Source organism: Xyrauchen texanus, chromosome 44, assembly GCF_025860055.1.
Source record: "Xyrauchen texanus isolate HMW12.3.18 chromosome 44, RBS_HiC_50CHRs, whole genome shotgun sequence".
In the NCBI taxonomy this organism is placed as follows: Eukaryota; Metazoa; Chordata; class Actinopteri; order Cypriniformes; family Catostomidae; genus Xyrauchen; species Xyrauchen texanus.
In genome coordinates, this window is record NC_068319.1 from 15,848,462 (window position 1) to 15,920,550 (window position 72,089).

At 37.2% G+C, this 72,089-nt stretch overlaps 3 protein-coding genes across 6 annotated transcripts in view; all 3 read left to right on the top strand.

Annotated features, from left to right (window-relative positions):
• Positions 1 to 22,331: 22,331 nt before the first annotated feature.
• On the top strand, positions 22,332 to 37,576 carry LOC127636983 (arfaptin-2-like). Of its 2 annotated transcripts, XM_052117801.1 has the most exons (9): positions 22,332 to 22,544; positions 25,959 to 26,069; positions 27,759 to 27,791; positions 29,081 to 29,189; positions 31,267 to 31,382; positions 31,562 to 31,783; positions 32,092 to 32,249; positions 32,832 to 33,006; positions 34,866 to 37,576. In XM_052117801.1, exons 2-9 carry the CDS (start codon positions 25,971 to 25,973, stop codon positions 35,019 to 35,021), a joined length of 1,068 nt encoding a protein of 355 aa, XP_051973761.1. In that variant the 5' UTR covers positions 22,332 to 22,544; positions 25,959 to 25,970; the 3' UTR covers positions 35,022 to 37,576. The 2 variants fall into 2 exon arrangements, with proteins under 2 accessions (XP_051973761.1, XP_051973762.1); XM_052117802.1 differs by lacking the exon at positions 27,759 to 27,791.
• Positions 37,577 to 42,476: 4,900 nt separating this feature from the next.
• LOC127636995 (FH2 domain-containing protein 1-like) lies at positions 42,477 to 55,850 on the top strand. 2 transcript variants are annotated; one of them, XM_052117824.1, is made up of 12 exons: positions 42,477 to 43,024; positions 44,692 to 45,195; positions 46,770 to 46,831; positions 49,527 to 49,626; positions 49,722 to 49,807; positions 50,311 to 50,411; positions 50,643 to 50,713; positions 50,812 to 50,919; positions 51,011 to 51,081; positions 51,189 to 51,306; positions 51,731 to 51,895; positions 54,033 to 55,850. In XM_052117824.1, the coding sequence occupies exons 2-12, from the start codon at positions 44,776 to 44,778 to the stop codon at positions 55,278 to 55,280; spliced, it is 2,550 nt and encodes an 849-aa protein (XP_051973784.1). In that variant the 5' UTR covers positions 42,477 to 43,024; positions 44,692 to 44,775; the 3' UTR covers positions 55,281 to 55,850. The 2 variants fall into 2 exon arrangements, with proteins under 2 accessions (XP_051973784.1, XP_051973785.1); XM_052117825.1 differs by having other exon boundaries at positions 44,719 to 45,195.
• Positions 55,851 to 68,618: 12,768 nt separating this feature from the next.
• Positions 68,619 to 72,089, top strand: part of LOC127636473 (tripartite motif-containing protein 3-like) — a 37,393-nt gene continuing 33,922 nt past the window's right edge. For both annotated transcript variants that reach the window (XM_052116945.1, XM_052116944.1), the window contains exon 1: positions 68,619 to 68,822. In XM_052116945.1, the coding sequence (XP_051972905.1) occupies positions 68,742 to 68,822 (81 nt within the window). In that variant the 5' untranslated portion in view covers positions 68,619 to 68,741. The remainder of the gene's footprint in view (positions 68,823 to 72,089) is intronic.

Sequence of the window (72,089 nt, forward strand, 5' to 3'; positions counted from 1 at the left end):
ACACATGAGTCAAAAGTGTCATTGAAGCACCTCAAAATGTTTTGCTTGCTTCAGCAATCGCGTTTTTCATGTCACATTTGCTTTTTTATGACACTATTTTTTAGGTTTTGGTTTACAGTTTAGGTTAGAGAGGTAGGTTTTGTTGATTTAAAGTTCGATAAGAGCATGAACCTTGAAAACCTCATCTGTTTGGGAGAAAATGTAACTTGCACTTAGTGCCACAGTGGACATTTCACCTTGGAACTGCCGCAATATGTGTAATGAACTACGTAATATCATTTAGCAAAAATGTGCCACATTCACACAATTTTCATGAAATCAGGCTGAATTATGGACAATACACTGTGTACCTACATTATACATTATGTACTCGATAATATAGCTTCTAATTTTTCAATGGGTAGTATCGTCTCAAATTGAAAACGAATGATTTTTTTTATATACACAAAAGCATTTGATCTTTATCAGTTGAGGAAAATTACATTTCAAACACACGTCTTCCCATTTGATTAAGACATTATCTTACCAGAGTCCAATTTTATACGAGTTCCTAAATTATACTTATAAATGACACACAACATGGGATGATGGTAAAGCATTCAACTCAAATTTGTAAGGTGCTGTCTTCTCTACAGAAGTTTTGGTAGTTGCTACATCTGCCATCTTCACAATATTTGTCAGGCCAGCATTGCGGGTCAATGAAGTAGCTGTGTTATGGCTACAGGCCTGAACTTGATTGGTTTTTACTTGACCTTCATATTTGATTAATATAAAATGAAAAAGAAAATGAGTAAATCCCACTCATCTAACATGCTACATCTTTTTTGAGACACTCAATAATTCAAACTTTCTCATAATCCATCAGCATTCATTTAAAAGTATTTTCCTCCCTTCACTGCATGTTGTGTTTCTTATTAACATTTCAGCCTCTGTTACAAATGGAGACAATATAACAGCTGAGAGGGATTATGACAGATAGTCCAGTGAGCTGTCATTACCATCCACAGATTTTCAAAATGACATTAAAGGGATAGTTCACCCAAAAGATGAAATTTATGACCGCTAAACTGTATAACCATTGTTTCAGGCAACCAATTTCCTAAATAACTCTGCTAGTTTCATGTCTCTCATATCACTCCACAGTCTCTTTCTTCTCACATATATAATTTCAGCTTACTCAATATTCCATGTCCATTTATTTATTTGTTAAGCAAAATACTGTATAGGCCGCCGCTTATTCACTAGTTATTATCACAAAATAATTCCCCTCAGGATGATACATGACCATTATTTTGCAATATGTACCTGCTGACTGTACATTATCTTTCTATATATAAAACTCTAGGTAAGTGCACCAATTTTACTTACATTTTGGTTTCAGCCTTATGGTCTTGATTGAAACTTCATTGAAAGTGAAATGGTAACGTGATGTCACAAGACATTCAGACATAAACACACCATTCTTGCTTTTACTCAACATTTTCATGCTTGAGTATCGAGAGACAATTGATGGATCTCACAGGACACACCTGTATTCACAGCTGTAAATCTGCTCTCTCTCTCTCTCTCTCTCTCTCTCTCTAACCTTCGCACAGTATAAACAAATCTCACCAACCATGCGTATTCTTCCTTGTAGCGTGTGTGTGTGTGTGTGTGTGTGTGTGTGTGTGTGTGTGTGTGTGTGTGTGTGTGTAGAAACAGATTAATTACGGATCTCTGATCATAAAGACTGAGGTGAATTAAGTCATTTTGGACTTGATTTTGGTCTTTGGATATGGTAAATGGTGATTTAGGGGAAACAGTTCAATTTCTTGGTCAGGAGAATTTCTGTTGAGAAAACAAATAGGCTTGCTGCAGCTGGCAGCTGTGTTGCATGTGAGAACTTTGAGAAATCACTGAGAAATCTCTTACAAACACACACATGTGTAAATACACTCTGTCTCCAGCTACACCCAAAATTAGGAGCTCCAAACTGAGGATGGCAAAGCTATAGAGACTTTTACCCCATGGTGGTTGGAACACGGTAAGAGTTCAGTGCTTCTAAAATAGAAGAGTTCTGTTACATATTTAGCTTTGTGGTTAAGATGCCTTGGCAGTATTTTAGTGGCCTTTTAAGTATTATGGCATCAGATTTCACATCCTCATCACAGTTGACATCAAAGAGGGAATTGTAGGAAGTTACTCATTGTTTCCAGAAATTCAAACCACTTTCTGTATGCACAGTCCGATTTCAGCAGCAGAACTTTCGACCTCTTGTCACCGAATTCAGTGTGATCAGACTTTGGCCATTGAGAAACAATGAAGCCTTAAGTATTATTGACCAGTTTCCAACTGAAATGTCCACAGGGTGTCACCAAAATGATTACAGTAAACAGGAATGCACACTTTATTAACCCTACACCCAAACCCCAACCCTAATCCTAACCATCAGTGGAGTGTGCTTGACTGTAATTCAGCTGATTTTAATTTGAATTTGATTTTAGGTTACAAGAACATTCAAAAGCATGTTGTTTTACTGTTTTATCATGTTGCAGATGTTAAAAAAATCTCCAACAGGGTTTAGTGATAACGTATATTTGAATATATTAATAGTATTAATAGTGTTTTAATAAAATGTTTTTCAGAGCTGATTCAAATTATCAGCATATATCAGCAGCTCAGAACTTTTTTATTTAATGTGGGCCATACAAATTAACTGCAGGAGCTTCATCGACGGCCAGCTCTGACTTACAAAGACAAACTGGAGTTGTGTATCTCGGGGGAACTGGTTTGGATCAGTCAGCAGCCTCTGATGTACCATGTCTCTGTACTCTCTGGAGGGTGATTTGGGTCGAGAGCAGTCAGCCGAGATTAGGGGATCCTGCAGCTGCTTTTAGTTGTGATTCTTTGTTACACACACGTGTTAATGCACATATGTAGGCTACATAGCCTTTCTAAATGGCATCTGGTTCCTTGTGAAAGATATGGAGGTGGGATGTTGGGGTCATCTGTTGAGCCAGGAGTGCAGTTTGGTACTTAATCTCATAAACATGACTCTGGATTCTTCACGTGTGATGGCAGCATTCCAGAGCTGATCCCAAAGGCTGCTATAGTGCTCAGCATCCAGGAATCAGTCATCGGTGCTTTGGTCCTGACCCAAGAAACAAGAACTACTAGACACTGAAAGGGGATCCAACACGTACACAAGGTTGTTTGTATTCTCTTGTGCTCTGTCTCTGTGTTGAACTGACAGAGGTTTGTGCATGTATCAACAGTGTTTTTCTATTACATATACAAATAAAATGCAATTTATTCTCTTATAATCAAGACACTGTTTTGAAAAGCAGTTGATGTCAACACAAAATCTTTCCATGCTGGCAAGTAAGTTGTACATCTCACGCAATAGTCCATCGCAAACAGTTACCAGGGCCAAAATCAGAACCAGGGGCTAAATTACAGGATTTTAAAGAGATTCACCTAAAAAATCTATCATCATATTGTTAAAACACATTTGATGTTCTTTCTTCTGTGATGGAAAACTAAAGGAGATGTAGGCTAAGTCTTTAAGTTCAACAAGTTTAGGTTAGGATCTCAACAGATTAGAAAGGATTCAGAGTTAGAATGCTTCTTGAAGTACAGACTCACAATCTCATCAGGGACCTTACTTTAAAACACAACCAGAAAGTTAATCAAAACCAGATTATGGACGGTTCTACGTTGAATCTATAGCTCTATCAGGATCTCATTAGAGAGCGTGCGTAAAAGCTGTTTTATTCAGAGTTTAATGACGAGAGACATTAAGAATTTGGCAGTGTGAAAAGTAGAAATCATGCAATGCTTACGTGTAAAGGCTATCACTTTGTGTGGCAGCTGTAGTGGACAGCTTTTGCCTGATGTGAAATATAAACATATGATTGTAGACTACAAAAAGTCAGACTCACAAACAAATGTAACCACTTAAAGGTGAAATACGTTAAAGCGTGGTGGTGTCCAGTTTTCCCTCTTACAGCTTTCAAAGCAGCTCAGTACATACATTCAGACACAACTATGAAGGTTACAGCTCCACCAAGTGGTTCATGTAAGAGTAAATGACAAATAAGGATGCTTGAAAGTATATAAAAAAGAAAAAAACATAAAATCATGAAGTTTTCTTGGTTATACCATTTGACAACTTTTTGTCATACATAGACCAATATTTGACATATATCAGGTGTCATCTCTGTGATAGAATTTCCTGTTTTAATATCTCCCTGCATGTTGGTAAAACCCAGGGGCTTAATTGGGATTATTTAGGTGGAGGATCCCAAGTTTCTTCCCATTTGGAGCACTTGTTGCATATAAATTGTGATTTAACTGGAACAAAATTGGAGTGTGTAAAAAGAGCATCGCTCTAGGCGAATATAGCGCACCAGGTTCTGACACAGACTAGATGGAAGCATAATGCTTAAGTAATTACCTTTAAAGAACTTTAAAAGTTTTTTGAGCAAGCACACTCGCTAAATGGAAATGGAATGCATAAAAAAAAAACTGAACTGGAGCCTACCTACAGGTAATAGAATGAAGTGACGAAAAACGCACGTGGCTCGTTGTGCATGACACCACGGAGACTCATGCTACTCTCCGCAATCCACGCACAACTTACCACGCACCCATTGAGAGCGAGAACCACTAATCACAACCATGAGGTTACCCCATGTGACTCTACCCTCCATAGAAACAATCTGGGGACAATTTGGTTGCTTAAGAGACCTGGCTGGAGTCACTCAGCACACCCTGGATTCGAACTCATGACTCCAGTGGTGGTAGTCAGCATCAATACTCACTGAGCTACGCAGGCCCCCCATCTGTGCTATTTTTAATTGTTGGTTTATGTAAACATGCATTAGATGGACGTCTTTGACCATTTTGATGTGTTTCCGGCAGTTTGCACCTAAGTGTGTACATAATTTCACTGTGCTTTGGACTATGTGTGTGCAGATTTTTCAGCTCATATCAGCGTGGATTGCTTGTGAACCAGTCATAATACAATTCAAGCTTAGCAAAGGAACTGTTATTGAAGGATAGGAAAGTTAAAAACACTGTTGGACTCGATCACAAAACTGTGAGTAAACCGTTTCATTTATGAATATTTCAAATGTCATGACTGGTTGACAGTTTATATTTTATATTCTTGTGGACTTTGTTTATTCTCCTCTGATTGAGTTTCAAATATGGCTCTATTTGAGGGGCTGCACGATGTTAGCCAATCATAACAGTGCGCGTTTATGTTAAAGTTTAAAGGAGATGCTGAGGCCAAAACATTTCAGTCAGAGGGCCATAGACAGGGTGGAAAATGATCATTTATTACTAAATTATGACTTTATGTTACCAAAAATTATTTTTTATGTTTTGGTGCAAAAAAACTTTACTAATATTATCCTCAGGGAAGATAATAAAAATATTTAGTATTTCATGAGCCTTTTTATAAAATTTAATATTAAAGAATTTCAGCCTTTTAATAAGACTTAAAAATAAGACTTAATCATTTTGTTATTATCTCAGGACGATCACACTATTTAGACATTTTGGTTGCAAATTACAATAAAGTTATATTTGTTTAATTAGTAAATGTGTATCATGAACTAATTATAAACAGTATATTTTTACAGAATGTTTTAATCTTCATTAATATTACTTAAAAAAATACTGAATAATTGTTAACCTTATGTTATTCATGTTAGTTCCTAATACGTTATCTAATTCTTATTCATTTAAAAGATGTGTTATGTTAATTAACATTGACCAAGATTAATATGGTCAAATTGGTCTTCTAAAAAGTATTGTTCGCTGTTGGTTCATATTAACAAATGCAACATTATTGTAAAGTGTTACCAACAGTTTTAAATTGAAACCTTATGAAAAATTCCAATTTAAAACATGTTTACTATAGAGGTGTATTCAAGCCATTGTCTGACATTTACATTTAGTCATTTAGCAGACACTTTTATCCAAAGCGACTTACAAATGAGACACATAGCAAAAAAATTTACATACAAAGTTTAACAGCATCTGCATTATATTTCTCAAAGTGGCTGGAGTGGTAAAGATCCTTGCACATAATTTTGTACATTAAGTGCAAGTTAAGTGCAGCAGTAAGCGCAATTAGTTTGCGTTGGTTAAGTGCTTGCAAAACAGATGTGTTTTCAGCTGGTTCTTGAATGTTGAGAAGATAACAGCAGATAGTATAGAGGTTGGAAGTTCATTCCACCACAGAGGAGAAGAGAAAGTAAATGATTGTGAAATAGACTTTGAGCCTCTTTGTGATGGGACCACCAGGCGTTGCTCATTCATAGACCGCAGAGAGCAAATTGGAGCATAGGTCTGTAGAAGTTAATTGATGAGGGTGCGGTTCCATTGGCTGTTCTGAAAGCCAGAGTCAAAGCCTTGAAGGAAGCCAGTGGAGTAAAATCAAAAGTGGGGTGACATGAGCAATTTTTGGCTGAATGAAGACCAGATGCGCTGCTGCATTCTGGATCATCTGCAATGGCTTAATTGGAAGGCCAGCCAGCAGAGTATTGCAGTAGTCCAGTCTTGAAAATACCAGAGCTTATTCCTTATGTTGTAAAGCACAAAACTGCGAGACCAGGCGGTTGATGAAATGTTAAATTAAGTTGGTCACCTACCACCACTCCCAGGTTCTGGGCTGTTCTGGTTGGTGTTAGTGTAGTTGAACCAAGATGAATAGTGAGGCTGTGGTCAAGAGATGAGTTGGTTGGGATCACAAGGAGTTCTCTCTTGGCAAGGTTAAGCTGAAGGTGTCATTCCTTCATCCTTCATATGAGCTGAGACAATAAAGTCATCAGGCTGGAACGACAGGTAGGGCTGCGTATCATCTCGTAGTGGTGGCAGGAAAAGGCATGTGCCTCAGTGACCAGCCCGATTGATGTTGTGTACATTGAGAAGAGGATGGGTCCAAGCACTGATCCTTGAGGATCCCCAGAGGTCAGCTTGTGTGTCTGACATGTGCTTTTAAATAAATGAATAGATTCAGGAAGACCTTGCTAATGGAGAGATTAATAACTTGTTTTCCTTTCTATTGCTAAACTGAAGTGTGGTTTGAAATATATTGCTTATGGCTTTTGTCAGATATCTTTTGGAGTGTGTTTAATGCATGTCATGACTGTTAGTCAGTTGCATGTGAATAAGGTTTACAACATCACTGTACGTGCAAACCACTTGTTTAGCACAAAGTTATACGTGCAAGCTCCATATTGCAGTGCTGTTTCTCCCTTTTTAACCTGCGGTCCTACATAAACCAACAAAATACATAATAGGAAATAGTGAAACAGTAAAAGCTCAAACTTGGCAGCTGAAGGAAACTTCCAAAACACCTCAAAAGAATGGCAGGTTGTCCTCTTAACAGCCTTCACCTGCCAACTTAAGATAGCTGTTTTTAAAAAACACATTAGGAAATGCCTTTACATGTTGCTGTCGTGGCCAACAATTGCATGTTGCATTAATAACCATAAATATACCTTTATGTTTTGGATGGCTGTTTCTTTAATCTGTGAAGTTAATATAAAATGCAGAGCTCCCCTGCTGAGATACTCAGGCAGCTGCAGACCACCAGGATGCTGCTAACCTAAGCTTTGGATATAAAAATCTCTCTCATCAGGTTCTACAATGGGTCTCATGGCACTTTGAGTGAGAAGCTGTGAGAAAGAGTGTGTGAGTGAGCATGTGTAGGTGTCAGATAAATGGAATGAAAAAGGATAAGACAGTTTTAACATACTGAATGAAAGACTAAGCGAGAGCAAAATCAAATCTATTTTACATATCATCAAAATATATTTATGTGAGAAATATTTTGAAAAGATACCACACATTCTAAAAGATGTAAAAAAAAATAATTTGTAGCATAATTTGCAACAGAAAGTGGGTGCAGAGGTCAGAAAGGTAGAGAAGAGACAGGCATGGGTGTAGGAAGGGAGGTAGAAGAGGACGTGACTGTGTTACAGCAAGAGAAAACTGGCTGCGTTGTCTGGAAAAGCTGATTAAAATAACAGACCCTGACACCTTGCACCAGGATAATTATGACTGTCCCAAAGTTGACAGCTGGGTGATTCTCGCGAAATTAGACATATGAGGTGTCATGAAACATTTTGATGATAAAAGTAAATGCTATCAAAATAAGAAGGATACAGTTATAAACATCTCTTCATGTACTATTTTGCACATGATTTCAAATGACATCATAAATACCAATTTTGTTGTTTTTTCCACATTTAAGGGGAAATTTTTCATTACCGCAACGTGTCCATGACTGGATTTGTGTTCTTTGAGATGGAAATATTTATAATTAAAAAATATAAAAATAAAAAGCTTCAGTGCATGTTATACTATAAACATTTACAGTAAAGAAACATGTGGTATTTGTTGATCATTGGGAAATGTAGTGACAATAATAAGGAATATAAATGTGTCCAAGACCAATTTTCTCATCCTCCGCAACAATTTTCAATCATTGTTTAAGTCCTCAAGGAACTAACATTTTCAAGAAATTTTGTTGGAAGGGACATAATTGACTGTGACACTCAAGATGGCTACCAGGTAAGCAGTTCTTATTTTTTCTCTCCAAATAAAAGTTACAATTTTGTTTGTCATAGTACCTACACAACTTTTTAGGAACATGAGTTTGTGAAGTTTTAAAAAATGTTGCCGTTTTAATTTTTTGATTACTATATACCCCATTATGGTCTAAATATAAAAAGAGAGGGAAAGTTTAGCTAACCCTCATTTAGCTTCCACAGTTAGCAAGAATGTTTAAGGTCGCTCATCCTCCGCAACACCATTATCATTCACCGCAACAATTGAAGGCCTGTTGCGGTGGAGATACTCAATGTTTCGGTAATGAGAAACAGACTTATGAAGGAGGGACATGCACTATAACTCTTGCTCATTTCAATATAACTTGACATTTGCCTTAAACACTGCTTGAACAAATTGCGTAAACCTTGCAGAAATGTCACCTCCTCTGCTAGACATTTCTGCATTTCACCTGACATATGGGCAAAACATAAAAAACGCTCATGAATGAGTTACAGTTGGGGGAAAACGTGATTGGTACAAAGTAGAGATGCACCGATTGCAATTTTCTTGGCCGATTTCCGATTTTTTGCAAGTGTGACCTGCCGATACCGATTTTTTCCGATTTTCTTTCCAGGAACTATTATTGACCACATATACAAACAAAATCTACCTTGCTTCAATGCTAAATTTTATTTTCATAATAAAACAAATTATTAAACATTACAATTTCCCCCAAACTGCACTAAGTTACAGGATCTTCTCTCACTTAAACAACTCTCAAAATAAAGTGCTCTGTGACTAGAAATAGAGGTAGAAATAACAATTAACTGCAAATGAGTTGCTTTATATAACAGATGTCATTTTCCACTATTTTTATAAATGGACATTTTTCTCTTTATTACTCATCTAACAAAACAATTCCAAAGATCTGAAAAACTGAAGTGTCCAATACGCTCAACTTACGTTAGATGTACAAATATCAGTTGTAAAACAGAGCACTGCTTCAGGAATGGCTTGCATACCTGTCAACACTCCCGTTTTTCCCGGGAGTCTCCCGTTTTGTTATTTCTCCCAAACAAAACTCCCGTAATTTGTATGGCCCAAACCACGTTATATGAATAATCACATCAGTATATTATTTCAAGGTGGTCCAGTTGCCATGACCACAATCTGGCAACCTACAACCCAGTTGCGCTGTTGATATCTGCACAGGCAGTAGACGCGGGATGTTAAATCAAGCATCACTGGTAGATGGGAGGAGAAGAATCAGCTGGTGCTCCGGTGAAAAAACAAAATATACATGTAAATTTAACAACAGCTGGATGGAAGAATTGAATTTCATATCCCGAAGCCATATCGACAATGCCCACGCCTTTTGTAATGTGTGTCGCACTGATTTTAATATCGGACACGATTACGTTAAATCACAACGGCACAATTTGTATGTATTTAGCTGCCTCTGCCAGCACACCCCTTCCCCTCTCCCGGATTTGTGTTCCCAAATGTTGACAGATAACAGGCTGCGGTGTGACATGACACGAGATTAAACAGCTCGGGCAACAAGACTTCGTAAAATACCTCATACTCTGTGTCGAGGAAATTTATCAGATTTCTGAACCCTTTGTCCTCAACTATGGAGAACAGCTGGTCATCCAGGGCCATGAATTGCATAATTTTCCTTGTAATTGCTTTGGTATTTTCGCTGCTCATTCCAAGGAATGATAGGAGAGGCTGCTGACTTGTGGCTGGCTCTGAGCTCTGGCTAGCTTTAGCCGCTTTCACTTTTTAGCTTCTTTTTTAAAATGGCCATTTTCAGCTGGGTGATGGTGTTATAAGTGTCTAATTAGGTCTGTTGTTCTGAAAGTTATTGTGGTGGTTCCCCCACGGTTTACTTTGGCCTTACAATTATTACACATTTCGAACTTTATATATACTTCACTCACACAGTGAAGATCTCCCACGCCAATGACATGTTTACATGCGGCTGTGACGTTATTGCCTGCGCCGCTGGCAACAAAACGGACCGGCTTGGAATCGGTAAGACGTGAGGCTGACCGGCCGGTTACCGGTCCGGGCCGAGCATGCGGAAAAACGGCTAATTCCGGTCCCTGGCCGGTCGATCGGTGCATCTCTAGTACAAAGCAGTCGTTCCAGTTGTTTGTTTTAGTTGTTTGACCAACTCATAAATCGAGTTGCTGCTATTCAAGTTCTTCACATGAAATTATTCTCAGAAAAAGGTTGTGTGGTTGAATGTCAGGACCAAAGTGTTTTAGCTAAACTAAAATCTTTTTACAAGAGCACATGATGCTGTTACATTTAAATGTTTCTCAGGACCACATGATAATATGTTACATTGAAAAAGTTCTCATGAACACATGATTATGTTATACTAGAATGATAATATTTATACTAATGGTTGTATATTTGTTAGTACTACAGTGTAGGCTACATGACATGATTCTTTATGAGCATAACATTGTAACTTATATACACAACACTTGTTAACACAAGGCATGGTACTGTGATGATTTCGATAAATGAGAAAATGAAACTCTGTTCATGAAATAAATATTATTTTAAAAATTTTATGCGTTTTAAATATGTAAAATAGGGTTAGGCATCAAACCCCTTTGTCAACAGTTAATGTGTGAGCTAAATCTAATTTCCGAAACATTGATTCTCATTACCGAAATGGCATTTTCATTACCGCAACATGTATCTTTTTTACAAATTAAGTAATAATTAGATAATCATATTTTGTTTTAAAATGTATATACATATTACACAACACTACTTATTTAAGGTCTGCTACATAACAAATGTGTATTTTATCTTTTAGTAAAACAATTAAATAAAAGAAATTGTAAATCATCACGTATGTTTAGGTAATGAGAGAAAATAAGGAAATTACAAAAAATAATAAATATGAAAAAGTAATCTCTCCAGAGTTTTACATAGCTTTGAGCACGAGTAATAAGAGTCTACTTTAACATTAGCCAAAAATACAAATTTTTAACCATATATTTAATGTAATGTCATGTTGCGGTAACGATAATTTTTTTATGGACTTCATCTAAAAATGTAAATAATTATATAGGAAATATTTTTTTAAATCTTGTAAAAATAATGGTTATAGTAAGTTCAGACCTTAATCTTATATGTGCAAAAAGAAAATTGGCTTTAAGGGCATTTTAAAAATTCTGATGCTGGACACCTTCTAAATCTGGATTTCGTGAGAATCACCCAGCTATGTTCCTGCTTTGTTTTTCTGCTTTTGTTTGTGATATAAAAACAATATAAAAGTCCTATAAATTCTCTCTAAAGTAAATAAATTTGTGAATAATACTATGTATCATTGCATTATATTATCAGTAATGACAAAGAAACTGACTCACTGTGCTTTATTAATCTAAAGCCATTTGTGACGAGGAGTAGGGCACGGCCATCCACCATGGGATCAGCCGTGGCCGTCTGCCAGGTGACGCTGCCAGCCGCCGAGAGCCAGTGGAACTGTGGCCATCTGCCGAGAAAGGGAGGAGCAGTTTCATCCACCAGGGGCCGGAGGACTCGCTGCCATCCACCAGGGGAGGCACAGAGAAGCAGTTGTGGACCGGGCGACAGCGCGTCTGGGAGCCGGCGAGCAAGTTCTTCTCTTTCTCCTCTCACGTTGTGTGTCTCCGCTCACCCTTTCCCTTTCCAAATGGCTCCCCTCGTCTCTGCCCCCAGGTTCACAGGAGGCAGGGTGGGCCTCCGGCTGATAGAACAGCCAGAAGGGTAGCGCCAGCCCAGCGATGGGGTAGTCAGGCGAGGGGAGAAGTATGATGGGGAGGAGGGCGTGGCCGGAGTGCTGAATCAGCTGGGGCTGCCGGACACGCCGGTTCGAGAGAGAGTGAGGGAGAGAGAGACGCATGCGGCCGCGCTGCAGGTTTGTTTGTTGATTTTATGTTTCCCATTAAAGTTTATTTTTACTGTTCAGCCGGTTCCCACCTCCTCCTAGACAATCCTTATACTGTTACACCATTTTATCTAAACATCTTTGATATAAGAAATGTCTCTATTTTCTGATGCTCTATAGTATTAGATTACTTGAATAATAATTAGATAGGGGCTCGTCCACAAACCAAGGACACTGCAGTTTATTTCAAATGAAATATTAACTGTCGTCACTGACCATTCTGATACCAAACAAATTTGCTTGGTTTAAGAATGGACGTTAAAGGATTTTAACCTCATAGTTGCAATCAAAATATTGGCAAGATAAATAAAAACTTAAAAGGTTGAGACCCTATAAGGAGCCCTTGGTTTAGACAGCAAAGCCTAAAATGTACATCTTTGACTGTTTTGCTTTGAACTGTCTCTTTACCCATTTGATTCAGTATCCACTGAGTTTATAACATGAGCTTCTGAATTTTGGTGTGTGCAAATTGCAAATCGTGCTTATTACCAAGTGGGCCTTATCTTAAAAGGATAAATATTGTAAACTAAATTTTGACTATGACTAGTTACAACAATACAGTCAGTATTACACAACTCTGCTTTTGGGCAAGGCACATTTTAAGTGGTCTGTGAGTAATATAAAGATCAAAGGTGTCAGGCTGTTTTTTGTCTAGTACTTTGCAATAAAGAACTTATATTTTAGTATCTTATTTCTCTGACTTGGTGTTTTTCTTCATTCTAACTGTTTATAGTCATTGACAATAATGTGTCAAAACAAGTGACATTAGATTTGTTGAAGACTGGAACCATTCAGTTTTGGATGAATAAAGAGGGTAATGTAACTGGTTGCTTTTGGGTATGGGTAGAATAACAAGGCTTATCTTACCTCGTTCAACAGAGGGATAGTTTGACTGTTAATGGGGTAGTTCACCAACACATGAAAATCCTCTCATCATTTACCCTCATGCCATCCCAGATGTATATGACTTTCTTTCTTCTACTAAACACAAACAAAGATTTTTTTAGAAGAATATCTCAGCCCTGTAGTCCATACAATGCAAGTAAATGGTGACCAAAACTCCAAAAGGAAGATCAGCCTAAATGAAATCCATAAGACTCCAGTCTTCTGAAGTGATCCAGTTGGTTTCGGGTGAATTTTGTTTTTACTATATATCTTGACATCATCAGTCTCCATGGTGAGCATGATTTCAAGCTCAATTACACTTCCTATCGAGCCATCTAGTAACCTACCCATGTGCAAAGCACTAGGAAGTGTAATCCAGCTTGAAATCATGATCGTGCTTAGAGACTGCAATGGCAGGTGTGTAGAGTGAAAAAGGAGTTATATTTTGGTCTGTTCTCACCGAAAACCGACTGGATCACTTCAGAAGACATGGATTAAACCACTAGAGTCTTATGGATTACATTTATACTGACTTTATCTCCTTTTTAGAGTTTTTGGAGTTCTGGTTACCATTCACTTGCATGGTATGGACCTAAAGAGCTGAGATATTCTTCTAAATATCTTTGTTTGAGTTCATCAGAGGAAAGAAAATCATCTGCATCTGGGATGGCATAAGGCTGAGTAAATGATGAAAGGAGATTCATTTTTGGCTAAACTATCCCTTTAAGCTACTTGAACTTGACCTTACTCACTGAAGTGCCTTATTTGTTTTTTATTATTTATTGTTTTGTTTTTTGTCCCCTTTAACCTCCCAATTTGGAATGCCCAATTCCCACTACTTAGTAGGTAAATGGTCTGCACTTATATAGCACTTTTATTTTACCTTAGAGGTTAACAAAGCACTTTACACAGTGTTCCAATCACCCATTCACGCACACACTCGTACACCAATGGCGGCAGAGCTGCCATGCAAGGCGCTAGCCTGCCAATGGGAGCAACTTGGGGTTCAGTCTCTTGCCCAAGGACACTTAGGCATGTTGAGTCGTGTTTGCCAGGAATCGAACCACCAACCCTGCGATTGGCAGCTGACCCGCTCTACCAACTGAGCCACAGCCACTCCTGTGGCACGTTTACTCACCTCAATCAAGTTGGCAGAGGACAAGTCTCAGTTGCTTCTGCTTCTAAGACAGTCAATCTGCACATCTTATCACGTGGCTTGTATTGCATGACACCGTGGAGACTCTGCATGTGGAGACTCACGCTACTCTTCACGATTCACGTACTTTCTACGTGCCCATTGTGAAAGAGAACCACTAATCGTGACCACAAAGAGGTTACCCCATGTGACTCTACCCTCTATATCAACCGGGCCAATTTGGTTGCTTAGGAGACCTGGCTGGAGTCACTCAGCACACCCTGGATTCGAACTTGCTACTCCACGGGTGGTAGTCAGCATCAAAACTCGCTATATGGCTTTTGATGTGAATGAAAACGAGGCTCTAAATACACTTAAAGTCTTTTCGATGACATGCATTGTATAAAGCTGTAAAGGTCTATTGTACTGATTTTATTATTATTGTTGCTTAATTTGGTTGAATTTTAGTCCTTCTCTCTCTCTCACACACACACTTATTTAAACAAATACAGGGTATACATTTACAATGTACATCAAAATGATTAAAGTAGCATACAATATTTAACTATTAATTACATAAATTAAAAAACAAGAACAAAAGAAATATAGAGATACACAAACTGTGCATCACCTGTCATGTTCTTGCCACTCTTTCACTAAAACAATGAAAAGGCCCCCATAACAACATTTTATCTTGAAAGCTACCATTTGGTGTTTAATATATCCAAATTTCTTTTACCTACTTGTATTGCTATATCTATTATTGACTTCTATGTATGTTTAGTTTTTATTCACTGGGTCTTCCTCTCATTTCATAGCTGATCGTCCAGTGACAGAGGCATGTTGGCGACGTTAGCTGGGAAGCGCCAAGATGGCGTCTGCATAGCTGAACCGTTTCTGTCTCGCATAAACTTTTGTGCAAAACTTAGTCTATTTTTTCCTTCCTTGATTTTTGCGTTACTTTTACAAATGTCTTTATGTTTTGAATGATGCTACAACGTTTTTAAGCTGGAATTGAGAATATTTGCCTTTTGGGACTGTTAGAATTGAACTGTCGCGGCCTGTCGAGTGCGTTGACTGAAACATAACCTGAGATAAATGGAAGGAATGGCGTAACGTGTGAAGCGTGTGCATAGTTATGCTAAACTCACCCCCGAAGTCGAAGAGGATTTAAGTATGGATTGTTTACCATCTTCAGACACCCCCGATTAACAGCCCTCTTCCAAAGATACGACAGCAAGTATCTGAGCCCTTAAATACGGAAATACTAAATTATATACTGAAGGCGATTGAGAGGTTGGGAAAAAAGCAAGATGATTTCATGGAGAAGCTACTGGAAATTGAAAGGTCTGTTACATCCAATTCGACCCTGATATCCCAACTCGCCACCAAAGTTGATTCAGTTGCCGACAAAACGGAGAGGGCTGTAGCTAAAACTAACGAACTAGGTGTTCAAGTAGCGGCTGTGGTCACTGAAAACAAACAACTGTGGGAAAAAATCGACGAACTGGAGGCATATAAAAGACGGTGGAATTTGAAAATGTCTGGTATTCCGGAGGAGGCAGGAGAAAATGTGAAAATGATCGCAATGGATATTGTTTCTCGAATCTCACCGGGATTGAGAGACGTTCTTCAGACTTCCATTGACGTTGCACACAGAATCGGCCCGAGAGCAGAAGGCGGGAGTACACGGCGGATTATTGTGCAGTTTTTGCCACGCACTCATCGGGATCGCATCTGGATGGACGCGAAAAACTCTGAAGTCCTCAAACAGAAAGGCATCAAAATAACAGAAGATCTGACACAACGGGCGAGGGAGGCACGGAATAAACTGTGGCTGCTGGTAAGTCAAGCCAGGAAAGATGGAAAACGAGCTGGGTTCAAGGGATCGATTGCCATTATTGATGGAAAGAAGATTACAGCGGATAATATGTGAATCATATTAACGTTTGCCCTCTATCCTTTTATGGACCAAAAAAGTGACATTGAACCTTAGCTACAAGTAGGCCTGTGGATGTATCCTCTTTGCAAAGATGGTGTCCTTTTTGTTCTCTCATGGCATCTCCTTTTGAATGATGGCCTATTAACGTTAGTTTGATATTCTCTAAGCCATTTGATGCTTGATATGGAAGGTTAAAGAGATAAGTTTTGCACTTTGTTCCTTCTCGCATACTTAACTCGTTTGCCCTACGGCAGATTGTTCTTTTTTGTTTTCTGTTCCTAAATGTCTTTGAACTTTTCTTGTTTTTCTCTTAATGTTCGGGGGATTCGCGATCTTACTAAAAGAAAAGCTTTATTTTTATTTTGTAATTCTAAAAGAAGAGATGTTTATTTTCTAGAAGAAACTCATTCTAGTGTTAATGATGAGTCTTTTTGGTCAGTACAGTGGGGAGGTAAAACTTTATTTTCACATGGGTCTACTCACTCAGGGGGAGTTGTCATTTTATTTAACCATAATTTTAGTGGTAAAATTCTCGAGTCACATTTCTCCCTAGAGGGCAGATGGATAATAGCTGTTGTTCAGTCTGGAGAAGCTGTTATTATCTTATGTAATGTATATGGCTTTAACAGCTCTAACTTAAACCATATTCTTTTCCAATCTTTATCTACAAAATTACTTGCTTTAAATTTGAAATTTCCTTCAGCAGCGTTTATTGTGGGAGGGGATTTTAATGAAGCCCCCGATCTGCATTTAGATAGATTCCCCCCAAGACTTAATGTTAATTCTCTTATTTTAGTTATAAATGATTTTGTAGCAGGCTTTCTTTGTTGGATGCTTACAGACACGTCCATGGAAACAGTATCTCGTCATTTACATGGTTTAAAGCAGACATGTCACAAAAATCTAGAATAGACCTTTGGCTTATATCTGACTGCCTAGTTTCTTTTAATTGCTCCTGTACTATTTCTCCTGCCCCTTTAACTGATCATGCCTGTATCGATCTTGAAATATCTGAGGTTCGTAACAGTTTTCAGAGACGACCAGGATACTGGTAGATGAATACTTCGTTTTTGCAACTTCCTTCATATTGTTCAGGCATTAAGAACATTATCGAAAAATATAAAGTTAATTCAGACTCTGCTATTGCAAAGTGGGAACTTTTTAAATACGAGTGCCGAAAATTCTCTATACAGTTTGGTAAACAACTTTCTAAGGCAAAGGAGTCAAGAAGCTCTGCGATCATAAAGGAAATAAATAATATTTTATGTTTGTCATCTATGTTTGGAAGACCTTGATGTTCTTTATGCAGAAAAGGCCAAAGGTGCATTCATCAGATCAAGGGCAAAATGGCTTGAATTTGGAGAAAATAATTCTACATATTTCTTTAATTTAGAAAAAAGAAGAGGCACGTTAAAAAGGATCTCAACCCTTAATATTAATGGTAATCTCACTTCTGATGAAGGCAAAATTTCAAAGTTTGTATCTGACTTTTATCAACAACTTTATACTTCTTCTTTTCATTCTGAATTTTCTAATACATTTTTCTTGAAGGTGGATCCTTTTATTTCATCTATAAGTGAAGATAGTCATGCTGTTTGTGATGGAGAGATAACTGTTGAAGAACTGGACATTCTAATTACAAAGACCCCATTTAATCAGAGTACGGGCCCTGACGGGTTACCGTTTGAATTTTATTGATCATTTTGGAATGATATAAAATATTTAATTTTAGATGTTTATAAAGAATGTTTAGATCGGGGTGAATTATCTGCATCGATGAAGCAAGGTCTTATTACCTTAATTCCTAAACCAAATAAAGATAAACAATTTTTAGATAATTGGCGCCCTATAACGTTGCTTAATTCTGATTACAAAATATTAGCTGCAGTATATGCTAGGAGACTAAAACCCTGCTTAGAAGAAGTTATCTCACTCACACAATCTGGCTTCATGAAAGGTCGACACATTTCAAATAATATTCGTCTTGTTTTAGATCTTTTAGATTACTCTGAGTTAGTTAATGATGATGCACTTATTTTGTTCTTAGATTTCTACAAGGCATTTGATACAGCAGAGCATACCTTTATGTATGATGCTTTAGGACGATTTGGCTTCGGTCCAAAATTTATGAAAACTGTTCAGACCCTGTATAAAGACATCAATAGTAATGTATCCTTGTCTAATGGGACTTCATCACGGTTTGGCATTGAGAGAGGCATCAGGCAAGGCTGCCCTATTTCTCCTTTTTTGTTTCTGTTGGTTGCAGAGCTTCTTAACCTTTATATAGTGAATTGTTCGAATATCGAAGGCATCCAAATAGCAGAGCGTACTATCTTAACCAGTCAACTGGCAGATGATACATGTATTTTCCTGAAGGATAAAAGACAAGTACCCATTATATTAGAGGCATTAAAACATTTTTCAAATGCCTCTGGCCTTTCTGTTAATCAGAGTAAATCAGAGATTATGACAATTCATCATTCTGCTGTCCCAGATATATGTGGAATTAAGATAAAAGAAAAGGTTAGGTATCTTGGCATTATAATCAATAAATGTCCACATGAAAGAGTTGAAATAATTTTACTACGTGTTTACATAAAGCAAAAATGGTTTTTAATTGCTGGTCTCAGAGAAACCTGTCTATCCATGGACGTGTTCTGCTTTCCAAAGCTGAGGGAATTTCGAGGCTGGTATATCCTGCTCTCTCCTTGTATGTTAACCCTAAAATGTGCACAGATATGCATGAAGTCCCATGCTGCTTCAAACGCTCAGTTATTATCCCCATCCCTAAGAAACCTAAAATCACAGGACTTAATGACTACAGACCTGTCGCCCTGACATCTGTGGTCATGAAGTCATTTGAGAGACTGGTGTTGGCCCACCTGAAGGACATCACTGGACCCTTTCTGGACCCCCTTCAATTTGCTTATCGAGCAAACAGGTCTGTGGATGATGCAGTCAACATGGGTTTGCATCATATCCTGCAACATCTGGACAGACCGGGGACATACGTAAGGATCCTTTTTGTGGACTTCAGCTCGGCTTTCAACACAATCATACCAGACATACTCCGGACTAAGTTAAATCAACTCCCTGTTCCCACCTCTACCTGTCAGTGGATTACCAGCTTTCTGACGGACAGGCAGCAGCTTGTGAGGCAGGGAAAATTAACTTCCACCACCTGCACCATCAGCACTGGTGCCCCCCAGGGATGTGTGCTCTCCCCACTACTCTTCTCCCTGTACACCAATGACTGCACCACCAAGGACCCCTCTGTCAGGCTCCTGAAGTTTGCAGACGACACCACTGTCATCGGCCTCATCCGAGATGATGATGAGTCTGCATATAGAAAGGAGGTTGAACGGCTGGCTTTCTGGTGCAGTCAAAACAACCTGGAGCTGAACACGCTCAAAACAGTGGAGATGATTGTGGACTTTAGGAGGAACACCCCAACATTGTCCCCCTCACCATTCTAAACAGCACTGTGGCAGCAGTGGAGTCATTCAGGTTCCTGGGCACTACCATCTCACAGGACCTGAAGTGGGAGATACACATCGACTCCATTGTGAAAAAGGCCCAGCAAAGGTTGTACTTCCTTCGCCAGCTGAGGAAGTTCAACCTGCCACCAGTGCTGCTGAAACAGTTCTACTCGGCAGTCATTGAGTCTGTCCTCTGCACTTCAATAACTGTCTGGTTTGGTGCAGCTACGAAATCAGACATCAGAAGACTACAAAGGACAGTTCGGTCTGCTGAGAGGATTATTGGTTGCCCCCTGCCCCCCCTTCAAGAGCTATACACTTCCAGAGTGAGGAAAAAGGCTGGTAAAATCACTCTGGACACCACTCACCCAGCCCACTACCTTTTTGAACTGTTGCCTTCTGGCCGGCGCTTCAGAGCTCTGAACACCAGAACCGTCAGGCACAGGAACAGTTTTTTCCCTCAGGCCATCCATCTAATGAACAATTAAATTGCCCCATTGAGCAATAATTATATGCAATACACAGTTTAATTTAAATTTGAATTTATATTATCCAACATATCCACTTCTGCCATTACTTACATTGCTCTGTACATAATATACAGGTTTTTGTTCTTTATATAACATATTGTATTAGATTTGCACTACGTGTGTGTATGTGGGTATGTATGAAGGTGAGAGTATGTACGTATATGTATAATGATAATTACCTATGTCTTGCTGCTGTTTTTGGTATTGTTTGTATTGTTGTTGACTGGAAGCTCCTGTCACCTAGACAAATTCCTTGTATGTGTAAGCATACTTGGCAATAAAGCTGATTCTGATTCTGATTCTGAGATATTGACAGGGCCATATTTAAGTTCATTTGGAAAAACAGGACAGAATATATAAAGCGAAAAACAATTATTAGAACTATTTCGACAGGGTGGGCTCAACGTTCTTGATTTCAGTACTCTTAACACCATTTTAAAATCAACTGGATAAAACATTGCTTGGCCCATAATAATTCTATATTATATTAATTATACTATATATAATTTTATATCCCCAATTTGTTTTTTGAAAAGTGTGGTGGGTTAAACTTTTTATTATCATGTGACTTTAAATGTAGTAAACTTCCCATAAAATTATCTAATTTTCACAAGCAATCACTAGATGCATGGACAATAGCCTTTAAACATAATTTCTCCCCTCACACATGTAAAATATGGAATAACCAACATATATTATCTAAAAGAAAAAGTATATATAAAAAAGAATGGTTTGATAAGGGAATTATTTTTATTTCCGACTTATTAAATTGTAATGGTGAGATCTATAATTATCAACAATTTGTTGCTCTTTCAGGGGTTGAATCTACATGTAGAGATTACCATATGATTGTTAAAAACATTTCCATAAAATTGCTTCAGCTTGTGAAAGCGCATCTCAGTTACAACTCAGTATTGCGGCAGACTCCTAAACTTGTTATTGGCAGTGTTAATATTTTGGATATGAAGTGTAATAATTCTTACATCAGAAAGTGTCTTAATCATGATATCAGATGCTACCAAAGCAATTCTGAAATGGAAACAATTTTTTTCTTCTATACCCTCTTCTGAGATAATCTGGTCCGCAAGTAATACATTTTTACTGCCAAATAAGGTCAAGGAAACTCATTTCAAAATACTACACAGGTATTATCCCTGTAATGCATTTCTTAATAAGTTTAAAAAAGACTTCTCATCACAATGTTGTTTTTGTAATCTTGAATCTGAAACTCTCATTCATTTATTTTGTAATTGTAAATAATCTGAAGACTTTTGGAAGCAGGTATCTATGATGGTTTTTGATGCATTCTACAAAATAATTAGAATAGATGAGGCTATGATCTTCTTCTTGGATTGTAATACTGGCTCAGATATAATTGATAACACTTTAAAGTTAATAATTCTTCTCTGGAAGTTTCATATACATAAACCTAAAGTAATGTCTATAACACCCTCATTTAATTTCTTGTGTAAAGATTTTAAAATATTTTATGACTCATTGAAGTCAATCACTAGAAATAAGAAGTGCATAAAAACATCTCATTTTGAAAAAAATTGTCTGTAGAATTTAATGTTTTATTCTGTACAATTTAAGATCTGTTTTATGTTTCCCCCAATATCTGTTTGTCTTATGTTTGATGTTAAATGTCATTGTAAGCTTTTATGAAAGTTGAATAATAAAAAACAAATTATTATTTTTTTTTATTTTTTTTTTTAAAGAGGCATGTTGGCTCCAGGTTTTCCTTCTCATCATGGCCGCTTCCTCGCGCAAGCTGTGTGTGGTATTCCACGTTGGACAGAGGAAGGTCGGCGCTTGTCGTCAGATCCGCATGGTACAGGAGGCTGATTCGCCCAATAATACAAACAAGCCGCCGCTGGCGGACATAGTGGCATCGGCTGAGCAAGCGAAAAGCCGTTTGCTTATAAATTAACATAAATCCAGTCTCCGTTAATGCATTATGTAATTATATTTCCGATTGTTTCGAAGGGTCAATGTTTGAATGTGCACGAACTGGGATAAAATCGCCAGCACAATTGTCAAAAAGCTAATCCTGGAATAGGAAACGGCACAGGTAAGATAACCATTTATCATTTTGTATCTTTATTTATGCAATCCGCCTCGCTGTTAATAAACGTTAATAAAGTGCAAAATACAAAACGGAAAAAAATAAATGGTGGCTTTTGCTACCGAGCTTGGATTACAATCCAAGTGTGTTAAATGCGTCCTGATGCACGAAGATGTTTTAATGTAAGGCCCTCGGGCGCGATGGACCGTCACTTGGACCTTTAATGCGCGAGCCAGCCGAGTGTAGGCTACATTATGACAGTAAGACATTGTGAGAAATAGAATACCTAAGCCTTTCAAAGTTGAGTGTGCATTAGGGCTGTAATATGATAATTGAAACATAGAACGTCTATAGACAGAGTAAATATCTTATGCTTTTGAGAAAAGATTGCTTGAATGTGTTTTTTATTATTATTATTTTATTGCACGAGGTTGCACAAATTAATGGTGCTGTAGGTTAAATGGAACAAACCCAACATCACCTGTCGCACCTGTTATCAGTCACTCTGTAAATGTGCGACACAACAGTCCGCTAGTGCACACAGTTATACCCTACATTCTGAATATGCTTTTGGTGGCTGTTTTGTTATAATGGCTTCTTGTTCCATGTCGATCCCTTGAGACTTTATTTTACAAAGGAGCACAATGAGGCAACATTCCACCTACTGTAGTTCATGACGTGTACTTTTTGCTGTAGTGGTTGTCATAGATGCAGCATTAGTTAAGTTGCATGCTGCCTCTTCAGATCCAGTGGAAAATCAGGGAATAAAATGTCATGGTTACTTGGTATGACTATGACTATGACTGTCAAGTTGCTGTCCTATCTGTTTTTTAATAAAATACAGTATAAATTCCACTTTCCACTTGAGTTCCATATGTCAAGATATTTAAAGCAATATTCCCAGTTCAATACAAGTTGAGCTCAATCAACTGCATTTGTGGCATTTTGTTGATTAGGCCTACTTCAGAAATGTATTTTGACATATCCCCTCCTCCTCTTCTTTAAAAAAATAAAAATGACAAAGTGAATGGTGCCAGGGTTTAAAGGCAGAAATGTGAAGCTTATAATTTTACAAAAGCTCTTGCATTGTTTCTTCTGTTAAAAATCATGTATTATTTGAGCTGTTAAATTGTTTAGATCATTGTTTTGTGGCAAACTACTATATTACCTGGATTACAGGGTTTACAGAGTTACATTGTCATGGTAACGAAATTGTAAATTTGGGTAAAACTTTACACAGGAAAGGTTAGAAAGTGATTTTTATAACTCTAAAATCAGGGCCTGGCTAGCTCAGCAAGTAAAGATGCTGACTACCATCCCTGGAATCACAAGTTCGAATCCAGGGCGTGCTGAGTGACTCCAGCCAGGTCTCCTAAGCAACCAAATTGAACCAGTTGCTAGGGGAGGGTGGAGTCACATGGGTCAACCTCCTCGTGGTCGCTATAATGTGGTTCTCGCTCTCAGTGGGGCATGTGGTGAGTTGCGCGTGGATGCCGCAGAGAATAGCGGGAAGCCTCGTGATAGCGCAACAAGCCACGTGATAAGATGCATGGATTGATGGTCTAAGACGCGGAGGTGACTGAGATTCATCCTCCGCCACCCAGATTGAGGCGAGTCACTACACCACCATGAGCACTTGGAGCGCATTGGGAATTGGTCATTCCAAATTGGGGAGAAAATAATAAAATCTAAAATCATGTTGACATTAACATTAATGGATTGGCCCCATTCACTTCCATGGTGAGTGCCTCACTGTAACCCAGATTTTTTCTTTTTTTTTAAAGCAAAGGAGGCATAACTCAAAATAAATTTGTTATAATCAGCATTATGCCTCAAATGCTGTCAGTTGAGCTATAAATTGTATTGAACCCGGCATATTCCTTTAAATTAGCGAAATATAATTTAATCTCTGGGTTGACCCAGATGCTAAATTTTCTGTCCATCTATCTAATCATCAGATGGGATGTAACCAAGGATTGGCATATATGATGACAACTGATCAAAAATGGATCAAATTAATAAAAAAAAATCCCAGAATCCTTCTGAATAATTGCATTCCTACAGATAGTTTCCATCAATCCTTCTTAACAACCCTCCATTGCTGGCTTGCATCTTATTGTAGATATTGACCACCACATTATATACACTCAAAGTAGGAAATCCAATATGACATTCCCACAGGTGGCCGATAAATTAAAGGTGATATTGCAGGCCAACACCAGCCATTGTGAATAGCCTTGTAGAAACGTTGTTTGCTCTCGTCAAGGAATTTGCGCTCGCCACAGTGTAATTAAATGCTGTTCATTTTTGTTTTAATACCTTGAATTAGGTAACAGCATCCCACAAGTCATGACCCCTCCTTTCCCCATCATTCCATCATCACAGCAAAGGAGAACTTGCTCTGGCTGTTAGCCACTATAACCACTGAGTGCAAATTTATTTATGCCAGTATTCCATTACTGTTGTTCACAGATAAGACCTGACTCATTAGATTATCTCCTGCCTAAATGTCATGCTCTAGCACTCTGCAGAATTAAATGGTTTTTATGTGAATGCAGGCTATGATGCCACTCTGCTCAGATCAGTCCTCTGAGCAATGAGCCTTCCTCTGAGCGCCTGTCTAGCTGAAGCTTATACCCACATGCATGAGTCACATGATTTTTAGTTCTCAGCATTCCTGTATTTCGTCTGCCCATTGAAAAGGCTGAGCCAGAGAGCTTTTGTGAGAGCTAACAATGAAAGCCCACTTCAGGACATGTTGCTCAGTCGTTGCCTGTGAAGCCCCCCTCACAGGTGTGATAGGATATGGCTCTTTAGGGGTAGGACTAAAACCAAAGCGCCGGGTCCTCTTTGAGTCTTTGAATGTTTCCTTTCAAAAATATGAATTGAAATATATAGAAACTCAGGGTTTAGGAGGGGTTTCTATCTAGGTTATTTGCTTTGGAGTGAATGATCTTTTACTTGAACTCTGTGGCCATTAATTTCATGGTAAAAACAGGGTTGGGTGCTCTCAGATCTGATAATGATAATTGCTTCTGAACAGGACATTCCAGAGTGAACTCTTTTCCATCTACAGTTAGCAAATGGATGTGGAGTACATAAGAACTTGTGAATTTTAATGGTTATTGTCTCTAATGTCAAAATGTCATGTAGAGGTTACAGCATTAAATAGAAACCCTTAAAATTCAAGACCAGACCTTGTGCATTATCCTGCTTTGCGTTGATAATGTTATTTATCAGCCAGTAACAATCATGGTCTTGTGGTCTAAAGCTAATATTATTAAGTATTAGCTCTTTTTCTGTGAATAAATTATGCAGTAATGTCACATACCTAACAACCTTTTTATTATATTAGGAACTCTCTCTTTTCTTCTTCTTTCTTTTGTCTGTATTCTTTTTAAATCTCATTCTCTCTTTCAGTAACACTCCAGTATGGCGGACAGTATGATGAGTAAAGCAGCCACAATGGAGATCCCAATTAACAGTAATGGGGACTCCAGGAACCTGGCAGAAGATGACAGCTTGGAGCAGGTGAGAGATATATGGAAGTAGGGTGAGTCATGTGAATTGAGACACTTTTTTGATACTGGACGTGTTTGCATGCACAATCTTACACCGATTATATTAAGCAGACAACATTTAAGGCCATGTAAAGACCTTGAGCGGTTTTCCTTTATCGGGGTAAGATCATAAACGGTTTCAGCAAAAAACTATTGCCACTGGGAGATTTTTGCCCCGTTACCCCTATTTCGACTTTGAGACATTGAGAAGTGTCAATAGGTGACTTTAACTTTAAAAAAAAAAATGTTCACCCTACTGGTTGAGGTTTTCCTTTAGCAATCTTAATTTACATCATATCAAATAATCAGGAATTAAATGAACTACAGTTTATATATTTTATTATTATTATTATTTATGTTAAATATGTGGATGTTTGGAGCCTGTTTAATTTCAATTGGTAGAATGTTCCAGATGTTTGGGATATAATGGCAAAAAGCTGCTTAACCTGATCTCTTAGTATATGTGTTACGTAGAAATATTTGAAAAAGTCAGGAATTATCAATGTATCAAAATGTGGAAAGTTGTGGGTTTGCAGCAAAGTTTTGGAGTTCAGTTTTAGTTCATCTATCTAGGGGTCCACCCACTTTGTTTGGTGTTGTCACTGAAGAGTTTCACAAAATACCCCATGAGAAAAAAAAAATCAGCTAACAGGTGGTGCAGGCATTTATCCTGATGCAATATGTGTGAGCACTTTTCTAATTGTTAGGTTTGTTGTTACATATTGCAGAAGTAAGGAATTTAAATATGCCATTAGAAATTGAAGCTGTCAAGCAGGTTAATAAGTAAAAGTAATATTGGATGACAAGTTAAACATTTGTTTCATAGGAATGTCTTGTGGTGATACCTCACTGAAAATCTTGCATGTTTCTTGATTTCAAGGTCTTTGTGGGTTTTATGTGTAGCAGGCTAATTCGGCCAAAAGGAAAGTGTTAAAATCTCTCACCATTCTTCAAACCATTGCACATAAAAGGTTAAGTGGTAATGTTGTCATAAGCCACACCTCTCTAAAACAACTAGACCGTTGCACTGGATCCGGGAGAAGACGTGTTAAGGCAAACACAAGTTAAATGATTTAGTTCCTTGGGTGACTCCTACATGGAACTAATAGTCCTTTGTTCTATTTTATTATTCAAATTGGTGTAACTTTTCTTTCTTGTGTCATTCTCATATTATGTCCATTTAAAAAGCTTAACCTTGGAGCATTCCAATTGATAATGTTCAAATATGCAGTAATGATTTAGGCAGATTACACTTTAAAAAGATTGGGAACATTGAGACAGAATGTGAGAACAGTAATGCATTCTAGTTCTTCTTGTCTTTCTTTACCCAGAGAGACATAGAAAATTATTGTTTTCTCAGTAGCTCAGATGCATTTCTTAATTTTCTTACATTTCCAGAATGTAGCCTTGAAGTTTATGTTACAACCCATTTTATTCCCTTGTTTGATGCACCATCCAAGTTTGTTAATCTTATTTATGTGTGTCAGTGTCACATTCTATTAGAAGGTGCTAAAACACCCTAAAATATGAATTTCCATTGCATTTGAACAGACTACTCCATCATCATTTTCATGTCTGATTCTTTTGTACATTGTGCTGCTTCATTTTTTGTTTATTATCTTTCTTTTTGTTGCCATGTTCTCCCTTGATGTCTGTGCAGGCTGCAAAGAATCAGTGGAGCTTAAAAGAGAAGGTAGGGAGTCCCTCAGGCCACAGGGTGAGAAGAAGCATTGGGAAGAGGGGACATGGCTGTATGTGTGCGCGTGTGCGCGTGCGAGCACGTGTATGCATGTGATTGTCTTATTGCATAAAATGGTTTTAGTCCTCCCCATAACCTTGTCACAATGAACAGGATGTTTTCTCTGTCACTCCTCATTACAAAATCAGTTTGAGGTCAGAAACAAACCCAGTTAATACAAATTTAGTTTGTTTGCTTTGAAAAACATCCTGTTTAAAAAAAATGAATCCTCCTCTAATATTAACCAACGACTAGAGACTTTTTTAGCTCCAATTAACTCAGTATCTCTAATGTATACACCTTAATCCATTTATTTTGATTACAACCGTTGTATTGTTTGTTTTTCTCTTGTGTGGTCTCTGATATCATTTACAGCCCTTGTAGGTGTTGTTGACTGTTTATATAGTCACTAATGTAGCTTGGTTTGAATAACAGACTAGTAGTTTCTGCTCTAATTGTCTAGTAAGCTTTGGTGTCAAATTCATTTACACTGTGAAGGAAACAAGTACTGTGTAAAAGTCTTGGGCACATTAGATGTTTAACAACTTAAGATGGTTATTTTATGTCTTCTGCTTTAGTGTGTCAGTAGGAAGTATACATTTTAGATTCACACACACACATTCCTTTTGCAAATAGAACAGAATGGAAGAACAAGGAGTCCTGCAACAGATGGTATTGCCCCCACAGAGCATAGATCTCAACATCATTGTGGGATGGGATAGCATGAAAAAATAATTAAGACAGCCTAAATAAACAGAACTGTGGCAAGTTTTCCAAGATGCTAAGAACAACCTTGAAAAACTGCAAACAAGTGCACCTAGGAGAATTGGTGCTGTTTTAAAGGCATAGGGTAATCACACCAAATATTAATTTAGTTTTTTAGTGTTACTGCACTTTGTATAAAATTAACTGATAAATAGAAATTATTCATGGCATTATATTTGAAAATATCCTCACTTTACAGGATGTTTCAAATTTCACAAGTACCTAAAACTTTTGCACAGTACTTTATGTAAAAATACTGATACTACATGGGTAAAAATGTTCATGTTTCACACACCCATGATTCTTGTTTAATTCTAGGTCTAATGTGATCCTAACCGAAAACGCTGTCCTCTAATCATGTACAACATTTGCAGATATGTGTATGTTTGTGTAGGACTTGCATAATTACCTCACTACATGAATAACAATGTCCTGGTTTTAATGAAGACCCTTTCTTCCTTCTGATTCTGTGTCTGTAGGACTTGCAGCAGGTCATGGTGTCGGGGCCCAACCTAAATGAGACCAGCATTGTATCAGGTGGTTATGGAGGCACAACAGAAGGCATCATTCCAACCAGCTCCGTTAAAGGTCAGCTCTCTTAAACACTTTTGTGCTCTTAACATATTGTGATACTTCTGTATCACACTGTGCAAATAAACTGCCATCCTGCTTAAATTTAATTTCAACGAAAGCATTTGGGATTTTAATATATTACTCGTATCTATCTGAAATACATTTTCCACCACATACTTGTACTGGTTTTCCTTATTCTTTACCTGTTTTATACACTTTTGCCAACACACTTACACATAACATCATACTATTGATGTTACTTACTAGGATGGAAAATTATTGGATGACTACTTCCTTGTCCTTTTTATTTTGCATCAGTCAAAGATAACTGGCTTGGTGTCAGGTATAATAAGGAATGGCCTGGGAAATACAACACACATACACAAAACAAACAGACCCAGTTTTTTAGGGATGCAGTTAGAATTGTCCATTAAGATTTGCATAATTTCCTCAGTGACTTTAGTATTGTTTTCCACTACTTCTCCTTCCTATTGTGCAATACTAAAGGAGCTGGGGTCTCCAGAGGCTTCGGTCGCTCAGCACTGTGTAGGCTATATGCAGTGTGTGAATCATGCTTAATGGCTTTAAAGTTTGACATTAACTAGTGTGAAAAGGGGCACAGATGCTGAAATACAAATAATTTCAGGGCTTTTTTTAAATCCCCTGCAATTGAAATCTAAATAAATACAAAATATGAGGCCAAGCTTTGCAATGTAACCCAACCAAAATAGACTCTGCTTTTGATTTCAATTTAGCACCATACTGTATATCTAACATCTGAATCTGAAGTGTAAATGTATTCCTTTCCTTCTCTGATGGCTGATTCATAGAGGGCTTTCCATCTCTTTTTGCTCCTCTTCAGGCCCTGCCATTTGTCTTAACACTAACTTTCTGGGCAACAGATGCATTCCAAATGAAGGACAAGGTCATTCATCCCTCATTCACACCCCATCTCTCTTCTTTATCTTTCTCCACCTTCCTATGGTACCTTAAATTATTGCCTTTTCAAAGCGGTTTTCTCCTTTCCCAGGGCAAGGGAAGCCATTCTACTAGAGCAAATTTAATCACGTCTCCATCCATTTTCCTGGCTGTCATTTCTTTTAGCAGATTGGAATGGGTTTCATTTCTCTTTCTCTTCTTTCTTCCAGGGCAAAGGTTTGTGTTTCTTCTAGCAGAACTTCTGCCTGTGATGAGGAGCCTTTTGTCTTTGTTTTTTTACAGAAATCAATTTGAAAATGTAATCTGCTTTTAACCTTGCTTGCTTTATGAAATATTTAGAAAAATCTGCTGCAGAATGGCTGGGCATATGCATGTCTGGTGATCAAAGATCAGATCAAGACAAGAAAACTTATTGTCTTTTTTTTTAGACCAATACTGTTTGGTACTCCCAGTCACTGTTTCTGTAGAAATTACTTTTAGTTGTAAAATAAATAAAGCTTAATAGGCTTTAAAAGATAACTGTTATGTGATGTTAAGTGAACTGTAAAGTGTGTCTCCATCTGTTTGTCATCATGCAGCAGTTTTAACATATTCACCATGTGCTTTCACGTTTTTAATTCATCTCACTACATAATTACCTTATTTCTCTTACCATCCCTTTTCCTCTCCCTCCGCTTATCCTGCTTTTTCTATACTATATTCACACACACGCACTGCCTTTCAATGACATTTTTCCATACAGTTAACGTTCGCATATTGTACAACTTATTCCCACCACTAACATATCCACCACATACTCCCCATTTCCCCAACATCCCCTAACATCCTTGGCCATGACCCGAATTAAGTCCAGGGGTGTTGGCTTTGCCTCAAACAGACTATAGCCAGCCAATCAGAAGACATCCCAGCTATCCCAATTAGTGCTGGAAGATCCCTTCATTTAAGTGCTCTTGGACAACATTCCACCATGCATTTACACTCGTTTACTTAAGTTACTGTCATTTCCTGTCTCACATACAGAAGCTGATCACCACAATAAGATGAAAATGTGTAGGTTCTTGAGGATGAATAGACATTTGTACAATAAAAAAAAACTTTATTTGTCTGTTGGAAACTTAAATAAGAGACTGAGTTTTTTTTTTCTGTATATCAGGATCCAACATGCATCTCACCAATAGCAGTTCCTCCATGACAGCAGATGAGGCTTCAAAAGGTATTGCTGTGGAAAAGTTTGATGTAATGAAGAAGTGGGGTCTGAACACTTACAAGGTTTGTCAACAAACTGAATCTGTACCATATTTGTGGCATATTATCCTAATTTAAATTTAGAGTGGCTCATTGTACATTGTTTAACAGCTTCCTTTACTCTTAGTTTATTCTTTTGTTGTTAAGAGTCCAAGTGCTGTTATCTTAAAGCCATTTGTGTTTGTTATCTGTCTCTCCTTTAGTGTACCAAGCAGATGATCTCTGAGAGGTTTGGTCGTGGCTCACGTACGGTGGACTTGGAGCTGGAGGCTCAGATCGAGGTTCTGCGGGAAACCAGACGAAAGTACGAGAATGTGCTGCGTTTAGCACGAGCACTAACCAACCAATTTTACAGCATGGTGCAGACACAGAACGCCCTTGGGGACACATTTGCAGACCTCAGTCAGAAGTCTCCAGAGCTTCGGGTAAGCTGCCACAGCCATCTAAAGATTTATGAGATTTGATGTGACTTATGTGCATAACTATGGGACTGGTATAAACTTGGCTCATGTATTTTAAGCTATTTCTAAGTGTATTATTCAGGCTGTGTAAATGTTAAAAGATAACTAGTGGTTGCAAGCCAAGGATATATGTTGCTATTGAAGACCCATCAGGAATTTTTCTAACATTGTAGATGAATTGTCTTAATCTATTTAAACATGTTATTGCAGTCTTTTTTACATGTCATAAGTGTACAATATTTAACAATGTTTTTGGTAATATTTACAAAAAGGATGAGTTTGGCTACAATGCAGAAACACAGAAGCTGTTGTGCAAGAATGGAGAGACTCTGCTTGGTGCCATCAACTTCTTTGTGTCCAGCATCAACACACTGGTGAACAAGACAATGGAAGACACGCTGCTAACCATCAAGATGTATGAGAATGCCAGGTAAAAGCTGAAGCCTGTTGTTTTACACCTTTGAACTTGATTGTGATTTTCAAAGGTGCTCCAACGGGACTGGAAACTTAAGCTCCTCAACTGTTCTAGGTTAATTAGCCTGTAATGCTACTGGACGTTTGTGAAGGTCATTAAACATTACTGTTGTCTGGCTTAGTGTCAAATATTACTGCACATGCAGACAAGATGGTATTGAATGAACTGAAAGTGAGGGACCAACAGGTCCGGTGGACACTGGCTGGCCCACTTGCTCAATCCTTAGACAGAAAAGAAAGGCAGTAGCATATCCTCTATCATAGTTAATTATTTCATGTTGTACACTATATGCTAAGAAGGTTTGTCCCCTTGTGCTATTTTACCCTCGTATCCTGTATTTACCTCCATTCCCAAAGATCAAAGACAGATTTAACCAATAATAACTTGCATAAGTTATTTTGGGCATCACAATCTATAAAAAGGTAATGTTATTAATTTTTTGTCATTTTGCTTTGAGCAGTATCATTCCTTGTGTGGATATTTTATGGAAATGCAGTGCAGAATTTATTGCGAATGATTTTGCCTGATGTCCTGTAGGCTAGAGTTTGATGCATACAGGGCAGATCTAGAGGAGTTGAACATGGGCCCGCGGGACGCTGTTACTATGGCTCGTATTGAGGCTGCTATGGAGCAGTACCAAATCCAGAAGGACAAATATGAACGGCTCCGTAGTGATGTCACCATCAAGCTCAAGTTCCTGGAAGAAAATAAGGTTCTCGAACCACCCTCATTTCCTTCTTTATATCAGCCAAGGGTATTGGATTGATCTTTCTGATGTTAAGACTGCTCTACAAAAGGAATAGTTGCTAACCTGCCATTTTGTATTCTAAAAATAAGAATAAGAACTTTATTGTTGTTTATTTACAGTGGCAAGAAAAAGTATGAGAACCCTTTGGAATTACCTACATATATGTATAACTTTGTCTTAAAATCTGGTTTGATCATCTAAGTTACAATAATGAACAAACACAATCTGTTTTAACTAATAACACAAAAATGATTGTATTCTTGTACATACTGAATACATCATTTAAACATTCAAAGTGTGGGTTGGAAAAAGTATGTGAACCCCTAGGCTATTGACATCAACAAAAGCTAATTAGAGTCAGGAGTTGGCAAACCTGGCATTTAAATAATGAAACGAGATTTGAGGTATGGGTTAGAGCTATTTTGACTTGTAAAAATCACTTAAACATTTTGAGTTTGCTATTCATCAGAAACATCTGCTGATGTGAACCATGCTTTGCAAAAAAGGAGATCTCAGAAGACCTACAATCAAGAATTTTTGCTTTGCATAAAGCTGGAAAGGGTTGCAAAGTTATCTCGAAGAGCTTAGATATTCATCTGTCCACAGTTAGACAAAATGTTTATAAATAGAAACTATTTAGTACTGTGGCTACTCTCCCTAGAAGTGGCCATCCAGTCAAGATGACTCAAAGGGCACACCGCAGAATGAGGTCAAAAAGAACCTTAGATTGACCGCTAAAGGTTTGAAGGAATCATTGGAACTGGTTACCATTTCTGTTCATGAGTCTACTACACAGAAAACATTAAATGGGCATGGTGTCCATGGCAGAACACCAGAAGTGAAGCTGCTGCTTTCCAGGAAAACTTTGCTGCATGCCTGAAGTTTGCCAAAGACGATCACGACTCCACAATGCTACTGGGAAAACATTTTGTGGACTGATGAAACTAAGGTTGAAATATTTGGGAAGAACACGCAGCACTACGTATGGCGTTAAAAAGGCACCGCATACCAACATGAAAACTTAATCTCAACGGTGAAGTACGGGTGAGGGAGCATCATGATTTGGGGCTGCTTTGCTGCTTCCGGGCCTGGACCACTTGCCATCAGAGGAATATATTATTTCCCAAGTTTATCAAGATATTCTACAGAATAATATCAGGGTGGCTGTGCGCCAGCTGAAGCTCAGTATAAGTTGGGTGTTGCAGCAGGACAATGACCCTAAACATCGAAGTAAATCCACTACAGAATGGATTAAAAAAAAAGAAAATACACCTTTTGGAGTGGCCCAGTCAGAGCCCAAACCTGAACCCAATAGAGATGCTGTGGAATGACCTGAAGAGAGCCATTCACACCAGACATCCTAAGAATATGACTTGAGCAGTTCTGAAAGAATGGTCCAAAATTCCTTCTGAACGTTGTGCAGGTCTAATCCGCAGCTACCGGAAACACTTGTAGGTTATTGCTGCAAAAAGAGGATCGACCAGTTATTAAATCCAGGGGTTCACTTACTTTTTCCAAAGCACTGTGAATGTTTAATGGGACGTGTTCAGTAAAGACATGTAAGATTATAATTGTTTGTGTGTTGTTAGCTTAAGCACAATATTTAAAAAAAAATATATATTTTGTCTATACTTGTGACTTTGAAGATGAGATTGCATTTTATGACCAATTAATCCAGAGTTCACATACTTTTTCTTCCCACTGTATATGCAATATTATGGTTACATGGTTTTGAGTGAAATGTATTCTTGCTTATCTTTGTTGTGTCTGTAGCTAGTAAGAGTTTGATCAATGGCACCGGTGTGTTTGTCTCTTTCTCACAGGTCAAAGTAATGCACAAACAACTTCTGCTGTTCCATAATGCCATCTCTGCCTACTTTGCTGGAAACCAGCAGCAGCTGGAACAAACCCTCAAGCAGTTCAACATTAAACTCAAACCACCAGGGGCTGACAAGCCCTCTTGGCTGGAGGAACAGTAAAAGTGCCCGCCCCTGATCTTTAGCCAGATAAAGCAATGCGGTAGGCCCACATGAGACTTGGGATCTATGATTCTAGTAGAGATGGAGGCTACAACAAAGCCTTTCTCACTTACTCTCCCTTAACCCATACTTCTCTTCAATATTTTTCCTCCTATTTTTGCTCTGAGACAGTTTAAGTGTCGCCTCTGGTGTGTAACCAGTCCTAAAAGCTCCAATCAATGTCAAAGTTATCAGCTTCATCACTATAATCATCATTAAACCAACTGAAACAATACATCTGATATGGGAGTCAGACAGATTATTTTTTCCCAATCTTTCACACACTCTTTCCCCCTTTTTCTCAGTGACCACGTTATGAGGAACTTTTTTTTACTCCGTTTATCCCTGAAAATGGTTTTATTTTACTATTATCTTTTTTCTGTATTGTACTGTAGATTTGATCTTGTAGGTGAAGTGTTTGAGGGGAAAAAATTTGCATTCTAATCACAGAGCACTTAGCATTCAATGTTGTTTTTTTTATTTTGAATAGAGATATATATATATATATATATATATATATCTCTCTGATATTGTATCGCATCCTTGAACATTTAGTAGGCCATCAGTGTACTACTGAGTCTCTCATTTAAACTTTTTAACATCAAATTAATAATGCTGGAACAAACTGATACTATTGTCATGAATTTCCCTAGTCACAAATGCATAGCTGTCTGTGCAAAATCCCAGACATCATCGTCTCTTGCCCCAAATCACACTCTCTAGTTGTTATTCGGCCGATTTTCAGGACATAAAACATTATTTTTTCTCTAAGGGAGAAGAGTTTTGTTTTATTTGGACCGTTATTGTTTATTATTGTAGTTTTATGAAGTAATGCATAATTCTGTAGAGTGATCAGTTTTATATAACTATTTTAATTTAATAATCAGATATTGATCAAGGAATGTGTATTTGAGTTCTATTTTTGGTTGTTTTGTTTAACACAGGCCATTAATTTAGGCCCACCATTATCTGCCTCTTTATCTACCAAAATGTGCACTAGAGATTGTGTACTGGCTTGTTTTTTTATAAGCAGTGACCTAATTACCTTCTGATCTCCATTCAAAAGCCACATTTGCCCTGTGTTATACTGTGTTTAATGCTTCTTTCTATCTTTGTTGGAGGAAAAAAAAAAAATCCCTCAATGAAACCTTTATACACAGATCTGTGGTGTAGGAAGACTTGTACATTTTTTTTCATTTCTTAAGACTCACCTTGAAAAGTGTCACTGAAAATGTAGTACAAAATCAGAAGTATTTTGTAGTACCTATTTAAAAATCTAAAAATTCTAAAAAAAAATTGTTATTTAATGCATTTGATTAAGTGATGAAATATCACATGTATGTATATTCAAATTGGGATAATCAAATGAGTATTACTGGGTATATAATATAAAAAATATTTTCACAAAACATGTCAAACGTTCATGTTCACTGCAGCAACTTGCAGCCAAATTATTATGGATGTTTATTTTTAAAGTGGGCTCCAAATACTCTTTGGCATTTGTTGCTTTTGTCCTAAACAGACTTGAAATGATGCAGTGATTCTGGGGTTAAAATGCAGACTGCCAGATTCATGTCGGTCTTGTAAAAACCACATTATGTAATAGACTGAAATAATAACTATGACCTAATGTTCAGTACTTTTGAATATTGCACTAAATCTTTCTAAGTTTGAGATGAAGCAATACTGAAGATGTTTCTTAAAAAGTGTATTTTCATGTATGCCTGCATTGGCTGTTCCCTTGTGTGTTTTTGCACAGCAGGTCTGATGATATTAATGTAGTTGTACATTGTGCATTGTGATTCAGTCCTATTGTGTGCATTGTGATTCAGTAAAACACAAAATGGTTAGTAGTGTTTTTATAAAAGAAGGGTTTCTTTGAATGTCAGAGGATGCTTGAAACCATTAGATTTGGCTTGAATGTCACCTGTTGAAAAGTAAGTAGTGCACTGGCATGCTCCCTGGAAGTCTCTTTTGCCTTCAGTTTTTTTCTGTGAAGACAAGTTGCTTACCCTAGAAAAGGGATCCAAGACAAGAAAACAATGGGACTTTTTGTCAGATTTCTTTATACGAATATTTTGTTTTTCCACACTGAAACTTTTGTTAAGCAGCAGAGTGGCGTGTGTGATTATGTTCATGGAGAAAGCTGGAGAAATGGATACTCTTACCCCAGAGACTGGAGCATTCCATTAAGTGATTGACATTTGTTCCAGACCTCCTCAACAATAAATCCAGATGCATTATCCCCATAGATTTCTATTTCTTTAAATGCATCCATAAAGATTATCTTTGTTATAGTTTTGATTACGGTTACAGAAGTGTTGAAGTGGAATGGAATGCTTACTCCATCAGCAGGCTTAGTTTTAGAGCATAGCAGAATCAAAGGGTTAGATTGACATTTATATATACACAATCAATATTTTAGGCTGCTTTGTGGTATTGCTGTTTATGAATGACTGTGTGTGTGTGTGTATGTATATATATATATATATATATATATATATATATATAATACACATACATACATGTAAAGGTAATTAAGACAGATTTTGAAACTGGAAACCCATGATGTTAGCCTTTGTTCCTGGCTTTGACCAAACCTTCTGGAATACAACACTGACATCATTAAATGTCTTCATTTAATTTGACCTTCGTTAATGTCCTTTTTTGCTGTGCCAATTTGACCCTCTGATCAAACACATTTCCAACAGAGGAAATAAAGTCAAAGGAAAAAATGCTGATCACTAGATGGCAATGTTGAAATATGATGCTATACCTACTCTCATACATCTCAAGAGTATGGTAGGGCCAGTGGGATAATCTCTTAAATATTTCATATTAAACAGGTAAAAAGTAATGAGCAGTGTTGTCATTAAGCTCTAAAAATTCCAAAGTAGCTTAAAGGGAAAGTTCACCCCAAAATTAAAAATGTTCTCTTAATTTACTCAACCTGATGCCATCCCAGATGTGTATGACTGTCTCTCTTCAGCAGAATGCAAACAAAGATTTTTAGAAAAATACTTCACCTTTGTATGTCCATACAAAGCAAGTGAATGGTGACCAAAATTGTGAATATCCAAAAAGCACATAAAGGCAGCATAAAAAATAATCCATATGACTCCAGTTGTTTAATCAAAGAGTGTTTCTCAATTCTAAGAATGCAAGAATGGTCTTGCGTGCTGTTGCTTGCGGAGACCAGTCTTGTTGAGCCACCTTGGAAGCACGAGCTCGAAAGGACAGAGAAGGACATAGAACACATCTATTGCAAGCTTTGAGATGTGCTGTGATCTTCCTGTTGCGCAATTAAACATCACCGCACATTTGAAGGTGTGTTGTAACTTGTGCCTAATTCCTACTGCCTGGCAGGAGCCTACCCCTCTTCGTGTGCACATGCACAGTAATGCTGTGTTTCTTCTAGATGGCAGTAAAAACTCTAAGGCTTCCCCTTGTTCAGTTGAGTGGGAAAATCACGTTGTTTTACCTCTAGATGACACCATAGATGAGTCAATTAAGGTAAATTTCTTGGTCTGCTTGAAAGTAAAATCAGTATCTAAGTCAAAGTTTACACAACAGTGTCAGCTGCTCATGAAATAATTATATATTTAAACAAATATATGTTCTTTGTTATTATTACACACTACTAACTCATGCAATGAAACAGTATAGTACAAATTCACAAATTTGTAGTAGTATTTTAATACATACAACTGTTCATTCTAAATGATACAGGATAGTTATTCTATAATTCTATAGTTACAGGATATGTGCTGTAATCTTGCAGCATTGGCAGAAAAAAAAAAACTTTGTCATATACCAGAATAGTATCTGTTTATTACTAGTCATTTTCAGCATCCATCTAGATTCTACCTCCCTCATTCTTCTGGCTGGATGTTCAAATAGTAATAAAAAAGTTTGGTGCATTAATAAATCCAACACTGTATGTCCTATTGAGTATTTGTATATTTTGACATAAGTAGCCAAATTTTCAGGGGGGTAATAACTGGGCAGAGTAATTTTAAACACCTGCCTTGATTCTACCTCTCTCATTCTTCTGTCTGGCTGCTCATACAGTCATCAAAATGGATTTAGTGGATTGACACAAGCAACATTATGTCCCATAACACATATGATTTTATTGACATAGACAGTTGTTCGGGACGGTAAAAACTGGGCGGGGTCATTTTTACCCACTTCCCTGTATTCTACATCCTCATTCTTCTGGCTGGACGCTCAGATAGTCATAAAATAGGTTTGGATAATTAAAACAAGCCACACTGTCAAAAAAGTAAAATGCTTCATGGGATTTACATAGACAGTCATATTGTTCAGGGGGGTAAAAACTGGGCTAGGTCATATTTTACCACCTTCCTGGATTATTTCTGAGGGGGTTAATTATTGGGGAGAATTATTTTTACCCACCTGCCTGGATTCTACCTCCCTCATTCCTCTTTGTAGATGCTCAGAAAGTCACAAAAATAGGTTTAGTGGATTTATAAGTACAACACTGTATGTCCTATAGAGCATTTGACTCTTTTGACATAGAATGTGTTAATATTAAGGGGGGTAATAACCAAGCGGGGTCATTTTTAACCACCTGCCTCGATTCTACCTCCCTCATTTCTGTCTGCATGCTCAGCCAGTCATAAAAATAAGTTTGGTATATTACCAGAAGCAACATTTCATGTCCCATACTGCATTTGATTCTTTTGACATTAATAGTCTGAATATTCCGTGGGCTAACAACTGGGCGGAGTCATATTTTACCTGCCTGGATTCTACCTCCCTAAATCTACTGTCTGTGTGTTTAAATATTTTTCAAAATGAGTTAAAACTTTTTAGTGTATTGCCAGGATATGGTAGCCAGTAGCCACAATTGTTAACATTATCAAACTTTTAGTGTGTGTGAGCCTTTGCAGTTTGTCTTCATTGACTGCAAGAGAGATAACACACTAGACTTAAACTGAGTGAGTGTGTCTGCATCTCGAACTGTGTTAGGGAGACTATTCCATAGTTTAGGAGCCAAATATGAAAAGGATCTACCTCCTTTTGTGGATTTTGATATTCTAGGAACAATTAACAGACCACAATTTTGTGATCGTAATGAATGTGATGGAATATAGCATGATAGAATGTCACTGAAATACTGCGGAGCTAAACCATTCAAAGCTTTGTACGTAGTTAAGAGAATTTTATAATTAATACGAAATTTAACAGGTAGCCAATGTAAAAATAATGGGGCTAACTCTGGCTGCTGCTGCATTTTGAACCAACTGAAGTTTATTTATTGATCTTGCTGGACATCCTCCCAGTAATGCATTACAATAATCTAGTCTTGAGGTCATGCACACATGAATTTGTTTTTCGGCATCAGCAACAGAGAGCATGTGCTGTAATTTAGCAATATTTCTTAGGTGGAAGAATGCTGCTCTACATACATTGGTGATTTGATTTTCAAAGAACAGATTGGTATCAAATATAACACCTAAGATCTTCGCTGTTGAAGACGATATAACAGTACATTCATATAGAGTCAAATTATATTTTAGCGGCTTCTTTTTAGAGGTTTTTGGTCCAATAATTAGTACCTCTGTTTTGGCGGAATTGAGTAGAAGGACATTTCTGGCCATCCAATCATTTATTAATTTGGAGAATTGTGAAATTTCATCAGGTTTTCAAGAAATCTAAATTTTGGTATCCTCAGCATAACAGTGGAAACTTATTCCACAATTCCTGATAATATCTCCCAGGGGAAGCATATACAAGGAGAAAAGCAGAGGCCCTAAAACTGATCCCTGTTGCACTCCATACTTTACTTTTGTTTGGTTTGACAGTTCCTCATTTACATAGACAAAGTAGTAGCAGTCTGCTAAATAGGACCTAAACCATGCTAATGAAAGTCCACAAATGCCAAAATAATTCTCTAGCCTATTCAAGAGAATGTCATGATCTATCGCGTTGAATGCAGCAGGAAGATCTAAAAGCACAGAAGTGAAATGCAGCCACGATCAGATGATAAGAGCAAGTCATTTGTTACTCTGATAAGTGCAGTCTCTGTACTGTAATGGGCCTAAATCCTGAATTTACGCATATTTATCTATAGAAATGAACATAGTTGGGAGGATACTACCTTTTCTAGTATTTTCAACATAAATGGGAGATTTGAAATCGGTCTATAATTAGCCAGTTCTCCAGGTTTGTTAGAATCTAGATAGGTACTGAAAATGACTACGCTCAAAATATATTATTCTGGTACATGACCATGTTTTTTTTTCCTGCCAATGTTGAAAGCACATATCATGTGACTACTGCATGTATCATTTAAAGGTTTAACAGGTTTATGAAATAAAATTCTAATAAAATAATCATGCATGTTAAAAACAAATTTGTGAATTTGTACAATATTGTTTCATTTGCATAGGTTAGTAGTGTGTAAGGATTAGTAGAATTTTGTATTAATTATTTCTTGAGCTGCTGACACTGTAGTGTAAAATTCTACTTATACTGATTTTACTTTCAAGCAGACCAAGAAAACGACCTCTAATGACCCATCAATGTGTTAAATGACATGAATTGAGTAGAAACACCAATATAACTGTGGCAATACTCATGTTTGGCAAAGACGCTTGAAATGAGGTTAGAAAGCCATTGAGTTTCTGAGTCTTTGGTGCCATCTAGAGGTAAAACAAAGTGATTGTCCCACACAACTAAACTGTCCTTCGTCAGCCACCGTAGTACGGCTTCTTGTCTACAAATCACCATCTGATGCATCCTTGATAATGGGCCTTATCAAGAACACATCCGTGTAATTTCATGCAATCTCTGTACTTGCGATCTTGAGTATTTGAATTTAACTTTGGCAGTGGATGATGACGTCGAACGTGTCCAGGAGAACGTAGGAACACAAAATAATGCACATTGAGAAACAGCCACAGTGTTCAAATAAAGCATATATTAAAATAAAGAAACAGCCAGTCGGTTTTCGGTGAGAACAGACCAAAATATAGGCTAACTTATTTTTCACTGTACATCTTGTCATTGCAGTCTCTAGGCACAATCATGATTACAAGCTCAATTAGTGGTTTAATCGTATGGATTACTTTTATGTTGCCTTTATGCACTTTTTGGAGCTTCAGAATGTTTTGCTCACCATTCATTTGCATTGAATTGACCTAAAGAGCTGAGATATTTTTCTAAACAAATTTGTGTTCTGCCAAAGAAAGTCATAGGCTGAGTTCTAAATTGCATACTACTAGTTCTACTTCATCCATATCCGTACGGTAGTATGCAATTCCGAACCCCGCGATACACATGTAGCATGACACGAGGGTGAGTAAATGATGAGAGAAGTTTCATTTTTGGGTGAACTATCCCTTTAATTTCTTACCAAACACATTTATATCTCTCATTCGATGAAACACAAACAACTTTGTGAAAGGATTCAAAGAAAAAAATCTGACTTTATGTAGCACATTATTGAACAAGCCGACAAAGATCATTATAACTTCACTTTAATTATACAAGCTATATGAATGTATGACTTACATGAATACAATGAAGTCCCAGCTTCTGTCAGTTACGACCGTTACAATAATGTTGAAGCAAGGCCTTGCTTGACCCAACTTGCTGGGCTCTTATGACTAAAAAATATCTCAAAATAATAAATAAATAAATGTGTAACCTAGTTTTTTTGCTTTCTTAATGAGTTACGTATAGTGTTCTTTCTGAAGAAGCAAGAGTATTTTAAGTCCGCTGAGAGGGGCAGGTGGGCAGCTCAGGCGAGAAGATGAAGCGGCTCCTCCTGACCTGAGCGCGTGTAACGGGGTGTGGCTTTTGTCATCCATTAATTAAAGTGTTCGTGCTGCAGTAGATGGCGTTTGACATGTAGGTTGTCTAATAACTTTCTCCGGCAATGGGCATCAGTTGACTGAGTTCTTGTGAAACAACCTGGACTTGTTTATTTACTGGTACGTATACACCCACACAAATACATGCTTTTACTTTTTGGTTTGAATTTGATATTATTGTATAATTTACTCTTGTAAATTGTTTTAGTTTTGTGACTCGACTTGAAAGTTTCTTATTTCATAGTTTGATATCTTTCTTGGAACTCCGTCGAAATGTATTCACCATAAATTTAGAAGTCAATGAAACTCGAACGTTGATGTGATATCGATTATTACTGTATGTTTACATAGTCGCTTTTGTAAACATACTTGAGGAACAGTTGTGTACACAGGCTTTTCACAGTGCATATCATTTTAGCTAGATAAATGCTAACATGTATTTCAGTAACACTGAATATTTTATTGTAAGCAAAGTTAAAACTATTTGGAGGGATGATATGGATATAGCTTATATACACACACAAACTGCCTGGCCAAAAAAAAAAGAAAAAATTATAATAATAATCATACATACACACACACACACACACACACATATATATATATATATATAATATATTATACATTATACTGCCTGGCCAAAAAAAATAACAAAAGTAATAAAAATCACCATTTGGATTTAAGGCAGTGTTATGATCTGGGGTTGCTTCTACTGGTCAGATTTAGGCTCAGCAACATTATGCAGCTGACTACCTGAATGTACTGAATGACCAGGTTATCCCATCAATGGATTTTCTTTCTTTCCTGATGGCACGGGAATATTTCAGGACATCAATGTTTGATTCATCAGGCTCAAACAGTGAAAGAGTGGTTCAGGGAGCATGAGGAATAATTTTCACACATGAATTGGCCACCATAGAGTCCTGAACTTTACTCCATTGAAAGTCTTTGGGATGTGCTGGAGAAGACTTTACAGAGTCGTTCCACTCTCCCGTGGTCAATACCATTTTTATTATGGTGCACATTCATCATGGCATTGTTTCGACAACTTATGCAACGTCACAACATTTATTTTCATCCAGAGTTGCATTCATTTTTTGCAGAGATCTTGTATTGATGAAGGGAGAGACGAACCACACTGTAAAGTCTTCTCCAGAACATCCAACAGACTTTCTACAGTCTTACCATTGCTGATTCAATTAGAAATTATCACATAAAAACCATTACTTTTAATGTTAAGACTGTTTACATATGAGTAGCTTGTAAAAGCCTTCTGTTCATGTAGACCAAAGTATGCAGTATGAAATGCAAAGTAGCCTTTATTCATGATAACCTTAAATAAATATTTGTTTTGGGTCTACCTGTTGAAGTGCCAAGGCAAATTGGTCTTGTAAAGCATTATATGACTTTGTGGTTGGCTTTCACAGCTATCGCATTCAAATAGGCAACTTGCTCTTCCAGTCACTGTGTTGGCATTGGAAATACATATGTTTTCTGAGCTTCTGAAATGTAGTTGCTTTTCATATCATATCTTTTATTTTAACTTAAAATATTTTTTTAACTTTTGATAGTTAATTAGCAAAAAATGTTCCCCAACATTGACATAAGCTTAGTCGGCTTATACATGCAATTTCTAGACATATGAAGCATTGTACATTTTAAAATGTTCTTGCTTGTTTACAAATGCTGGGTCACTGTAACATTGACTTTTGATATGACACCCCCTTCTCGGTCTACTGTGATTATTGTCATTTGTTTCTTCTTCCTTTGTTAACTTTTTTGTGTAGCATTTTGTCTGAAACTTCTTTTATCAGATCCCTCCAGCCAGTGAACTGGATTCGAGGCCATTGGACGCCCACTCTGAACTGCCAATGGATAAAGCTTCAGTTGTAACAACAAAACCTCTACCTCAGGATCCATCCAACTGCTTTGAGACCTCACCCTTCAGACGTATTATACATCACCCAACCCTGGGCCCTACCCCACCTCCTCCGCCACCCTTACCACCTCCACCACCCCCACCCCCCTCACCTATGGGGGACCCTTTCACAAGGACCGTCCACCGGCGCTCCAAAATGCGCAACTTCAACTGGGACACCATCCCCAGGCTCAGCGTGTTGGGTAAGCGCAATGTGTGGACAGCCCAGCACAACCTTGAGAATTTTGAGCTGGATACTAAGCGCATGGAGGAGCTTTTCAGCCGCAACGAGCACCACAGTATCATCCGGAAAGGTGGAACAGTCAGAAAAAGTGTGTGGGGAATTTCGCAAACCATCAGAGAATCAGAGAATGTAAGTGGTATTGCTTAAGTAAAGGGATAGTTCACCCAAAATTATGAAAATTTTCATTTTTGGCTTAACTATCCCATTAATAGTTGAACTGAGCTAAACTTGTATTGTTAAGCTGAAGGCATTGTCGTTGAAAACCTAGTCATGAATAACTATAGCTGTACTTTCCAGTGAGGCACTTTTGCTGGGACGGTAAAAGACCTGCAGCATTGAAAGGCAGCTCAGATGTCATCTCTCAATTCAAAGCGCAGGACAGGGGCTAGTGGGTGAATTAAACATGACATCTCATACTCATTATTAGCCAACATGAACCCAATCTATAGCTCAGTTGTGTCTCTCAACTTTCAAACATTCAGTTTAAAACAAAACTGGAGATATGACTTTGAACATACTGTCTTAAAAGAACAGTTCACCCAAAAATGATAATGCTCTTATAATTTACTCACCCTTAAGTCGTCTCAAGCATCAGAACACCAGAACACTAACAAAGCTATTTGAATAGAGATGTTATGTCTGTTTGACCATACAATGCAAGTGAATGGGGTCCAAACTTTCCTGCTCCAAAAAAAGCACATAAATGCAGCATAAAGATTATCCAAACGACAAATGTTTAAGCTAAGTCTTCTGATCCAGTTGGTTTTGAACAGACCAAAATATAACTTATTTTTCACTGTACATCTTGCTAATGTAGTCTTTTGGCACAATCACAATTTCAAGTTCGATTACGCTTCCTAGTGCTCGATGCATGTGCAGAGCGATAGATGGAGCCATATAAAGTGTAATTGAGCTTGAAATCATGATCGCCAACGAGACTGCTAATGTCATGATTTATAGGGAAAAAGGAGTAATTTCTTTGTCTGTTCTCACCCAAAATCAATTTGATCGCTTCAGAAGACTACTGGAGTCTTTTGGATTACCTTTATGCTGCTTTTTATATGCTTTTTGGAGCTTAAAAATTTGGTCAACATTCTCTTGCATTGTATGGATATATTCTCATCATATCTCTGTTTGTGTTCAGCAGAAGGAAGAAAGTCAAACAAGTTAAAAATAACATAAGAGTGAGTAAATGATGAGAGAATGATCAGTTTTTGGGTGAAACTTTCCTTTAATCTGAGTCCCCAAGAGAAGGAAGTTGAACTTAATTTATCTTGTCTTGAAAGATCTCTAGCTTTGCATGTTTTCTAGTGCATTCTTGTTTGCATGGAAAAGATGAGCATTTGGAAGTATTTGGTTATCATTTATCATAAAAGGAAATGTTTTGACTCATCCTTTGAGGTATGACCAGTTTAATTTTCTGTCAAGCACGATGTTATGCAGAGCGAGAGAATTAATAAATATTTAAACTCTATGAAACACTTCAGAGATACTTTATATTTTATTATTGCGATACTAAATTAATTTAGGTCTGACATGAAGATTATGTGCTGGTCAGATTTATGATACCACTTTCATCTTCTCTCATGCAACGATTGATGCATGTTAAATATTTTGATTCATATATTTTCTTTTTGATGTGCTGCCACTGAATATAATGTAAATATGCCATGTATTTGTCTTTTTTTTTTTTTTTTTTTTAGGTCTCAATCCTCAACTCAAAGAAAAGTATGAATATTGGGATTTTGCTAAAGCAGTTTAAAAGGTAAGCCCATGAAGTAGAAAGGAAATTATGAAACCGTTTAGCCTCACAATGAGGTTATCTTATTAGCATTACAAATCCTGGATGACAAAGCTTGTCGCATAACCCTTATGATGTGATAACACAAAATTAGCAATATTACAATAAAAATGGCAGACAAATACAAGATTTATCTGGTAGTAGCAACAGTCTGTTTAATGTTATCAAACTGTTTGCATGTTTTATTTATTTGTTTATTTACAACTTTTAATCATTAACATTCTTGACTGGCAGTCCTAATTCAGTTTTAGATTTTTTGCAAACTTAGACCTTGAATCTTTTTTTAATCACTATAATTTGTATTGTATTTTAGGTTGTTTATTTGCCATGAAAATATCCATGGAAGCTGGCTTGGTGTTAAATCACTAACTAACAAACAAACATTCTTGGCTGGTACATTCATTTAAAAAGACGTAAAGTGTGCCATTAGAAAATGTGCAATGGGCATATAATATTTTTAGGCGTAGATTTGTCAGTACGTAAGGTGATGTGCTACAATAAAAGTTTATATGTCATTGAAAGTATCAAGGTCTTAAAAAGATAGTTCAACAAATAATGAAAATTCTCTCATCATTTACATGATGAGATATCTGGAATGGCAATGTGTATGACTTTCTTTCTTCCGCTGAACACAAATAAAGATTTTTAAGAAGAATATTTCAGCTCTTTAGGTTATTACAATGCAAGTGAATTGTGACCAGACATTCGAAGCTCCAAAAATCACATAAAGGAAATGTAAAAGTAATTCACACGACTCCAGTGGTTAAATCCATATCTTCGGAAGCGATATTAAAATCAGAATAAATTTCTCCTGAAGTCCTCTATCATCTCATGTTTTGAGCATGCACCAGACAGCCAGCTGTTCAACCTTACCATCCCGTGACTCGTCGGATGAGACGGTTGACCATGGTGTTGTCTACAACTTTCAGGAGCTTGACAGAGGGGTCCTTTGCAGTACAGTACAGGGAGAAGAGCAGTGAAGGGAGAACGCATCGCTGAGGATCACCAGTGCTAATAGTGAGGGTCCTGGATGTGAGTTTCCCCAGTCTCACTAGCTGCTGCCTATCTGTCAGAAAGCTGGTGATCCATCAACAGATTGGAATGGGCACAGAGAGCTTTGTCAGTTTGGTTGAGAGATTTGGTATTGAAGGCTGAACTGAAGTCCACAAATAGGGTGCTTGCATAAGTCCCAGGTCTGTCGAGGTGTTGCAGGATATAATGCAGTCACATGCTGACAGCATCATCCACAGACCTGTTTGCTCAGTAAGCAAACTGAAGGGGGCCTAACAGGGGTTCAGTGATGTCCTTTAGGTAGGACAAATCCTCTCTCAAATGACTTCATGACCACAGACATGAGAACAACAGGTCTGTAGTCATTAAGTCCTGTGATTTTGGGTTTCTTTGGGACAGGAATGATGGTGGAAGCGTTTAAAGCAGCAGGGAACTTCACACTGCTCCTGTAATCTATTGAAGATCTGTGTGAAGATAGGGGCCAACTTGCAGACTTTCAGACAGGCAGGTGAAACACCATCCGGCCTGAAGCTTTCCTTGTCTTCTGTTTCTTGAAGACCCAGCATGCATCCTTCTTGTAGACCATAAGTGCAGGTTGAGTAGTTGGTGGGGGAGGAGGGGAGTTCCAGGAGGTGTTGTTTGTGAAGTGAAGATCAGATTGGTGGAGGGGTGTGAGACTGGGCTTTTCAAACCTGCAGTAAAACACATTAAGGTCGTCAGCCATTTGTTGATTCTCCACAGAGCGAGCGGGTAGTATCTTGTACTTGTTGATGCTTTTCAGGCCTTTCCACACAGATGCAGGATTGTTGGCTGAAAACTGTTTTTGAGCTTTTCAGAGTAGCTTCTTTTAGCCACTCTGGTTTCCTTAGTCAGGTGGTTACTGGCCTGGTTGTACAATATTTTATGCCCATTCCCATAAGTATCCTCTTTGGTATGACCATGGTTTATCGTTATTGAATGATAAAAATGTCCTAGTAGGGATGCACATATCCTCACAGAAACTGATATATGATGTCACCGTATCCGTGAGCTCGTCCAGGTCTGTGAATGCAGCTTCAAAAACACTCCAGTCACTGCAGTCAAAGCAGGCTTGTAGTTCCAGCTCTGCTTCATTGGTCCATCTCTTTACAGTCCTTACTACAGGCTTAGCTGATTTTAGTTTCTGCTTGTAGGTCGGGAGGAGATGAAACAGACAGTGAAGTCCCAAAGCTGCTCTAGGGACAGAGCGATATGCATCCTTTACAGTGGTTTTGCAGTGGTCCATTATATGGATTTAACCATGGACTACATGGATTTAACAATTGGAGTCGTATAGATTACTTTTATGTTGCCCTTCTGTGATATTTTCAAATCTCTGGTCACCATTCACTTGCATTGTAATGCCTACAGTGCTGAAATATTATTTAAAAATCTTTGTGTTAAGCAGAAGAAAGTCATACACATCTGGGATGGCATGAGGGTGAGTAAATGATGAGATAATTTTCATTTTTGGGTGAAATATCCCTTTAATGTTTTCGTCATAAGAATCTAGAAGAACATTACAATTGAGTTATATCCATTTTACGTCATTATAATACATTACTGTGAGCTCACAAAAGATCTCCAAGTAGGTCCTACCATCTTGTCCTTGGTTTGGTGCACTTTTCAGGCCGACAAAGGACATTGTGGAAGCTGTCAGGCATGGTAACCTGTGCTTTGCTTCTGGGAAACTGAGGGAGCTCAGTAAACTGCTGCCGGATGACATGGAGGTAAACTGGTTCTCTCTATGACCATGTTTGTTGTACTATTATCAACTGATCAGCAGTGCTGTTTTCAACACTGCTCTTGTATTGACACTTTCCAGTCAAAGAAGCTGATGTCATTCAATGGGGATTTATCACAGTTAAATGATGCTGACCGTTTTATGGTGATGCTGGTTCAAGTGCCAGGGTGAGTTTTTCTGCCTTAAGGTGAGATTCAATCTGTAAACAAAAACATTTACTCAAAAGAATGTGCCTCTATATTTATAGACAAATTATTAGTTTTAACCAAGTTGGAAGGCGCCTTCACAATTTAGTTCAGCTCTGTATTAAATCAGTCACCTCAACATATGCTCCCCTTATCTTGTTCCAAACCCTCTGTGGAGCACGAATGGCGATGTTAGGCAGAATGTTCTCTTTTATTGTATGGGGAAAAAGAATGCTATTAAAGAGAATGGTGACTCAGGTGAACGTTGTGCCTTACGTCTCTTTTTTGTGTTCCATGAAAAAGTCATACAGGTTTTAAAAAAATATGAGGGTGGGTATATTATGACATAATTTTCATTTTTGGGTGAACTCTTTCTTGAAGTGACAAACTGAACTTTCTTCTGAAATTTAGGTCATCATGTTTATTGGCTAAGCTGAAACCGCTAAATCTAATGTCAGTGAATTCTGTAACTTAATTTTTTTCAGGTATAAATTGAGGTTAAAGAGCCTACTTCTTCAAGAGGAATTTTTCCCCTTTATAGAGGAAATGAAACACTCCATCGCTGTCATGACAACAGCTGCTAATGGTACTTTTCTGTCAGTCTTTTGTACAGTACTGTATATGGGATGTAAAACCTTCTAACTTTGTGTTTTTATTGATTTATCTATGGATTCTATATAGCCTTCTTTTGCAAAGTTTAATAAAACTGTATTGTCACACAACCAGGGCCAGAAGAAACTTAATATATTTTCACACAACCGGGCCAGAAGAAACTTAAGAGTAATGTATTTTTTTTTATCTTATCACTTCCTACCAGAGTTGCTGGCATGTGATGGCTTGCATTCAATCATCAGACTGGTGCTGAAGGCTGGTAACTACATGAATGCTGTGAGTGTCAACTGTATTGTTTACTATAAAAACAATAATCCGGAGTTTGAACAACAGCTGGAGCAGATAAATACTGACTGTGGCTGAATCTTTTGCAGGGTGGCTATGCAGGCAGTGCTATCGGCTTCAGGATGGCATCATTGCTCAAACTGGTGGACACCAAAGCAAATAAACCTAGAATGAACCTTATGCACTATGTAGCTATGGTGAGCTAAGCAGTCAGAAAATCTTTGCTTTTATCAGATTTTTGAACATATCTATATTTGAAAGTTGTATCAAATGTTCTATCCATCACAGCAAGCCCAACAGATTGACAAAGCTTTGCTGCAGTTCCCTGAACAGCTTCAACACATTGGGATTGCTGCAAGGTAGATATAGTACATGCCTGACTCATTCAATAGTTTCATTAAAATATTGGGATTCAAGAGATTTTGTGATTCAGCAAAATTCAATTCAGTTAATAAATGCATCACAGGATCCAAAAACAGGAGGTGGAGATGGACCTTCAAAAGGAATTTGACAAAATTAGGGAAGCAAAGATGGATGCCAGTAAACAGCTAGCTCTACCATATCAGATGGAAGCATTTCTTTGTGTGAGATATTTTAATTTTTCATGTAGACTACGAGAAAATGCTATGACGATTAGGAATTCAAAAGCTGAAAAATGCTGCCTCCGGCATCAAGGTATGTCCAAATCCGATATTTGCGTATCATCCAGGTCTACTGAGAAACCTTTATCTGCTTATTTTATGAAGCCAGTATAGATGTGTCCTTTACTGCCTTTGGTACCCATAATCCTGTTTGGGTGGTTTGGTAGTTGGTTGAATTAATAAAATAAACTTAAAAATGCAGTAAGTTAGTTTATAAATGTCCAGTTTTTTATTTTTTGTGCGTGTGACTACATGTCTACCAAAAAATAAGCATGTTACTTAATATTTGCTTGGTTATCTCACAAAATACTACCTGTGAAATGGAATACAAGGATTTTGATAATAATTGATATATGGTCTTGCACAGATGGCAGACATGCAGCTTGCGGATGTGGAAGCCTCCCTTCAGGAACTTAACATCATTGGTAACTCTGTGGCAGACTTCTTCTGTGAAGACCCTGCCACATTTAAACTAGAGGAGTGCTGCTCAATCTTTCATTCCTTCTGTGAGAAGTTTGAAAGGGCTATACAGGTAAATGTCAAGAAATTAAATTACCTTCTGAAGCTTAATAATCACTTTATCAGAATCAGAATGAGCTTTATTGCCAAGTATGCTTGGACACAAGGAATATGTCATGGTGACAGAAGCTTCCAGTGCAAAGAGAATACAAAAAATATACATATACAACATATACAATTAAATATACATATAACATATATACATAAATGGTGAAATAAGAATTAAAGGTAAGATACGACAGATACATACAAACTACATTATGACAATTGTGTTGTTCAAATATGTTATATACAGATGTACAATCACTGTATGTGTAAGGTGATTTAATGTATTGTTCAGAAGAGATTGGATTTGTCAAATAAATATAAATGGAATACAAATATGAATGAATAATTGAATATACAGATGATTGTATTGCCACAGTGGAGAGTATTGAGGGCAGTTTTAAATGTTCATAAAGTGAATGGTCTGAGGGAAGAAATTGTTCTTGTGTCTGACTGTTCTTGTGCTCAGAGCTCTAGTGCCGGCCAGAGGGCAACAGTTTAAAAAGGTTGTGTGCTGAGTGAATGGGGTCCAAAGTGATTTTTCCAGCCCTTTTCATCATTCTGGATATATACAGTCCTTGGAGGGTGGGAATTTGAGAACAAATAATCTGCTCAGCAGTCCGGACTATCCTTTGAAGCTGGTAGCTGAACCAAACCAGACAGTTATTGAAGAGCAGAGGACAGATCCCTGCAATCATTTGTGTACAGTAATGAGAGTAGTGGGGAGAGTACACATCCCTGGGGGGAACCATTACTGATTGTACAGGTGCTGGCAGTTAATTTCCCTAGTCTTGCTAACTGCTGCCTATGTGTCAGAAAGGTGGTGATCCACTGACAGATAGTTGTGGGAACCGAGAGATGGGTTAATTTATTCTATAGGAGAGCAAGTATGATGGTGTTGAAAGCTGCACTGAAGTCCACAAATAGGAGCCTTGCATGAGTCCCTGGTCTGTCTAGATGTTGCAGTATGTAATGCAGTCTCATATTGACTGCATCATCCACAGACCTGTTAGCTCGAAACTGCAGGGGATCCAGAAAGTGTCCATTAATGTCCTTCAGGTGGACCAACACCAGTCTCTTAAATGACTTCATGACCACAGACGTCAGTGCTCTGTAGTTATTAAATCCTGAAATCTTGGGTTTCTTTGGGACAGGGATGATGGTGGAACGTTTGAAGCAGCTGGGAACTTCACAGTACTCCAGTGATGTGTTGAAGATGGGGTCCAGTTGGTTAGCACAAGCTTTTAGACAAGTGGGTGAAACCGTCTGGGCCCTGTGCTTTCTCAGTGGTTTCAGTTGCTGTTGTGTTGTATAAAGCAAAGTTCACACTGCAAACACTACACAGTTGGTACCCTACACACACTTGATGATTCTATCGTTTTTGGTTTAAGACTATTTGTCCCTGACTGAAGCTAAAATCCTGTCATTCTCATTCAAATTCATGCACATAGCAACAGGAGAGAGTATTCATGAAAACATGTAAATAAAAATGAAAGAAGGACTTTTGGCTGTTCTTATATTTATTTTCACTGAACATGGGAAAAACTATGAAAAAGAACTGAAAATATTGATGAGACTGCATGTCAGGAGACACGGGCAGCAGTTTGATGTTTTGTTTTATTTGCGGTGAATTTGCTTGTCAAAGTTCACCAAACATGATCTCCATGCAAAATCTGTGAGGGGAATGTCTGGATGTCCATCTCGCGAAATTAACCGCAAGATGGACATCCAGATTCCCATGTGGATTCCCGTTGAGATGACTATTTAGCCCACAGAATTTCACCAAACGAAGGTTAATGTAACAGCACCTTTACCAATGCAATGCTTTTCTCTTGCGCTGTCTATATTTCATTGGCTGTTTCTCATTGCCAGTCTCTTGCACACACCTGACAAGTCTCTGAATTGTGCAAATTACTAGATTGTCAACGATAGACACTTACTATGATCTGAGATTTCTAGTTGCAGACAAGTCACCAAATTAAAACATCAAAAGTGACAGGCTTGTGTCATGTGCATCTGGTGTAATACTACTAGCATAGCTAGTATAACTACCCTATATATCTGCTTAAGTGTTATTGCATACACACTTTTTCTATGTCCTGCAGGAGAATCAGGAGCGAGAGGCTGCTGAGAATCACAAGCGACTACAGCAAGACAGGAAGAAGCTTACCAGATCAGTTAAACGTCGATCCACCGGCTCGATCTCTGATCAGAATGTGACTGATGACACTTCTGCTCTAGAATCTGTTCTAACAAGCTTCCTTAGCCAACGTCGTCCTCGCAGGAGACCTGGTGGTGTCACACCAGTACTGAACTGCCCCTTAGAGTTCACCAAAAACAACAGTCCTCAGGTTGAGGAGCATAAGGTGAGGGTAGATCTGGACAGCCCTGCAGAACCCAAGGAGGAGCAAACCAATATCTGTGATTCAGGAAGTTCAAGGGTACGAGAAATAAAGGATGACTGCAAGACAGAGGAGGTCGCACCCTGTGATGTCAGTGCTGTTCGGCGGGCACGTGCTGCATCTAAGAGAGGACAGTGCATTGATGACAATCTAATTCCTGAAAGCAGTGACTGCAAGGATGGTAGGTGCACGGAAACCTCAACCAGGCAAGTTTTTGTGAGTTCTGAGGATAAGGTAGAGGTGAAGAAGATTGAAGACATGGATAAAGGAGCGGTGAATAAAAAAGATGAGGAAGAAGTGGAGAAAAGAGAGGGGGGAGACAAAATGCCCGAGCTCTCCAGGAAGGTCTTCCGCTTCAAGGACTGCAGTGGAGGCCTGAATGGAAATTCTACACCTGATTGTTCCAGATTTTCTGGTGTATGTATCTCCACTCCTAAAAAGAGGGATGTTAGAGAGGTGGATCTGGCCTTGCAGAATGGACTTGGAGTTCTGGGATCACCATGGACCATTCTCAGCCCCCGAATTTCTCCCCGCAACACACCCAACCGCAGACACTCCTTCTCATTCTCTAGGATTGATATACTTGATGATGGGGTTTGGGCTTTACCTGATACTCCTGTACGCAGTAAGACCCCACATTTGGCACATGTTGGCAAGATGAACACTTCAGAAAACCTGTCCTCTTCTCTGGTTAACCAGAAGGCAGGAGTGGGGACTTCTTCCTCGCTACCAGACTGTCCATCAAAGCGAACCCCAGCTCAGGGGATATTTGTCAGGTCTGTCTCACTTACTGATGAAAAAGAACCACCGGCCAACTTCAAGTTGGGACAGCTCTGTCAGAGACGTACAGGAGAGGACCTTCCTCTGGATAAGCGACCTCCGGAAACCTCTGCACTTGTATCTTTCTTTCGACGCTTTGGGGATCGAAACAGGGCTGGAACTGTTGGTTAAGAAGAAGCAACATTTCCTTTTAAGGAAATGTGTTTGTTTCATACTTTAACTGATTTAGGGAATGCTCTTTTATTTCTACTCTGCTCTACCATTGCAAAGACTTATTTTGTTTCCCTCTCAAAGGATATGATGAATGTTGACAAATGGGAACTTGTCTCATAACACTCTTGATATGCAAAGTTACATGATAATTGCAGGCAGATGTAATCATTTTATTGTATTTTTAATTTTAAAAGTGATTCTTTTTTCCCCTAACAAGCAGATTTTATTGGTTTACAATATTGACATTCAGTACTAAAACACATTTTATTTTTGTTCCTTGTCTTTTAAAGCCTGTCTAATATTTTTATGAAATAATAAAGTGTGGATTCCACCTTAAAACCCCTGTTTATCTACTCCCAATATATTGATACCAAACTTAAATACCTTTTTGTTTTTGTTCCATTTATTCTTTTTGGACTGATACGATGTTAGCAATGAATGATAAAGCACATTTCCTCTGTTTATCTGGCCAAGCAAAGCTGCCCGTGACAGAATAATGTTGATGTCACCATATAGTCATATCTTGCGTCCTACCTGGCAACAAATAAAAAAGTCATTTAGATTTAAACAAGATGCTTAAGAGCCTATGATTGGATCATTATTGCAGTGATTAATGTTTCAGCTGGCAACAATTATTTTAATCCTAACTGATGCAGAGTGTAGCTTCTCATTTCTACTGAAATTCAAAAATGTTTTACTGTGTTTCATAAGGGTCAAATTATTGGCCTGCATCAAGCAAAGAAAACAACTAAGGAGATTACTGAAATCACTGGAATTGGGTTAAGAACTGTCCAACGCATTATTAAAACCTGCAAGGAAAGCGGTGAACCATCAGCTTTGCGGAAGTGGTTATGTGGTTGGAAAAAAATCTTGAATGGTCGTGATCGGAGATCACTAAAACGCTTGAAGTCATACCGTTAAAAATCGACAGTAGAACTCATGGCGATGTTTAATTGTGAAAGTAAGAGCATTTCCACACACACAATGCGACATGGACTTACAGGATTGGAACTAAACTGCTGTCTGGCCACAAAAAAGCCACTTGTTAGTTAGGCTAATTGGAAAAAATGACTTCAGTTTGCTAGGGAGCATAAAGATTGGACTGTGGAGCAATGGAAATAGATCATGTGGTCTGATGAGTCCAGATTTACCCTATTCCAAAGCGATGCACCTGTCATGCATAGTGCCCACTGCTCAAGCCTCTGGAGGCAGTGTTATGATCTGGGGTTGCTTCAATTGGTCAGGTTTAGGCTCAGCAACGTTATGCAGCAAAAAAATGAAGTCAGCTGACTACCTGAATGTACTGATTTTTTTCTTCTCTGATGGCCCAGGCATATTTCAGGAAGACAATGCCAAGATTCATCATGCTCAAATTGTGAAAGAGTGATTCATGAAAAGGGAAATGAGAACTTTGTGAATTTCCATGTTGTCTAGGTGATGGTGTTTGTTTACACTCTGATCTCCTATGGCTTATGTCACAGTGAATTAATACCCCCTAAAAAAACAGCAGAGTACAGGCTCTTCTTTCATACTGTACCAGAGTCCTCATAATGAAAGCTAATTTTCTTCCTGAAACATAGTCTGAAAAAGAAGCTAAGCTAGAAAAAGGTTTTAAACTAATGACTCTGCTAAAGAAACTTCTGATTCCCATCTCACCATTTAGACCACTCTCAAATGTGAGCTGTAAAGAGAAAATCTTGGTGTCTTTCTGCAGCTTTTCTGTGCAATCATTTTTGTTCACTAACTCTTCACTATGTCACTTTGTGCACATAAAGTGAGCACACCAAATATAAAAACAGGGCCTCAAAAAAAAACTTGTCTATGTTGAAAAAGCTTGATGTGTGAGTGTTTGTTAGAGAGAGAAAAACTAGAGCTGAAGAGAAGGAAAGGAAAGGAGGACTACAGGATCACTTGTCATCAGGGGGACTTCCTTCTACACACATGCAGACCGAACAGTACAAAGCTTCTTGGAATATATTTTTATGTCAAGTAAGTATGCTGTTATCTATGTACCTAATTTTCAAATTAGAATAATTTTTACATTAATACTTTTAATGGAGACATTCAGCCAGTTGTTACATTAGGACATTTGGTAACATTTTACAATAAGGTTGCATTGGTTAACATTAGTTAATGCCTTAGTTAACATGAACTAATGGTGAACAACACTTATTTACAGCATTTATTTATCTTAATGTTAATATATACATATATTAACAAATGCAACCTTGTTGTAAATTGTTACCGGAAATGTTATGTTGCTAATAACAGTGTGCGCGTGCACCTTTTCTATTTGTTCTTGTTTGTTTGACGTTTGATGGTCTTAAAATGATGTTCTGAGGTTTAAGGAACTTAGTCAAAAGAAAATATTTCTTTCTTTTTTGCAAAGAATGCAAAAGTGGTTTAATTTTGATTCAAGAGACACATTCGTGCCCTGAGAATTTTATTTTTTGGAAGAACCAATGGGGTGGTGAGATACAGTTAGCTCATGATTCAAATCACTCAGGTGGTGTCGCAATTTTGTCACATAATTTCAAAGGAAAATGTTTGTGGAGCAAGGGGGACTCTAAAGGTCATTGGATCATACTACTGATTGATATAAATGATTGTAAATTCATTATTGTTAATATTTATGGTACTGTTCAAAGGATGCAAACACTTTGTTATTAGGTGAAATTGAAAATGTGTAAACTCTTACCATGAGAAATAATACGAATGTTAAATTAATCAGTGGTGATGATTTTAATATGGTCATGAATGGTTCCATGGACAGATGCCCTCCTAGAGCAAACAGTGAATCCAGTGGTCTTTTACATTTAAGTTACAGTCTTGACTTGATTGATATTTGGAGGATAAACAACCCCTTAACTAAGCAGTACTTGGAGCAACAAAAATCAGGCTTAGAATCTTTTATTTTAGATACATCTATATTGTCTGCTGCTTTAACTGACCATAATGTAATTAGCCTTAAAGTTATTAAACTTATCTGGGGGTTAAGATTGTAGAATTAATGGAGGATATTGGAAGCAGAATAATTCCTTGCTGAATTAGGATGACTTGAAATCTATTATAGAAAGACTTCTTTATAATCATTGTATCTCTGCAATTAATAATAGTGAATTTGGTAAACAATGGGAACATTTGATATTTGAAATAGGATGTGCTGTTAGGACCTATGGAAAACAAAATTTAGGGGAAATTAATAATTTAATATAGAGAGGAAATTTCACTATTGAGGATCAGGCCTCTCTGAATAAACTCCAAAATAAACTTAACGTAATATGAAGAAAACGCCAAGGAGGCCATTATAGGTAAAAAAAAAAAACAGTATATATTTCTTTAGTCTCGAAAAAAAGAAAGGGGGAGCTAAAATGCGATTAGGAAAATGAAAATTTATGGTGTTGTATGTGAGGATACAAATCTTATCTCATATAGCAGGTTTTTTTGCTACATTATATTAAAGTGAGTCTAATGTTATTGACCCTTTGCCTATTCTAAATTCTATTACTTCAAAAAGAACTGTTAGCAATTATTTCAATCGTATATGTTCTGAATAAATTTCATTAGAAGTTAAAGAGGGCATTAATAAGTTCAAAAACAATAAATCTCCTGGGAGTGATGGATTGACTTCAGAGATATATAAAAGTTTTTGTGACCCTTTATCTAAATTTTTGTTGGGAGTTTATGAAGAATAATTTGTACTCTAGTACAAAAATCTCAATAAGATACTCTTTTGATTGACAACTGGCGCTCAATCGCATTATTAAATAAGGACTATAAAATGTTGGCATCTGTCCTGGAAAACGACTTAAATATGGCCTTGATGATTTGATTGATGAGTGCTAATCAGGGTTTATGAAGGGTCGTCACATATCCAACAATGTAAGGTCGGTTCTTGATTTAATTGATCATCGTGATTTTAGATCCTGCAGACTTCCAAAAAGCCTTCGATACTGTTAGTCACAATTTCATCTTTAGTGTATTATGCATCTTTGATTTTAATAATTATTTTACCAATGCAGTGAAAACAGTGATTTTTAATTTAATGATAAATCAGAATAATGTGGTTACGGGAATTAGAATTCAAGATAAAGAAATACAAATTTCCCAATTTGCAGATGACACCACAATTTTATTTTTAAATCAATCGGAAGTTCCTAAAACATTGGAGATTATTAAGGATTTTTCTCAGATTTCTGGCCTTTCTCTCAACAATTCAAAACGTGAAAAATTATCTTTAAAAAATATAGATAAAACAACAATTGTGGAATTCAGCTAAAAGATGTAATTAATTATTTGGGTGTTAAAGTTTCTTTAAATTCAAATTCGGTTCTTACAGAAATTAATTTAATTCTAATTAGAGGTGTGATTAAAAAGAAGTTCAATTCTTTGCTGGCAAGAGATTTCAAAGGCAGAAGGTCTAGCACGAGTTTCTTATCTCTTTTCTGTAATGGATTGCCCTAAGTCCTCATGTTCCTTATTAGATAATATGGAAAAATAAACCACACAAAATCAAAAAATAATTTCTATATAATATCTATATCTATATAATTCAAATAATGTTAATGATGGAGGTCTTGGAGTTGTTGACTTTACCCTATTCAACCATGTTTTAAAAGTAAATTGGATAAAACGATTAATCAAAAATACAGACTCTATATAGAACTTTTTTCCTACATTTGTTTTTAATAAAATTGGAGGAATTTAATTTTTGTTACAGTGCCCCTTCTCAATTGGTAAACTACCCATTAAATGAGCAAGATTTCACCAACAGGCCTTACTGTCATGGTTATTGGTTAACAAACATAATTTTCACCTCACCGTTGTTTTATTTGAAATAATCAATATATTACTTTCAGAAATAAATCATTATTTTTTGAGAGATGGTATTTCAATAATATCTATATTTTTAATCAGTTGATAGATAACAATAGTCAGTTTTATTCTTTTTCAGAATTCTCCAGTAAATTTGATTTTAGGGTGTCATTTAAAGAGTATAATATTGTAGTCAATGCTATTCCTAGTGCTATAAATATTCTTCTGAAAGGAGAGCAAACCTATAATCCTATTTCTCTGAATAATCCCATTTCTTCTTCTTGTTACTGTTGACAAATGCAATAACCACTTTGTTCGCAATCATATAACAGAAAATCTATTCCAGCATCTTCCTTTCAATGGATGAGGCTACAGTGATAATTGAAATTTGGTCTGGTCCCTTCCCCATAAATATCTATTAAGAAATAAGATTAAATATGTCACGTTTAAAATATTACATAGATGCTACTCTTGTAATAGCAGACTCAATAAATATATTCAAAATATTGAGAAGAAATGCACTTTCTGTGACATAGAATACATTTTTTTATACATAAATGCAATTTTTTGGGGTAAGAATCCGCTTTTGTCACTTTTTATGGTAGACTATAACTTCAATGGTTTGTCCTTTATGGGCATAAAAAACAAAAAAAATCCTTGAAAAGTCAAAAAAACGCTTTCATTGTTTTAACCTTATACAGATTGTTTTTATTTATTTTTTTATCCCTCTGGCTTTTGTTTTTTTTTATTTTATAATTATTGTATTTATTATGCCTTTTTTTATAAATTTTTTTATACTGTTCTTATTGTTCTGTACTTGTTGACACAATTTCATGTAAGACGTTTGACATGAATAAATAAATAAATAAATAAATAAAATAACAGTGTGTGCGTGCTGTCGGTATATCACCATCGTTGGGGTTAGGAAGGGCTGTAAATGTACTACTGCCAGTGCCTAGTAATATTATACTGTTCGCTTTCAGATTATTTTGAAATAGATATATTGACTCATTGGGGGATAAACAACGTTTTGACATGGCAACATCCATAGCCAAGCAGCTAAAGCACTGCAGAGAGTTTTTCAGGGATTGTCTTTGTGTTGCTGTAAAACAATTAAATAATATATAATTCTGTTGATGTTTAAAATTAAGTGTTACTTCTGCAAGGCTTTTCCCATACAAAGTAGTCTACTTTACTGTGGTAACAAAAGTGTCCACTAGATCTCACTACAGTTTTGTAAAAGACACTGGATGTGTTTTCCAATTTCAAACGAAACAACTTTGAGCTTGCCAATGTAACACTGACATTGCCATTGCATATTGCATGACATATACAGTATTGCATTTAAGAGATTGAAGCACACATTTAAGAACCATTTTTAGGACACTTTCTAGAAGCACTTTTATCTTATTTAGAATAAATAATAATTTATTTTGGTCACACATTAAACACATATATACAGTGAAACGTATTAGTTTTCACATATACCAGCTAAGCTGAGGTCAGAGTGCAGGTCAGCCATTATACAGCACCCCTGGAGCAGATAGGGTTAAGGGCCTTGCTCAAGGGCCCAACAGTGGCATCTTGGTGGTGCCAGGGCTTGAACCCCTGACCTTCTGGTGAGTAGCCCTGAACCTCAACCGCTGAGCCACCACACAGAAATATATTTTCTGTGAAAATGAACAGTACCAAGTGAGTCCTACTATGATGTACAGTATAAAACTGTAATGTAATGAGATAAACATGATGATAATCAAAAGGCTCCCCTTAAGGGGAGGTCACACTACACTTCGTGCTCCATTCACTCCCATTCAAACGCATCTAACTGCTGCAGACTGGAAACGCAAGTTCATGCAAATAAATGTTGTACTATCCCGTATGAAAATCGAGATTTCATGACAAATTAGCCGCAAAATCGCCACTGATTATTGTCATATGCAAATGAGATTTGTGGCAAACTTGCGGCAAATTGTCCAATTGTTGCTAAAGGTTTCCACTACCGTTGAAGAGCTGCAAATTCTGGAAAACATTTGTGGTGAATCAAAAGCTCATTTGCATGTGCAAATAACAAGTATCAAATATGGGGCAGTTTGCCGCTAGTTTAGGATTGTTTTTTTCTCCCCAATTTTGAATACCCAATGCGTCCTCATGGTGGTGTAGTGACTCACTTCAATCCGGGTGGCAGAGGACAAATCTCAGTTGCCTCCGTGTCTGAGACCGTCAATCCACCTATATTTATATTTCTTCTGCGCCAAACTTACTTCAAACGTACTTCTCTGTCTGCTCGTATGAATGTAACACATCATAAGAAAGTGTTTCACCGCTGTTCAAATGCATGTTGGATCACATAATTTATGTAGAAATGGGACTAAATATTAAATGAAACAAATGACAATGAAATGCAAAGTAATCTATTAAGTAATCAAAAAATATTTTGAATGTAACTGTTTTCTAATTACCAATGATTTCAGTTGTAAATGTAGTGGAATACAGTTACTTATATTTTGTATATTAAATACGTAATCCCAATACATTTATTTAGTTACTCCCCAACCCTGCGCACGTGGAGGCTTCACGCACTACTCGCCACATTCTCCATCCAGAGTGAACCACATTATAGCAACCACAAGGAGGTTACCCCATGTGACTCTAACCTGACCTACCGGGCCAATTTGGTTGCTTAGGAGACCTGGCTGGAGTTACTCAGCATGACTTGGATTCAAACTCCCAACTCCAGGGGTGGTTGTCAGCGTATTTTCTCACTGAGCTACCCAGAACCCCAGTTTAGAATTTTGTAAGGGACACTGCGTACCAAAGTTCAAGCTTGGTGAACTCTGAACCATGACTTTGTGTGACAAGTGGACTGATATAGGAGACTGAAAGGTCACACGGGTACCTAATGGCTCAATTAAATGGATACATATTACAAAGCTGTGAGATTTATTGTTGAAGGAATGTTTGTAGACAATATATTTGTATTCATATATTATTTGTTTTTGTTATGTATTATTTACTTACACCAGAAGTCCTCCCACATGACATCATATCCTGGTCTGTCCAGTCTATTGTGCCTGCCCCTTTAGCCAGTTTTGTCTTCATATGTAAATGTTTAATGCAAAATAAGCGTCTTCATTTCTTGAGCAGGAGTGTCCATTTAGCTCAGGTGTTATAAGTGACGATCCAGTGCTGGAGTTATAAAAGTTGCTGTACGTACAGATGAACTGTTCGATTTACTAAAATATAACGTTATATTAAGGTTTATTTTGATATTGTAATAAAAAAGACCAGGACATTTTCCATACAGATTTCTTGAGAATCACCCCATATTTAGATGTACGAGACCACTTTATTCATGCTCTCTTTGAAACCCTAATGAAGAGTCACAACGCTGTCAGAACTTAATTTCTAACAGCTACATTTCCTCCCTTCCTTTATAGATCGCAGAGTTTGAAGAATGCTTAACTTTAATTCAGCATGATTTTTGAAATCAACAACAAAATGTTGAGGTAAGTTGTTAATTCCATTATGAGACTCCATACATAAGATGTAGACGTTTACAGCTAAAAAACTAAATGAAGAAAGAGTATATGTTTGCATAGTAGATCTTGCATTTTAGTATTAAAATCTGTAATTGTGATGCATTATAATTGATCACCAGCTTTATCAATATCTTTTTCTAAATAGCACTATTAAATATAATGTGACTCAGCGCAAACAATGTCATCCAATAAACATCCATGAGTTTGTTTGCATTTGATAGCAGGACAATAGTTGATATGCATTTGACCACATAGATCATAGTCATTTCCGGGTTCACATTTGCCGGGAAACTGTTCCAAGTGGACATAATCCTTTGAAGCTTACTGACACATTACATCAGTCATTACTCAGCAAAGTCACGTACACCGGATATCACCTGTATTTGACCTCCCAGACAGTTAAGTACAGAGACTTACTCATTCTCTAACTAACAATGGTGACTGAATGACACATTTAATAATTATCTGAAATAGATTTCATGTAATAAATATGTAATGAAGAACAGGTATTGTATGCACTTCGAATGCCCGTTGCTTGTTGTCACAAATTCCTTCTGCACATACTGTACTGACACCAGTTTTGTGCTAAACATAGTGACAACAAACATACAGTAGTTGTTTAATAAAGCATTTAAGTGCAGCTGTTCTGCTGTAGATGAACTTTGGTCCTTAGATGATTAAGAAAGACTGAGCTTTAAAATGGTTTTAAATCCCTCCGGTTCATTCCTAATACAATACCCTCATTAGTGCAGACAGTGGCAGCAGGGAGTTAAACCTCTTTAACTCGAGTGAATATTTAAGCTTTTCACACCAGGCTGTTATTAAGTAATTAAGCACATGCATTCCCTGTTTGCATATATGAGGATATTGAATACAATAAAGGATCTCTGAATAAATGCTGATGCATTATCTCAGGACAAGTTTGTATATCACAGCCGTTTTGTGGAACTGTACTTGCTTTGCACAGACATGCAAGAAGTGGATTGTTCATGCAATTGACGAGATGCTCAAAAAGAAACAAATATATGTATACCACAAAAATGATAGTCCTAACATAGAATTTAGTCTTGTTTTCCAGTAAAAATATTTTAAAATCCTTAGAACAAGATGCATTTACCCTTACAGCAACAATGCATTAGCTAGACTAGATTTCAGAGTATTTTTTTCCTACTGTACTGGCAGATTCTGTTGCTTCTCAGTCTTGTTTAAAGGATTTTCTTTTTCTTTTTTTCAGGAAAACAAAAACTTTTTGCAGTATATGTTGATTGATTGTCACATTAATAGACAATAATGGGCCAAAAAGTGCATAAAGACACATTGAAAAAAATAAATGCCACTGGCTAGTAAATTTTTTTTACTGCCAGACTTTTGACAATAAGTGTATTATAATGATATGAGCTGTCACTTTTTGAAATTTCATATCATCTACCCATTTTTAACTAAATATTCCCAAGATTGGAACCTAACAAACATTTAAGTGCTACTTTGTTAAAAGTACTATGCATATATATAAAAAAAAAAAACATCATGATGAAGAGTTCAAGGTGTCTCAATCCGATTGAGCATCTGTGGGATGTGCTGGACCAACTATTCCGATCCACGGCAGCTCCACCTCGCAACTTACAGGACTTCAAGGATTTGCTGCTAATGTCTTAGTGCCAGAACTGTCATGTTCATTGTTGTCCTTTGTTCTTTTGTGTACTTTTATTTTGAAATTCCTGTTCTGTTCCTAGTCTTGTCACATCCTGTTTTCCCTCCATGTTTTGTATCTGGTTTTTATTGGTTCATTGTTTGATTACTTTGATTCAGTTCTTGTTTGTCATTGGTTTTAGTTAATTATCTTGTTATCCAGTTTCAGAGTTCTGTTTGTTGATTGGCCTTGTTACCCTTGTCCTTGTGTATTTAAACCCTGTTCATTCCTCCACTCCCTTGTCGGTCGTTGAATGTTTGCACTTCACGTGTATGTTTATGGTTCTTTGTTCGCGTCGTTACCTGTCCTGCCGTGTTTTCTTTCCTCCGTGGTTTGTTTCTTATGTTTTCGTCTTTGTTATCCCATCGTGGATGTTTTATTTATTCCCAGTGTTTTGTTTCATTATGTGTTTACTTGTTTACTCAATAAAGAGCTGCGTTTAGATCCCCACTCCTCGTCTGCAATCGTTACAAGAACCTACAGGACAAAAAAAATAAACCCTAAATATATATATATATATATATAATTTATGAAATTATTCAATACTTAGTGCCCACCCCCATTAAATATTTATATAGTGACACATTTATTACACATTTTGCTGTGTATATGCATCATTTGTATTACTTACAAGTATTTACATTGAGTTTATATTGATATAAGGAACAAGTGCATATCAGTGGTACTGTCTCTTTAAGAAAAGTGGCAGTTTAGCAAGCCTCTCAAAGAAGATTTGGTTTGAGTGAATTCTTTACCTCTCAGCTAAGTGTGATTACAATAATTTTTTCTTTATACTTTTTGTCCAGCAACTGATTATAAATAACAGAAAGGGTATTTAAAAAGTCATAATTCAATGAAACTAGATTGCGTGGATAACATTTTGGACGCACATTTCATGGAACAAATCTAACCAAACTTTTACTCTCATATTAACTTGCACGCACTAATATTTATCATACAATTTCTCACATTCAAATCCGCAAGCTCTCGAGTTTTGCAACATGTTTAACTTCATAGAAATCCAACAGATGCTTTACACTGGTTTGTAAAACCATGCTGTAAAACAGAGAATGTTGTGAAATCATTTGTTGAAAAGTTTACCCTGAAATCAGAGTTGCCCCAATAAAATGCAATTTAAATGTAACTATGGCATGTCATGGCTCAACTAAACAATGGTGACTTTCGTGATTACTCCGTGACCCACTGAAGCCAAAGAAGGATCAATTTCCTTTATAATAAAAGCTCTCATGCAAAACAACACGCAGTGAAAGGATCTCATGCTAAACTTATTCACCACTTCACAACTCAATCACTGGTGAGTAAAATCTGAACATTTTCTAACCAGTGGCCAATAACAGACATTTTTAATCAGCTAGCATTAAATGTGGCCGCACATGTGAGTGAACCACTCACATTGTAGAGGACTGTACTGTTTATCATCTCATACTGCAGGCTGCAGTGCTGTGCATCGTGTTTGTTGCAGACACATACAATTTACGGTGCAATATGGGTCCTGTAGGTCTGTGCTCTTCCTTTATGAGTCCACTCCAGTCTGCTGAGGGGGGGCAGCTTGCCATCTGGGTTCATCGCTCTCGTGCAATCCAATCAAGGGATCTAATTGGGCCCTGCCCACCCCCCACAGTATGTATGCAGTTGTTGTTTTTATTAGCTAAGCCATGCCCCTTTAAATAGACCCCTCCCCATATTATTTTACTCTCCACCCATTTTGACACATAGGTTGGCATTTAGGGATACTGGTTCAAAGGACTGTGAGTTACTTGTACAAGATCTCCAGCAGTGTTTCCCCTTCAGTTGACAGAATGGCTATTTTTAGCTTGTCTTGTAAGGCTGATGTAATTTTAGTGACCCCTGGCACCCGACTCCTGTAAATTGGATTATTATTGTTCGGTCTTGTGATAAGTTTTTTGTGCTTACACAGTTGTGGCTGGTCTCACTTTTTAATGCTGCCTTAGTCAATTATCTTTCGTAGCTCTCAAGCAATTACTTTGTAATTAATTATTTTGTTTCCCCTGATCTTTCTCCTATTATTATGTTTCCTCTTATCACTTCTTGGAATATATTTCTCCCAATTTTGCCTTATATGTGCCCACAGTAAAGCTTCCATGAACCAGTTTGAACACACATGGCATGGGGCTGTGCCTCTGAAACTAGTGAACTGCCTACCTAGACAGCATTTTTGGATTTCAATCTTGCCTATAATGCTCAAAAACACTTTCTAGGTAGTGCAGCTTACTAGAATTGGAGACCCAGTTGAGGAGCATTCATTTATTTACTTGCTTAGATATAGATTCAACTCTCTGCAGGACCAGACATCACAGAGTTGTTCTCAAAGTGAAAAACCTGGTAATATCACAGGATTTTAAAATAAATGGAAAAGTCTTGGAAATTAATAAAATATTAAAGAGCCATTAAAAAAAATGGAAAATGTTATAGTAAATATAAATTTTTCTAGTTATGCTCAGCTAAATCATCAGTCTCATCCGATGGAAATTCAGCGGTCAAAAGCTGTGGGAACCAACCCAGTCACATGACAAGTCGTAATTATAGTATGAGATGGTGAAATGGTATTTGGCTCGTACAAAAACGGATTACTTTTACTCCCATAGAAAAAAACAACAACCCAACGAGCCATGTTTTCCAAGTTTAACCCCTAACCCAAACCCAGTTATAAACTCTATCACCTTACCCAAAATGTTGGATTGTAGGCAAGCTAAATTTGGATGCCTGTATCATACCAGTATGAATTTCTGTTTGTTGACTGATTGGTCTGTAAGTTATTAAAAGTCTTACCTTTTCTTATGAGCCATGTCACACGATATCTTACGATTTCACCATATCGTACAAGTTGTCATCAGACTGTTGATTGAAACCCTGTCTCTGATTTAAATTCCTTTGGACATTTTCAATAGATAGTCCCAGACCAAATCAAAAGGAAGTATTGCTTCTAGTGTGATGCTTCCTTTTGCCTTATTTTTAAGTTGTAAGGGCATTCAGGGCCTATTTTTCAATGCCTGCTCTTACAGAGAAAAAGTAGAGAATCTTCTGTATCTAAAGGATGTGTCCTCTCCATCTCTTTCCATTTTCCTGCTGCCTTGCATCTTCACTCAGAGCATTGGCTAGCCTCATCCCTACCTCTCTTCCTTTCAGCCAATACCCTTCCACTATCTCCCCTTCCCCTCCCTTATATAAGTCTCTCTGCCTCTCTCTCTCTCTCTCTCTCTCTCACGCATTATATGCCCTCGCTTGCTCACGCCCTGCCGCTTGAATCTTCTCTGCTTTTTCTTGCCTGCTTTCTGGATTGCTCGTTTTAACTCGCTGTTTCATCTTCTTTGGGATGAGGGGCTGTAAGGTTGGATGTGCTTGGATGCTTCGCTGAGACCTGTCTGTCTCATTCTCTTTCCTTTATATCCCTCTCTGTCGACTGCAAGAACTCACGTGAGTATGGCAATGGGGAGCTCCCCTTTCCACTCCTTTACTGCAGTCTGCAACCTTTTCTTCAATAACCTTTCTATCCATCCATCTTTCTTGCTCTCTGTTGTGGATTTGATCATGCACTCATTTCAGTAGCTTTAAGAAGGAATGTGATTAATAATTTACTGCAGTGTCTGGCCTCTCCCTTTCAGTCAGCTGGGTTTTTCTGATACACACACGCATGCACGAACACACATGAGTGAATCGAAAGCCGTGCAGATAGATAATAACAAACATCTTAAGACCATGATTGCCTTTTACCACTTATGTAAAACAACAGTGCATGAACATAAGATAAATGTGTATCATGTGGATGTGCACGTAGGTGAGTGTGTGTGTGTGTGTGTGTGTATGTGTGAGCGTGTATTTATCACTTTGTGGGGACCAAATGTCCCCATAAGGATAGTAAAACCCGAAATTTTTGACCTTGTGGGGACATTTTGTCGGTCCCCATGAGGAAAACAGGTTATAAATCATACTAAATTATGTTTTTTGAAAATGTAAAAATGCAGAAATTTTTCTGTGAGGGTTAGGTTTAGGGGTAGGGTTAGGTTTAGGGGATAGAATATAAAGTTTGTACAGTATAAAAACCATTATGTCTATGGAAAGTCCCCATAAAACATGGAAACACAACATGTGTGTGTGTGTGTGTGTGTGTGTGTGTGTGTGTGTGTGTGTGTGTGTGTGTGAGCGTGTATTTATCACTTTGTGGGGACCAAATGTCCCCATAAGGATAGTAAAACCCGAAATTTTTGACCTTGTGGGGACATTTTGTCGGTCCCCATGAGGAAAACAGGTTATAAATCATACTAAATTATGTTTTTTGAAAATGTAAAAATGCAGAAATTTTTCTGTGAGGGTTAGGTTTAGGGGTAGGGTTAGGTTTAGGGGATAGAATATAAAGTTTGTACAGTATAAAAACCATTATGTCTATGGAAAGTCCCCATAAAACATGGAAACACAACGTGTGTGTGTGTGTGTGTGTGTGTGTGTGTGTGTGTGTGTGTGTGTGTGTGTGTGTGTGTGTGTGTGTGTGTGTGTGTGTATACAAGAATATCTCATGAGAATGTCTCAATTCAAAGGCATGTGGGATCAGTGTTTTTTTTGTCTCTTCCTGATATCATCAGCTTTGCTGTCTGTAATTTGTAATAATATGGGCGCATCATGCAGGAAGATCACATTTTGATGGTGTTAATTGAATTGGACTGCTTCCACTGGAATATTTGCATGTTAATTGTTGTATCTGGATTATATCTGTCAAACATGAACTATGAAAAAAAAAATTTAAACTATATTAAGATACTTTCTGTGCGTTACCTTGATAAAACAGTGTGCATTCATGAAAAGTGTACTATATTAGGAGAATATGCCTTTAATAGATGGGTTTTGTTTGGAATGATATCACAGTGGCTTCCTGTCTCTTGGCAATGGTATGAACTGTCTGTAGACAGAAGATGTGAGATACATCTTAATGATGTAGCATTTGAGATCACAGTGAGTTCTATGAAATCCCTTAGAAACACCTCCTAATGGAGGTAATCAAGAACAAAACAATTCTTGTTTTTTACATATTGCACTCTTTGCTATGGTGAAGTTATGTGTGTGCGATCTTACATGTAAAATACAGCTGTTGATGGGTTATATTTATACATGATTAGGCTTATAGATCTCCAGAGGAAAAGTTTATTGCTCAGAGTTTGCTCTGTTATAGCTCGAGACTTAATGGAGTTAATAGATGTCTTTCATTTACCAACTTTGTCTCGAATGTTTCTTTTATAATTCCTTATAGGAGAAATAAAAGAAATGAGACAATTCTTGACATGCAGTAAATTAGAGTATGCTGTAACGTGAATGTGTATAGCATAGCTCGTATTATTTGGTTTTTGAAGCATTTTATGGGAAATGTTTGAGTTTGTATTGGAAATATTCAAATTTAAATAATACTTTCATATTTGATTGACTTTTGACATATTTATCCAATTTTATCTTGTCCTACTCATTGAATAGAATAGAATGTTTTTTGGAAACACTTTACAATAAGGTTCTATAGATTAGTAGGTTAATAAGTTCTAATAGTAAATAGATAGGGAATCATGAACTAACAATGAACCATATTTAAAGGAATATTCCGGTTTCAATACAAGTTAAGCTCAATTGGCAGCATTTGAAGCATTATATTAATTACCACAAAAATGTATTTTTACTTGCCCCTCCTTTTCTTTATATATATATTTATATATATAAAAATAGGGTTCCAGTGAGGCACTTACAATGGAAACGTAAAAATACTCACTTTTTCAAAAGTATAGCCACAAGACATGAACAATATTTGTGTTATCAGGATTTTAGTGTGATTAAATCCCTTATTAACTTTTTCTGTGTAAAGTTATAGCCAATTTTATAACTTCATTGCCATGACGATGTAATGTCAAAAAACCCTAAAATGACAAATTAAATGTACAGCTCAAATAGTACAAGTTTTAACTGAAGTATTAATGTAAATTCTTTTATTAAAATTAGCTTCACATTTCTGTCTTTAAACCCTATGAATATTCGCCCCATTCACTTCCATTGTGTGTTTGACTGTAACCTTGATTCATGCTTTTTTTTAAAGAAAGGGAGAGATGAGGTGAAATTATTTCTATATTTTTTTATTTATTTATTTTTTTTTGTGGTAATGAACATTATGCGACAAATGCAGTAAATTGAGCTTAACTTATATTGATACCAAAATGAGCTTTATTGAGAGCAGAGACGGTTGTTAAAAACAAAAGTAGTAAAATAGCACCCTCAACTGACAACTGTTATGAACAACATTGCATAAAAATGGCAGTAGGTCTCAATTATTCACAGCAACTACAATACTATTAGAACATGCAAAATGATTGACAAATATGAGATTGCAAGAAGACAACAGGATTTCTTGCACTAAGTGTAAATACATCATCTGTGCACTTAGATACTATTTAGATACACACAGATACTATTTACACCCCTAAATAAATACTAAGAGTGCGTTACTGCAGTGTGTTTATTTATAGTCCCACAGACACCCTACACCAGCCTCTACCCCTAAACCTAATCACTTAATAAATGAATCATGGTTTTAATACAGTAACCATAGTATCACCATGGTATTTTATAATAACCTCTAAAACATGGTTATACTACTAACACCATATTACTGTTCCATTAAAACTATGGTTTCTGCCAAAAAACATATTAGTTTTA

Bases quoted from the DNA above. Each gene is read 5' to 3' on its own strand.
- LOC127636983 (XM_052117801.1), top strand. From the start codon at position 25,971: ATGGCGGACAGTATGATGAGTAAAGCAGCCACAATGGAGATCCCAATT. The intron at 27,792-29,080 runs GTAGGGAGTCCC...CTGTGTCTGTAG, and splicing joins AGTGGAGCTTAAAAGAGAAG to GACTTGCAGCAGGTCATGGT. The intron at 31,784-32,091 runs GTAAGCTGCCAC...ATTTACAAAAAG, and splicing joins AGAAGTCTCCAGAGCTTCGG to GATGAGTTTGGCTACAATGC.
- LOC127636995 (XM_052117824.1), top strand. From the start codon at position 44,776: ATGGATAAAGCTTCAGTTGTAACAACAAAACCTCTACCTCAGGATCCA. The intron at 45,196-46,769 runs GTAAGTGGTATT...TTTTTTTTTTAG, and splicing joins CCATCAGAGAATCAGAGAAT to GTCTCAATCCTCAACTCAAA. The intron at 49,808-50,310 runs GTGAGTTTTTCT...AATTTTTTTCAG, and splicing joins ATGCTGGTTCAAGTGCCAGG to GTATAAATTGAGGTTAAAGA.